Source organism: Papaver somniferum, chromosome 3 (assembly GCF_003573695.1).
Source record: "Papaver somniferum cultivar HN1 chromosome 3, ASM357369v1, whole genome shotgun sequence".
Classification (NCBI taxonomy): domain Eukaryota; kingdom Viridiplantae; phylum Streptophyta; class Magnoliopsida; order Ranunculales; family Papaveraceae; genus Papaver; species Papaver somniferum.
Window position 1 is genome coordinate 73017921 of NC_039360.1, and position 72089 is coordinate 73090009.

The 72089-nt window shown below is 38.9% G+C and overlaps 2 protein-coding genes and 2 pseudogenes across 2 annotated transcripts; 1 reads left to right on the forward strand and 3 right to left on the reverse strand.

The window, feature by feature from the left end:
• Positions 1-6460: 6460 nt before the first annotated feature.
• LOC113359592 lies at positions 6461-7855 on the reverse strand (annotated as a pseudogene).
• A 242-nt stretch (positions 7856-8097) lies between these two features.
• Positions 8098-9257, forward strand: LOC113359593 (annotated as a pseudogene).
• A 421-nt stretch (positions 9258-9678) lies between these two features.
• LOC113356484 (sister chromatid cohesion protein PDS5 homolog A-like) lies at positions 9679-27470 on the reverse strand. The gene is made up of 32 exons (XM_026599637.1): positions 27180-27470; positions 25698-25895; positions 25417-25598; positions 24259-24388; positions 23697-23918; positions 23352-23562; positions 23105-23256; positions 22868-23028; positions 22635-22784; positions 22514-22562; positions 21651-21842; positions 20383-20565; positions 19417-19559; positions 18627-18753; positions 18205-18378; positions 17986-18048; positions 16820-16953; positions 15489-15606; positions 14385-14519; positions 14077-14273; positions 13818-13965; positions 13595-13732; positions 13413-13499; positions 12837-13313; positions 12674-12750; positions 12546-12597; positions 11785-11871; positions 11676-11704; positions 11148-11189; positions 10987-11069; positions 10060-10136; positions 9679-9963 (listed from the first exon to the last, which is right to left on the reverse strand). Exons 1-32 carry the CDS (start codon positions 27312-27314, stop codon positions 9931-9933), a joined length of 4386 nt encoding a protein of 1461 aa, XP_026455422.1. The 5' UTR covers positions 27315-27470; the 3' UTR covers positions 9679-9930.
• A 38572-nt stretch (positions 27471-66042) lies between these two features.
• On the reverse strand, positions 66043-66756 carry LOC113359594. The gene has a single exon (XM_026603200.1). It carries the CDS (start codon positions 66754-66756, stop codon positions 66043-66045), a length of 714 nt encoding a protein of 237 aa, XP_026458985.1.
• Between the last annotated feature and the right edge of the window lie 5333 nt (positions 66757-72089).

Here is a 72089-nt window from a genome sequence, read left to right on the forward strand (position 1 = left end):
ATGGATGGACTAATGCTTTTAATGTCAACAATTGTCCAACCAATAGCCGTTTTGTGCTCTTTGAGAACCCTAAGTAGACATTCTTCTTGTATTGGGGTGAGGTTCTTTGCAATAATCACCGGAAGTTCTTCTTTATCACCCAAGTACGCGTACTCTAAGTGGTCTGGAAGTGGCTTCAGTTATAGTTTCGGTGCCTATACAATAGAAGGTAAAGGAACCTCATTAGTTATGGGTAGAGAAATATTAGAAATATTACTCGTTTTTTCTTCTTGGAGTGTTGTTAAGGCACCACACATCTCCACCAGTTCTTTGGATATCTCAACGTCCATGTTCTGATGTCCATGAACGTCCAAAGCAATGTTATTCCGTAGGACAACTCCAAGTTCATCTTCACTGTTCAAATCAAACATTTGTTGCGATAACGAACCAATAACATCAATGGAGCAAGCTGAGTGAACATCACTAGGATAGCGCATAGTTTCAAAAATATTGAACCGTATGATCTCCTCATCAAATTCCATAGTGAGTGCACTACTATCAACATCAATCTTCGTCTTTGCAGTTTTCATGAACGGTCTCCCAAGAAGTAACGAAGTAGATGAACAATTATCTCCATTGTGCATATCCACAATATAGAAATCAACCGGAAAGATTAACTGATTCACTTGAACTAACACGTCCTCCATGACTCCCTTAGGATATATATTGGATTTGTTAGCCAATTGAATAGTGATCTTTGCCTCTTTTAAAGGTCCGAGATTCAAAGAATCATAAACATCGTCTGACATAACACTTACGGAAGCTCCCAAATCAAGAAAAGCCCGCTCGAATCTTCGGTTACCAATGGTAGCGGGAACTGTGAAGCCACCAGGATCTCACACTTTGTAGGCATCTTCTTTAGTAATCTCATTAGCGATCAACCTATCCTTCCGTGTACACAAATACTTCAAAAACTTGGCATACCTGGGTACGGCTTTGATGGCCTCAATAAATGGAATGTTGATGTGTATCTTGCTGAATATGTCCATGATATCCTTGTCTTGAGCTTGCTTCTTTGACTTGGAAAACGACTAGGGAAAGGAGGTGGTATGGTAAAACTGGGAACCGTATCCTTAGGTTGGCCGTTTGAGGTTGGCTTTTCCTTTGAGATTGTTTCCTCCTCTAATTCCTTTTCGAGGTAGTTACTAACCTCTTTTTGTTGATGTGGCTCTTCAGTTTGTCTCCCACTTCTTAGAGTTACTGCATTAACATGCTCTCTTGGGTTCACAAAAGGTTGTGATGGAAACTTTGTTGAAGCTTGCGCCTTCATGAGATTCATATCAGTAGCCAATTGCCCCACTTGAGTCTGCAAATCTCTGATAGCGTTATTAGTTTTTAACTGATTTTGTTCGGCTTTCTGTTGATTTGTTTGAACTGTTTCCTTGAGACTTTGTATTGTAGATGCAACACCCTGCATGCTTTGCAGTAGCATGTTGAACTTATCATCGATAGAAGTTCCCTGATCTTTAGCTTGTTATGGTTGATGTAAGTCTTGTTGAAAACCACCTTGTCTTGCATATGGATTAGGTGTTGCATCTTGCTTGTTAGCGTAACTGAAATTAGGATGATCTTCCCAACCAGGATTATAAGTATTTGAGTATGGATCATACCTTGGCCTCTGATTAGGGAATAAAGCATTTACCTCTGCTTCATCTTCGTATGATGGAATAATCACTGCTGCCATCCTTTGTACTACCTTCTCTATATTGTTTATCCGTTGCTCTGACTGTGAAGTTTCTTCCATATTGCTAACTCTTCTGACATTTGAGTCATTTCTGGTGTAAAATTGCTGAGCATTGCAGCCATACTCTCAATCAAACTAGTTGCCTGTGAGATTGTCTTTTCAGTAAGTGAACCACCAGCAGCTGCATCAATCAAGTTCCTTTGCTCTGGAAGTAATCCTTCATAAAATTATTGAATGATGAGTGTTGGAGATATGTTGTGGTGGGGGAAGTTTGCCACTAACTTTTTGTACTTATCCCAGTATTCATAGAGAGACTCCCCAGTAATCTGAAGAACACCACTAATCTCCTTAGGAACAGAGGCTGCTTTTGAAGCAGGAAAATATTTCTCTAAAAATAGCTTTTTCATCTCATTCCATGTTGTAATACTCCCTGGAGGAAGGTAATACAACCATTCTTCCGCCGAATCTATTAAAGAGAATTGAAAAGCTTGCAACAATGTTGTATCACTGTCTTCGGTGTTGTGCCTAAGACTTGTCATCTTCTGCTGAAATTGTCGAAGATGACGATTCGGATCTTCACCTGGAAGTCCCTTGAACTTTGGCAGATGATGAAGTAGATTCAACTTCAGCTCCACTGGGTTAGTGATTGTAGTACACAGTGGTTGCGAATCTAAGCATGGAGATGTCAACTCTCGCAGCTTCCTCTCCTGAGGTGGAGGAGGTGGGTTTGTACCATCGTTCACCATTGTTGATGTAGAAGGTTCTTCTTGCAACTGTGGACGTGCTTGTAACACTGTTCCCCTACGAGTTTGGATTCCTCACCGCTGATATTCCCAGTCTTTCGGTGCCAGAGATTAAGTACCTGAAAACAAAAATCTAGAAACGAAATTAAAAACTAAAATAAATTCCAAAACAAGATTAAAACTAATAAAAATAACAACTAAAGCTACCGACTGCTCCCCGGCAGCGGCGCCAAAATTTGTATGGACTATCGTAGGCTCAACAAATTAATAGTCTTATTTCCACACAATTAACTGGTAATACAATGGAAGTAAGGATCGTTCCCACGAAGAACAGTGAGTTTTAGTTGTCAAAGTGTCAAAAATGGGGGTTTTGTTTTAGATTTCGAACAAAGCAAATAAAAGCAATTGAAAATATTAAGTTGTAAGCAATAGAGAGAGATAAGAATCCTTCTTCGTTAATAAACCGTCAATGAGTTATTATAGTTGCCTACTCATTGTTAATCATAGATTATCACCAACCGTGGAATAACAGCTAGATCAGTGCTATCCCCTAAATTCCTTATATCACTGGATACGGAAGTTCTCGCCTACCAGATTCTATTCACCTAAACCACCTAGTAGTAGATCACTCAAGGTGTAATTTAGTCGAATGTTTTATCTTTTGTGAATTTATAGGTTGATCCTACTAGTTGGACTCTTAGATCAAGGTCCACTTTTTAGTGTTGTTTATACACACAGTCGCTCCACATAATCCCTCTGCAAGGTTTCATGTTCTCTACTTGTGTATAAGTTATTCGACGATTACTTATCTCCTAACTCAATACTAGCAATAGATTGAATCAACAAATCAATTCAGTTGGCCACCTAAACAATCTATCAATCAATCATAAATATTCAAATAGTATAAACAACCGATAATCATATGAAGAACTTCAAAGTAGATTAATATAATAACTCAAATCTTGTTTACAACTTAGAATTCATCCTCAATCAATAGGTGTTTAACTACTCATGTATGTAGAAACATCCATGATATACATATGAGAAAAGGTTAGAGATATCGTTACGATTGAGAATCGCTCTGAAACTCTAGCTTTTGATGTTTCTTCTCTCCAAGACTTACAATTTCGTGACCTAATTATGTGATATGATTTTACATAACCTAACACCTTTTTATAGGTTTACATTGCTTGGTCTTCACGTATTTATTTCGGTTCAAGAACCCGACCCAAAATAACGTCCCCAAACGTGCCCTTAGGCCTTCCAAGGAGTTTATACACGTTTTCATACTTGTTAAGTATGCGTACCTAAAATTCCAGCATAAATTTTCAGAACTAAGGTATGCGTACCCGTATGCGTAGCTTACTGTCTTCGGTATTCAATAAAAACTCGTTTTGGCCACAACTTCTTCGTCCGAACTTGGAATGACCTCATTCTTTTTGCATTCTTTTTTTTTTTTTTGAAATTCTCTTCAAGATGGTGATGATAAATCCTTGATTTTAATGAGTTAAGATCGGTCTTTGGCCATTTTCTTGATTTTGAGTGTTTTGCTCCTTTTCATCGCACTTCTTCAACTTCTCTTAGACTTGGGCACTTGGATATTGGGAATACTTCTCTTCATAGATATTTTCATCACTTTGTAGTTCCTTTTTGGATGATTTACCTAATAGAGACACATAAGAGAAAACAAGAGTAATAATACGAAAATATGCAAGAATAATAGCTTAAACAAGTATGGAATGGACACTAAAATCATATGAATTTATGCACTTATCAAGCACTGCCCCAATCGTATTGCCTGAGATTATTTAAATAGTCCACCAATACTAACCATCGCTTATGAACTCTTATTTTAGTTGTTCCTATCAAAAATCTACCAATACACCATAATAAAAATATTCTTGTCAATTTTTTTCAAACACCCACATTGTTTATGGTATCTCTATTGTTGATATATTGTGCAAGAAAACCTAATGGAACACAGTTTGATTGTGATTCCCATGCACCAGCTCTCTCAACAAAACGATCTAGGAAATCTATGTCCACTTGCTTTGTAGTTGTTTCTCTCACATCCCGATTTGTTATCGCACCAGAAAAATTGCTATTGCCTTATCCCCTATAATCATTCTTATTCAATCTAGGTGGTTTCCATGGCATAATACGACCACCATCTATTGGAATAACTATCAATCTAACAAAATCTAAAGATGTTATTCCTAACTCGAACTCAGGAAAGTGAAATGTTCCTGTCTTCTTCTACCACCTCTCCGTAAGTCTTTCGGTTAATTTACAGTCAGAATAAGAGATATCAAATCCAAATACTGTAGAAAAACGACGATTCCTATAATAGTAGCTCACTTGACACCAACTTGTTTTAAATTGTATTGAAATTTTTGAATTATTAGAACATCAATGGTGTTCATCATCCTTCTAGACAATATCTCACTTGCAATCATAGCCATAACACACTACAATTAACACATACAACAATCAGAAAAATGTCGTATGTATAGTTAATTACAATTTTCAAGTTTTCACCTAAATTGGAAATAAAAGTAAATACCCAAATTCTCTATGTTTCATAAATGGAACCCTAACAACAATATTGTATAAAAAACATGAAATTGAACACCAGATAATACCACAACATACAACAATCAACACAAATTTATATGCGTAGTTGATTATAGTGTCGAGGTTTTCACCCAAATTGTAAATAAAGATAAATATCCAAATTCATTATGTTTCATCAATGGAACCCTGGCAAAAATACGGCAAATCACATGAAATTGATCACCAAAATAATACCACATCATACAACAATCAACCATCAACTTATAATTGTAAACAAACCAATCAAAAATCAATCATCAGAATTATTACAATAAAAAAACAAATTTTTGCTTCAAACACATACCTCATTTTTGAGCATTGACTAGTCAAGAGAGGAATCCTCGTTGGGTGATTTTCTGACAGGAGAGGTTGCGATCCTTGCTCGGATACAATCCTCGTTTATTCTCATTTCCCTCCCTCACTGTTGCACTCAAGCAATCCGCTTACCTTATGTGGCACCACTGTACATGTGGTAGGGGAAACCTTCAGTAAGACTTAGCCCAAGAGCCTATTTGGATATACATTGGGAAGTAAATTTTCGACTTTCAGAGCCAAAAAAGTCAGAAAAGTAGGAGCAAAATTTAAAAATGACTTCTCGAAGCTAAAAAGTTAACTTTTTCTGAAGCAAATTTTTTTAACTTTCAACTTATGCTATTGACTTCTACTTACGTTATCCAAACGCTCTCTTATGGAGGATTTCACACCCTTCACATCCGAGAAAAGTATGGTGTATTTCTACTTTAAGAGCATCTCCAATGAAAGGGATAATGGTCTTAAAAGAACATAATACCTAGGATTTAAGACTTTTCCTCCAAATTTTCATCTTCAATGCAAAGGTCAAGGTCATAAAAAAATATGACATCGCTAATGGAGGTAAAGGAGAAAGTCTATATTAAATTCTCTTCATGAACTTGTTGGATCTTAAGTCCACATCATCATTTTGTCTCTAAATTCTTTAAAAAAAAGTTGTTATATAGTAAAAGGATGAGAGATAAACTTTAGGTAAAAGTGTGATTTTTTTTTTTTTGACACTGGCAATGACCCACAAAAAAAGATACCAATAGAATCTCCACCTAGGAGTAAGGGTGCACAGGAACCGAGCCGGACCGAGGTACCGTCCCGGAACCGGCGGAACCGTACCTGATTTTGGACCGAACTGAGGTACAGGTACCGGTCCCAAAAATAGGAACCGAGGTCTGGGAGGTACAGGTACACGGTCCAATACAGGTATCGTACCGTCCGGACCGAAAATACCGAACAGGAACTTCCAATGCTCATCTCGCATACAAGGATTTTAATCAAAGTGATGATGGATTCGACACAAACGAGCTAGAACTTGCAGCTGATATTTGTTACCCTTTTGGCATCATATATGGTCCGTTCACCCATCCCCTATTTCAAGGATTTTTTTTTCATGTGGATTTGAATCTAAGTACAGGTGTTTTTGTATGATATAATCAATCACTTCATCAACAGTCAGATACTTTATCGATAATCCTTTCGAAACACATTCCCTTATTCTTGTAGAGCTAATATGGTTTGGTATCATCTCATCGACAACTCTGATGTTGCTTTTATATGCTTTCAAAATTTCATCCCCAAAATAATCTTCTCCATGTCTGTGCCATCTCTGTGAATGCAGACAACTCCTTAATCGCTACATAAAGCCTCGATCTGCTCAGGGATCCATACTCCGAGAATGGTAAATGATTCAAGTAAATCAGAACCACAAACAAGCATCACCTTGAGTGACTCTCTTCTTATCAATCCACTTTCTCACAAACACCTCTGGATTCTACCCAAAACCGTTAAAGTTCGTTGATAACTAGTTTGTTTCGCCTCCCATGAGTCCACCATCACAAACGGTGAGCTTTTACAAGCAAGATTGCACAATTGTAAGTGATGTTCAGGTAAAACGGGTAACGACAATTTTAGTATGATGTTTTCTAGTAACTGTCGACAATTTGATTGAAATACAAAGCATATAATTGTACACAGCTTAAGATACTCGTAGTCATGTCATTTACAGGTTAAAAAACAATAGCAATGACAAAATAGTTAGACATAGGAAGCAGTGAGACGGTGCTTTGAGGCTAACAAGCACCAAAAATATAACGAAACCTCGAGAGAATGAAAATCCTAAAGGGAACCGACCGGTACCGGAACCGTACCGAAACCGTACGTGTAACGAATGGTACCGGAACCGAGATACACGGTACCGGTCCAAAATCTTGGAACCGACCCTAGGGAGGTACAGGTACTCGGCCTCGGTGAGAACCGAACCGAACCGAACCGTTCCGTGTGCACCCTTACCTAGGAGGACCTAGACATCTTGTATCGGAGATGCTCTAACAAACTTACTCCCTTCAAACTGTGAAACAAGTTGTGCGGCACAGTTGTTGCGCTTAATGGTTCAGGTGTTGCTGAAAATGCTTTTGCACGGAACCATCAAGTGCAGGACAACTTTAGCTCCTTTTAATTCCGCGCAAAAGGTAAAGTGCGGAACCATTAAACGCACACACAACAAGGGCAACAACCCAAAATCTGACAAAGAAGAAAAGTTGCATCTGACAATAAGCCAAAACCACATACGCCCATCAAACTCTAGATTAAGCATTCCATGACGCAAAAAGATGCACGTCTAGCCTGCAAATGCATCCGTCAAGCTCAAGCAGATCTACGAGTAAACTTGTCCTTCTTTACTTGAAAATTAGGAAACAGCTTACTCGTCCAGCTCATAATAACTAGAGGTTTCTATATTTTGATTTACTTCCATATATATCGTGAGATCTCTGATTCAATTAGGAACCGAACTCTGAAACGTGTGCCAACACCTATATATATATACAAAGTAATCCTTGCTCCTCTGTCATATATCACAGAATAGGGAAGAAAAAGATCTTTGTTCTCACATACTTCTTATTCTGCTCGAGTTTTTTTTTTCTTTCTTCGCGAACTTCCATTCATCTCTTTGTTCTTTATCCCCATTTAGAAATCCTAAGCTCCGATTCCCCAGTAATGAAGAGAGCCTGCAAATCTGCTTCAACTTCTAATGCTCCATCTCACTCAAACCAAGGAATAGATCCTAATGGTGTTTCACCGTATAAAAAAGAAGATGAAAACACTAGGTATATGGCACAACGTGTTGCTGACCATTACAGTGCAAGATCCAATCAGACTTTCGAAGAGCGAGAAGCCAGTCCAATTATCCATCTGAAAAAGCTCAATAATTGGATCAAGAGTGTTCTCATTCAGCTCTACGCTCGCCGTGGAGATGTTGTTCTAGATCTTGCTTGCGGCAAGGGTGGGGATTTGATAAAATGGGACAAAGCAGGAGTTGGATATTATGTTGGTATTGATATAGCCGAAGGCTCGATAGAAGACTGCAGAACACGTTACAATGGGGATGCAAACCATCATCAAAGTCGCAGTAGGTTTACATTTCCAGCACGCCTATTATGTGGCGATTGCTTTGAGGTTCCCTTGGATAGAGTTCTGAGGGATGACGGACCATTTGATATTTGCAGTTGCCAGTTTGCCATGCACTACTCTTGGTCTACTGAAGCACGTGCACGACGAGCCTTGGCAAATGTATCCGCCTTGCTTCGTCCAGGCGGGACCTTCATTGGTACAATGCCGGATGCAAATGTTATTATAAAAAAGCTTAGAGAGTCGGAGGGACTGACTTTTGGTAATAGCCTGTACTGGATCCGTTTGATGAAGAATATGATCGTAAGAGGTTTAAATCATCTACTCCCTTTGGTATCAAGTACGAGTTCCATTTAGAGGATGCTGTAGATTGTCCTGAATGGATCGTTCCTTTTCCTGCTTTCAAATGACTGGCAGAGGAGTATGATCTGGAGCTTGTTTTCGTGAAGAATTTCCATGAATTCATAGACGAGTACTTAACGAAACCAGAATTTGCTGAGCTTATGCGGCGCTTTGGTGTCTTGGGTGATGGAAATCAGGACACAAGCACTCTATCATCGGATGAATAGGAAGTAGCCTACCTATATACTGCATTTGTCTTGAAGAGGCGAGGTGAACCAGATCCTAAGCGACAGAGAACCAATAGAAGGCCGACAAATATATCCAAGGACGACATTATGTACACTTAGTGATCCAGTCAGATTGATGTATGCCTGTATCCATATGCAAAAGGATGTTTGGAGGGTTAAGCTGCCAAAGCCAACAATGGGGCATGGGAAGGCACTGATGGAAGAAAGATTTGAAAGACCAATTCTAGACAGGCTCCAGCAGTCCAGCTTTCGTTTATTGTAAAATTAGAGAATGGATTTAAATGACCAAGTATCATACAAGTTATCAAATCCTGCATATTCCTGATTAAAGTTGTGTCCAAATCACCAATCATAAGAGAATGAATCCTAATCAGTTAATTACTTACATCCGTCCCAAAATAAATGAGCTAGTAGTACAATTTAGAAATGGTTTCTCTCTCAAATAATATGAAGTCAACTATTAATGGGACAAAATTTGAAAATGACTAGCTCAACTAATTTGGGTCCGGAGTATACCAACTCGTATACCAAAAAATAAATCCCCAAAACCAAACAGATAAACTGGTAGACTCACTTGCGGTGAAAGAAAATAGACATTTTCGCTACTGAATCTGCCGCTATAATCCCAACAGGAATTACTTTTAACATGTTCAAAATATTAACAACTCGGATACCAACATGAGGCGAAAAGATGCAGTTTACAGGTGTGTGTATATATATACAGTTAAACCAACTAATTCAGCCAGCACTATCCAACAAAAGGTGACATCTTGAAGACTATTTACAAAGATTGATACTATTTGAGCAACACCAGTTGGAACCAAATCAAGGCTTAAGCTTTTCGACTCCGAGTTCTTCGAGCAACCTACGAATAACGAAAACAAATATGAAACACAACAAACACAAGGATGATGCAATAACAAAAGTATAACCATACTACTAGCGAGATGGACAAACTTACAACATCCTCCTCCACATCAATGACTTCAGATGCTCCAGAATCCGGTTTCTGTCCTTGCACCTTCTCTTTGGTTGCTCCTGAAAAGTTTACCAAGACGTCCATGAGATAAAACTGAAGGTGCACTTGTACTTCAATTTGACATGGAAACTAAGAAAAAGAGAATTCCATTTATTGTCGATTAGATATTAAAACAGTGCTAGTTTTCTGAAATAAAACTATACATGAGCCACAAGGGTGTACTTGTCCCAACGACAAAAGATATAGCATGTGTGCATTGTCATCATCTCAACATGACTACCATAAAAAAGACGACCAAGTTAAATTACATAATGTTATAAACTTTGAAATGTTGACAAAAGATACAGATAATCACCGCAAATGTACACCACTTTCTTTCTAATACGCCAACTGAAAGTAACAACATTGAAGGATAAAACCAAAATATGCACCCAAACTAAATGACAGTGTATTAGGAATTATTTTGCAGTGCCACCAGACTAAAAGTCAATAGAAGATGAAAACTTTACTATCACAGGCAAGCATAAGCAAGGAAGTATCACGATCCAGTAACGCTCAACACATCTAATAGAATAAAGTATAAACTGATAAGTTCAGCTTCAATGTAAGTCATCAGGAGCATCCTCAATCTTAAAACAAACCTATCTAATGTGGAAGAACCATTGGTTGATCTCACTTTATGCTTATGGACATGTGACTGACTATGTGAAGCGAAGCGGATTGTAATAAATGGAGGATAAATAATCAACCAAATTTAGATATGTGATAATCCACAATGCATCACAAGGTCAAGGACAACACATAGTTGACTCCCATGGATTTGAATGATAAGGCTAATAGACGAACATCCAGGGTACTTGAAAGTAGAACAACAGAACGCGGATGGTGCCGCAGCAAAGGGAGCCTTACCAGTAATAACAGAACCCTTCCTCTTATTTGATGTATTCTTTTGTCGCTTTACAGGTTTATCTCCAGCATTAACACCAGCATCACTGCATCACTTCCTATATGAGTACAATCCAAAAGAATAAAAACAGATTGAATAAAACAAGAGAAAGGTCATCTCTAACCAATATGAAGACTCTTTCTGTTGACATAGATCTTGACATTTCCTGCAACATTAAAACCAAGTTTAAAATTCAAAAAACTCAAAGCATGGGATCACAAAAAGCACCTAGTCTAGTAAAATGAAAAATAATGTTTATTTACTTTCAGTGACTTGCAAAAATTATAAAGCCATGTTTATTTACTTCTTTGTCTGTTTGAATGCCAATTATTGCAAACAGAAAGGTAAAATATCCTTTGAATATGGACATTCAGAATGAAAAAGGCCATGTAGATTCATAAACATAAATTATGTGTACTTAGGAAGTCACTAGTTCATGGTTCTCACTTTTCAGTTCCAGATATCATAATCCAGCATCTTACATTTGAATATGCAAATATTCATGTTTTCCTATGCAACCATGGGCCAAACTTATAAACATCGGCCTAACGGCCCTAATCATATGCATCAAATTTTCATAAGGGATGGATCATGGATGACATCCACCACTGTAAAATGAAGTTCAAAAAAGACAGAGTCCTTAAGCACTCACCGGAGCTTCAAGTCCACCTTGTTTCCCTCCTGTGCCAACAAAATTAGCTGTAAGCACAGATTGGAAAGATATATATTTGAAAGATCAGATTGCACTGTTAGCATCTTACCTCCTTCGGTGAGGAGGGACTGTCTATGAACTCCCAATTCTCACTTGCCAAGTTTAACACTTCAACATCCCCAGAATCAGAGGTAATCTTCAATAGCAGCAGCGAAAAGATGAATCAGGCACAGAAATAAGGCCATTTACAGATAGGCATAAAATTTCTACAGATAATCAAGATGCTACTTGGGTTTCCTAAACGAAGGAACAAAACACGCAGGACAAAAGAAAATAACCAAATAGACTAGAAGCACTAGAATCACTGAACTAGCAGTAATGTTAGATAAGAAGCTGATATGGTTTTCCAATCAATCTCAGCAAAATGCCGTCGATGATAGCCAAAAAAGTTGGGTGAAGGAACAATCATGTCACCTCGATAAAAGTCGGAAGAGACATGCCTTCCCACAATAAATTGAAGTACAAATGGAAAACTCCCTTAGCACGTTCGGGAAACCACAAAAACTTAAAGCCAGGAGAACAAAAGTCTTACGAGCATTAAAGCTGATACAAGGCTTAGGTAATGATTGGATGATGGAACGGAATCACGCTCTCCAAAGGATGGGGTTAAAAAGCAAGAAAAGGCCAGAGAGGGGGCTGGGTTCACACTACATCTTCCCCTGGAATTATAATGACCAGGTGGTAAACCAATGAACAGACAAGGTCTTTGCTTTAGGAAGAAGGTGTCTTTACTTCACCTATTTTGTGCAATTCTGTGTTAAATAACGAAGATGATAAATGTACTAATATGGTGGATACTTTGGTACTTACCTTGTGAGAACTGTCTTGAGAATTGAATTCATCGACAGTACCTGAACAGAAACTGAGACAGACACAAAGATAACATCAAAAATAAAAACAAGTTTGGCCATATTCTGTATTACTTTATTATTGCTCACCGATTATCAACTGAGGACCACACTTTGACCTGCTTCCCAATCAACATCTCATTTGTATTACCAGCTTTTTGCGCATTCTGTTAATTATAACCAGCCCATCCATTAAAAAAATTTGCATGGTAAGCATTTCATTTCATGTTGAAAGAACACAGTAAGTGCAAACCTTGGATCTGCGATTAACAACACTATCAGTCTTTGTCTTTTGCCTACCAAGGTCTTCTGTAGGAGTGCAATCCGCTAATTGCATATCTGGGTCTGAAACTTGTGACTCAGACATTGGAGGCCTTGTGATGACAGATCCACAAGATGACGAAAGTTCATATAGTCCCAGGTTTTGATCAGCAGATTCAGATACTCTTTTCATGTGGTTATCAGCATCAGAAACTACAAGGTGAGCTCCGAATGATCTAGAAGCCGCGCGAGATGCTACCACTTTATCTTTATCTGTACCACTTACTTGCTGCCTCACATGAGGTTCTACTTGCTCCTCAGATGATTTTTTGGTGTCTTCTTTTTTTGACCTGCTTTTCTGAAATTCCATGTGGTTGCTTGTTGGCAAGTTCGTACTGTGCTTTACACCAACTACCTGAATAGTATCATTTTGAAGTTTTCTGCCACATTTCACTGGAGGGCTAGGTGGCTGACGTCCAAAGATACAGATACTGTTAGGTCATGCCCAATATTCATGGGTAAGCAAAAGAAAAATCATACTAAGTGATTAAAATTAGTAACAAAGCACCTGAACAATTTCGGGTTCAGATGCATGAAGAATTCGTTTAATGAATCTTTTATCCAACGGAAACCCAGTCAAAAGATTTAGATTATCCTGCACACGCAAAGAAACAAAAACGTGTACTCAGGGTAACTGCAAGCCATAATACTTCACCTATAACTAACGGAAAACTCTGAGCAAGAACTTGCCTCATCATGTTTCGGATCAAGTCTACTATAGAAGGACGATGGTAGTTTGATCTGACTAAGAGTATGAGACAAAAGCGTGCAATCAGCACTCAGCTCTTTCAAAATGAGAATACCGATTTCTGCTAGTATGTGCAGCTTCTGCAGTTGAAAATTCAAAATTAGTTAATGTAAACTAATGTGTTCAGAAAGAAGATTCCATTTTGTAAAGGATCCAGTTACATACATGAGTCGTACGAGCATCAACAGCATCTCCAGCCTTCTTAATAGCAAGAAAAATACTTGGCAAATATGACAAATTGTTGTACACAACATTCTTACTACTATCAACAAAAGTGGCATTTACCAATGCTCGCATAGTAACCACCAGTGGACTGCAATAGAAACAAAAACAGAATGCATCAAGTACGAGACCGGTAGTCAACATTTAGTCACGGTGTGGTATTCAGAACCACATTCATTAAAAAACCAACATACTATAATACCTGCAGAACTGAGCATATGTTTCTTCATCTTGACAATTTTCTGAAGAAAAACCTAGATCATGAGCAAGGACAGGGATCAAGAACACCAATATGTATTCTGGGTAACCTGTTAGGCTTCCTCCTAAATCCTCATTTCCTTGGTGGACCCTAGCATCTTTACCGTAATCTTTAATGAATTCTTCCAGATATTTCAAGGCCTAGAATAGAATGAATTAAATCAAATAATAGGAGATGACATACATTATAAAAAAATGAAATTTTAAAAAAAAAAATCACAATGAAGGCGTTGAACAAGGAGATTAATATACATCAGCTTGCACATCTTTGGAGCAATCTGAGGCACCTAAAGCAAAAGCACAAGCATATCTGATTGGGACAGCTCGTTCCTTCAACAGTTTGTGTACTTTATCAAGAAACGATCTGCGGACAGGAGATGAAGGGTCCTGTAGTAACACGAGCAAAATTAAATATGGTGAAAACTACAGTACTACATGAGGTCTGGGAAGCTTATGAAAAGTATTCCGCATATTAAAAGATGGGCCCAAAACAGATGTGAGAATATTTATTTGAAGTGCATCACAAGAGGAATTTTGGTTGCAGTAAATGCCACTTCAGTTAACAATTGATTTGTCACTATGCATGTATGACAATAACCTTCAACTTTTCAAGGTTTGTAGCTGCAGAAAGTGTTACACATAATCCACACAACACAAGGATCCCAAAATGTTTGTTTCCTGAATCAGCCATAACTAAACTATGGTCAAAACAACAGAAAGAACAGCATAGGGTTATTTGGAGAACGGTGCAAGAATGCAATTTCTGGAAAATAGCGAAAAGAAAAACGGCCTAGATGGTACCAAATCAATAGTTGATCATCCCCTTGAATAATCTAGACTTAACAGAAAATTCTAACAAAAGAAACAGGAAACTCTAATATTTAGAACCCATCATACAATAGTTGGATGGCTATCATTTTCATTCCAATCAGCACATGATGAAGATCCAGGTTTTAGAATTTGTGAAAACTTTCCTGGTTTATTATTTAGATCATTCACGAGAAAAATCAGCTTTTGAATTGGTCCAAGACGAAAAATGGGCCACTTAATTAAAGTTGTTTCTTAGAAACACCTATTTTTTTTTTAGAAAAAAAAAGAAGAAGCAAGCACTGGATAAATGAAGAGGCTGAGAAGATACAAAGAACCATGTCAAGAGTATCAGAGCGCATGTTCACATACATTTATACGCTCGAAATACTTCATTCATATCATTTACATACTAAACGATTTCAGCTCTTTAGGTTTAGACAGACATATTTCAGCTGATTTTTTGAAGTCATCCTACACTTATTTTATTTTTCAGTTTATTAATGTTCGATTATATCTACACATAATATATAGCTACAGTTTCCATACCCTAGCCTTGAGAATTGTCATGCTAAAGATTTGCGGTGAAATATGCAAATCCCATCTGCGAGCAAGGCGGAGAACGGCCTTCGCAGCAGCTAATCTGATGTGAGCTTTGTCACTTACACTGCATAAAATTTCACATACTGCATGTCAGAGAACAGCAGAAATAGGTTTTCATGCTCATCTATAAAATAATTATGTACTTGTCTAGTCCGTCTATTTACCCCAAAAGACAATCATCTCAGTCCCAAGTCCTTGAGACTATAATTTCGATCCAATAACCACATAAGCAAAATCAATAATTTTAAAAAGCACATTTTCATGTTTTTGTAAATTAGACCCAAAATACTAAATTCCACAAAAAGAAAAGAAACAATCTATTTGAGACAACAAGAGTTTGACTGATAAGTGAAGCATAAAGCCAGTCAACAGAAGTTTCTTATGGCTGCACTTAGCTGCTTTTCTGTATCTTCTGTTCTTTTCTGGAGTGTAGCATTTTTGATGTAGATTTCATGTTCTCAAACAGTCCTACGGATAAGATGATGATGATAATTTAATTTTTCGTAGTTGTCTATTTGAGTCTATTGGAATTTATGACAAACTGTAAGTTTTTATTTGTCAATGTAAGTTGGTGATGACCTCAGATTTCAAACAGACCTCGGGTAAGATGATGACGATAAAGGCACAGCAGATAATCCATAACTTCTCTACTCATCTTCTTGCCCTCTTTACCTAACTGATTTTTCTCCTAAGCGGCTTCTATCAATATATCCCATGTAAGTTTAGCATGTTGCAGAAGGGTCTCAATCTGGAGTACCCTTTCTTTCACTTCCATCAGGAGGAAAAAAAAATACATCCAAGAAAACAAACTCTACAAGCCAGAAAGAAACACGGTGTTGCGTACTGAACCCACCTAAAACTAATAGATAAGAATAGACATTCAGCTTTTTACTTTACATCCTTCCGCATTTTTTTTTACTTGTTACCGCCGACCATTAAACTAACCTATCTTTCAGGTTATGTTGCCTGACCAAAGTTTGATAGATCTCCAGCTCTCTATTTTATCGTTTTTTTTAGGTTTATGCAACAACAGTTGGTCTCGTGTGCTAAAGCAGAAATTACATAGTTCAGAAAATGTTCATCTTTAAGCTAAAAGCCTTATCAAGTACTATGGATTGCAGAACAAAAAGAAGACCAATAGTACATATTGAAAAAAAAAATACCTAAACTTCACAAACAACTGCAAGTGTAGTTGAAATCATCAAAACTCCAATATTCGTCATGGATAAAATTACTAGTACAAAAAGTAATCAAGCAATTTGGTTATAGATTATTACCTTGAAAAATCAGCCGAAGTTTTACCCTCAGGCAGCATCTTCAGCAAAATATCCAGCAACTTATTCACATGACGTCTGATATGAGTTCCTTGACGGGGTAGAAAGCTCTTCACTAGTGTTTTCAGCCCATAAATCTGCATGACCAACAGCGAGTCAGCACAAAGAAAGCACACCATTATTCACACTCTAAATTGGATCTAAGCGAGTAAGGGTTAAACATGGGACACAATCAATGACTAGCCACATGCTGCCAGCAACAAAAGCGCAAGTAAATGTCTGACTCAAATTATTAAAAAAAGATATGCTCTACAGCATTAAACATCCTAACATTCCATTGCATTCCAACATCCGACAACCTTTGCAGCCCCATCTACTACTACCGCCATCAATCCCAGTCTTCTACCTTCATTGTCAATTAGCCGTGTCACCTCCACCAACACATCATTGCCACCAGTTTTAGCACCACATGACAATTAATACAACACCACCACAACATCACTTAACCACGAGGTCACCTTCACCAAAACATGGAACCCACGGCATCATGGATAATCATCACCCATTGTCACCACCCTTACCATGCTAAAACTAACACGCAATCACAATGTTTAAAGATATAAACAGTTCCCAATTTAAGTAACGCACTTCAGCTAACTTTTAACCATCAGTTTCATTCCATGGAGTTCAACTTTTGTGAGTAATAGCACCTATCTACAACCCATATATGATGACATACACATATATTGATACTGACCCTACATTTTGAACGTGAGAACACTTTTTCCCTAAATGTTAAATTTAAATACTGCTAAGAGGAAAGGAGGACACTTTTTCTTCATCTGCTTGACATTTATAATCTTATTCAACTTCTAGTTCTATATGAAATAACAAACGCAACTTCATTATTCTATATCTTCAAGTTTTTACTCAAAGGGAAAGTCCTGCCGACTGGATTTTATCCAGAAAATGCTGGAAATCCACTAAAAGAGTCACAGTATGGGACTCACGCCATCTTTCTTTTCCATGGGTATTTCCACCATGTGGTGGGGGGTCCCGAAGTTAATCCATCATACAGAAACCGCTATCCCAACAAAACAGACTGCGAACACAAACCCGATTGTATAGAGTAGTCAAAATTTTCAATTAATTATATCGTCAACCCTCACCTTCAGTTTGCAAGAACTGCTGCAGGGAAATTCCTCATCAGATGGAACAATAGGATCTCCTGGCTGCGCCAACAAAAGTACACAAGTTTCCTTTTTTCCTTTAGAACACAACCTTGAACTAGTCAAAATAATATGCATATCATAGTAGACGACTTGTCACAAACTACAAATTAAACCAGAAACACTACGGCAAGTAAAATTCAATTAACAAGAACTCACATCAGCTTTGCCAAATATACTGTGAATGATGGCAGTGATCTCCTCCTCTCGAGATTCAAATGTTGGTACAGAATATTGTGCGATAAAGCCCAGAGATAGTAAAACTGTTGGGAGTCTTGGGCCATTCTCTCTAACTTGAGGGGAATCAACGAGTTTAAGAGAATCAACAAGTTTCTGGGAATATGCAAAAGGATAACATAAGCATAATGTTCATCCAGCCAGGAAATGCATTTCACAGACTAAGTCACTCGAGGATCCAGCAAATCAACAAATATAACCGAAAGTGGCCTATACGCACACTCAGAAAAAAAATATATGAGAGGTTCCCATTACAAAGCAATATTACACAAAGCTTATACGAAAATAATATCCAAATGGTTCAACAACCAACCGTGGTAAAGTAAAAAGCTGGATCAGCATACCTCGTATAAATCTGAGAATACCATCTGAACAGACGCCCCACCCAGTGCAACAATTGACAAAATAGCATATTTTGACTGCACACGAGTTCCTTCCAAGCATAGCCTCTCCAATAAAGTGTGGATGTCGCTAAAAGGAAGAAAACATGGCAAGTTGGATCATTTGTAAACAAGTCATAAAAGCCAAATTCTAAACAGAAAAAGATCAAAAGAATTTCTCATAAAAGCCAGGAAGTTCAGCCGTGAACAAATATTACTGCTAAGTGAGCCTCACATCCATATTAGTTGAATTGTCAGTTTACAAACAATGCCATTTCCTAGAGATAAATATTTTGCCAAATGTTCGTCATGTGTGTAATGACCTTCCGATACCAAGTAGGAAGAAAGATGAATATTTAAAAACGTATATATTGAGAAGTCAAGACGCTACTAATCTGATAGTCCCATACTACACTGTACCGTGTACAACATGCAATACCACTACCATCATAAAAAGCATATAATAAGAATCTGGACATAGGAAGCTCTGGTTCATGAAGACGGATAATTGACTGCTTCCCTTGGCCAACCAGCAAACGCAGATGGACAATTACAGTTTAATGACACAAATTGCAGAAAACCTTTGCACTGTTTTCTAGGTCAGAAAAAGTGTTCAAACCCTAGATAAGTACACATAGGATCTACAGATATTTGCTATAAACATTCAGAGTCAGGTATTTGTTTCCTTATTTATTTCGTACTTCATAGATTTTTCGCGGTTAGTGAACATTCCACAAAATAAGGAAACAAGTACCTGAGTTGCATACAGATGTGAGAACCTGCTTTTGACAAGATCTGAAGCAGTTTATCACAAAAAGGATTATCTTCCTCCAACAAAAGCTTCCTCAACAGCTCTTCAGATCCTTGTAGCAGCGAGGGAAAAACATTTGTAATGGTCTAGTTCAAGTAAATGGAAGTAGAGTAAGTAACGACTTTACTATTTGAATAATGTGTTACTTGGCTACGGCAGAAGTTTGTGACGAACTAAATGAATTTCTTAGAGCATCATAAAAATTCATAGTTTTAAATGATCAGTCTTAACGTATAGGAGAAATAAAAATCACAAACTAAATGGTTTTTACGGTAGCACCTCTGATAACCTCACAAGATTACACCTAATATCTAAGCCAAAGTATGTGTTCATGAATTTTAAGAGGTAACCACACAAGTAATGGCTTGTAGGTGTGAAGAAACTTTTCCAAACTCAAACAACAATTTTGAAATAAGCTACTGGATAAATGTATATGACTTAAGACTTCAGAAATTAACAGTTCAAGAAAGATATGGTGAATAATTTTTTTATATACTCCTTGAATCCTTCACATGTCTATGCTCTAGTGCTTGCTTGCTGAAGTTACACCAAATGGTTTAAACACAAAACAACAGTTCAGGACAGCAATCACCTGATGCAAATTCCAATAATAACTATCGCCAGTCTAGTGGACAAATGAGGTTTAAATACAAGTCATACCAAATGGCCCGGGTTACACTTAGTGCATATAGCCATATACATCATGAAACACTTCTTAGTCAAAGAGATTACTAATACTAGCATGAAGTTCACAATAGTTACTTATATATAGAATGGTCATTCATGCTAGATAATGAAAATCAATTACTGCATTAGCACACTGCAAATGAAAGACATCAACGGGCTACAGGCCCAACTAAGAATTATATAATTATTATCCAGATCATCATTCCAAGCAAGGGTTCTTACCATTAGAAGATTGATGGAAGACGTAACAATTTTTTTCTTCCTATCCACATGTTTCTCGGAAAGATCTGATAGTATGCAGAATATGTGTTCTGAACCAAATAAATTATGCGAGCATTTCGCAGAGAGTATTCGTAAAAACTCATAGAGTGGATGCTTGTTGCCAACTCTTTTAAGGAAAGTGTCCTGAAGAACAAAGTAAGTGTTAAACAGAATAAAATAATTGAATTTCCGGCAAATGTGCAAAACGCAAACTATACTTTATGCCTAGCAGCGTGACTATCATGAAAGAATAGGGATTGGTTCAAAAACAAAGGCCATTTGATAGGCTAGAGAAGCTGTTATTTTCGGGCATTTGCATGAATTTCTGCTGACGCTAAATTCACTTTCAAAGGATTGCAAGTTGGTTACCAGAGCATCAGACATTCCTAATTTAGGCACCAGAACAACTCTTTCTCCAAGCCATTAACCAAAAGTTTCTGTCATGATGGCAGGGGATGCTGCACCTAGTACTGAGTTACAACCAGAATAGGTGAAGTACTCATGTTGGAATATATCTGAATTTTGTACACCCTAAGAATATGAAATTGCACTATGGAAACTTTCATGTAGCCGAATATTTGATAAAGCAAGCATGGGCTCCTAGTATCTCATAAACCAGAACTACTGAGATTGCCAATCCTATAATCGACCATGTCTTGCTGCTGTTCTTTCTTCCTCTTCTTTAGGAGCCAACACTAGTGTGTATTATATTAGCATATAATAGTGACTCAAACATAGAATTTCACTTTAAAATAGTACTCCATCAGTCCCCAAAAGAGTGATACTTTTCCCGTAGTTATTTTTCCGAAATAAATTGATAGTTAACAATAATAAGGCCACATTTCTAAAATTACCCATTTAAATAATTAGTGATGTTAAATTGATCTCTAAGAAATATATATAATTTAATAGTCATGTTCGTCGTTGCATAGATCTTTTAATATGCTTTCTAACAATATAAAGTTTACAAATACCCGTGCCTTAGTTTGAGACATATGTCATTTCTAGATTCTCATATATCGTTATATATATAGGTATAATCAGAAAAAAGTACATACCGTTATATATAAGGATTTAATTTCCTTAAGATTTATGCAAATAATGAGAGTGTGAATCTTTCAGGGACGTAAAGAGTAAAGTTAAAATCTATAATTCATCATTCAGGACAGAAATAAAACTGTTGAATTCTTTAGGTTACTAATGCAGATAATCATAAAAAGATAACTTACTCTAATGTTGCACGATGTTAGAGAATTTGTCTTCCCATCCAACAGCTGAGCCAAATCCTTAAAGATGCTGTTGTCTTTCATTTGGTTCAACTTTTGAAAACACTCTTCAGCTTTCAAAGGATCAGCAAATGATGCTGACATCTTCACGAATGAGCTTTTGGTTCTTTGCTGCAAATTTTCTATACTGGTCTCCTGCAGTAACTCCACATAAATCAACTAAACAAGTTGTAGATAAACATTACTAAAAACAATGACTGTCATAGCCTGCATGCAAACGAAGTATCAATATGGCAATGACAAAAACAGGGGGGGCAATAAACAAATAATAAACATGTGGCGTTGTTCGTAAAGGTACATCAGCTTAAACTAAGCAGATTAGGGACACCAATGTGAGTGTGCTAAAATTCCAAGGCCAACTATCCGTATGGATAGAGGATGTGAGCCCTACAACTAAAAATATGTTGTATGTCGGAAACGAGCTTCAGTGTAATGTTATAAATGGGGTAAAATGTAAAAAAGAAAGAAGGAATGTGTTCAAGCGGATGACTCGGCTGACAAAATCACATATATAGATCAAAGTAGATCCAGTGGTACTAAAATTAAGCACACATGGTTGACGCTTGAGAATGTGGACCATATAGGCTCTAACAGGGTGAAACTAGAACAAAAGTTTAATGAAAGATATAGGTTGAGGTAAATGAACGGCAAATATGTATAAATGACTTGGATTTACAAATTATTGCCAAGGGGTGAATAGTTTCTGATTTCTGGTAGTTAATAAAGAAGCCTAGGAAGGAGTGCATGAACTATATAAATGTATTTGTGCAACCATGCACTTCCAGTTTGTTACTCCAAGATCATACCTTTTCTTTTTTCCGAAAAGCCAAAAATGATTGCATCTCGGTCTGAAGCCTGAAAAAGAAACACAAATTATCATAGCGAAAAAGGGATTCCACAACCACGGAAGCAGTACAGAGCCATTACCTCCATTTCTGAGACAAAATGGTATTTAATGCCTTTGTATGAGCGCCTGTGAAAAGTGAGAACATATGAATCCAATGCTTCATTTTCTCTTCAACAGAAAGAGTGGGTGGGAAAAGATCATCAGCAAGCACAAGTTCCATAATATGGGGCCTGAAAAAATCCATAAATATTATCAAGCACTAATAGAACGGCTTTCAACAGGAGCTACAAAATTAAGGTGTTAATAACTATACCTGAACTCCTTGCAATCTTTATCATAGCAGAGCATCAATATTCTACCTGGAATCTGCTCAAAGTGGTCAGCCAGTTCTTCATTGATACGCTCAGAACACTTAATACAGTAATTCCGATAAAGGTCCAGCAACTTCCGCATGGCATTTTTCCTAACAGACACCTAACAAGAAGACAGAACACAGTAATATCAGCATCATATCATAAGTTAATAAAATTCTCTTTCCACAAAACCTCACCTTCTTGTCTCGAAGACGATCAGTAACCTTCAATATCAGTTCAGATGATTGAGGTATACATTCCAGATTGGACTTGAACAAATCACAAAGCGTGATCACGGCTTGTGTTCTCACTTTATCATCAAAATCCAAGAGTCTTCCTTTAACAATATCTGCAAAAGACACATGTCAACTACAGAGATGAAAGGTTAAACTGACAAGATAGCATTTCACAAATCTATACTAAATGAACTGCTAAATAGCATACCTAGAACATTCACTGACTTGGCCGGGTTGGACAGGTAGCAAGCTGTAGCACATTGCAAGGCAGTAACCCTAACTTCCACAGACTTGTCGGAGAATCTTCTGAAGAACTCCGAGAAGAGTTGTGTGTAATCGCATGCAATATCTCCTTTGGATGCAACAAAAAGCTTTCCGAGTAATTTGACAGCTTTAATCCGGACATCCACTTGTTCAGCCTAGCAATGAAATTAGTCATCAATCACCAACTGGTAACACCAAAACATTTACGGTCTAAGAATATGGCTGATGCAAGAAGCAAGAAAAATCCACGATATCTAGTGTCAAATGAAATGGAATATGACAAGGATACCAGTAATTCTTCTGTCAAGCGTGGAATGACAGCAAGGACCAACTGTTTGTCGCACTTGTAAACTTCAAATATAATTTCATGGTAAAAATCTCTGAGGTCACTCCCTTCTTCATCGCTCCCCGAGAAGCAAGATGACAAAAATCCATTGATGAGGGGCTCGAGCTTTACAGTGCATTGCCTCACAATATCAACAGCAAGCTCATAAGAAGCACGGGAAGCGTCCTGCAAATGGAGAACTAAAATTACACAGAAGCTTAAGGACGAAAGAATTACACTTCTTAAAAAAGAATTAATTCCATATATAATATGAGTTAGGATGCTCATAAACTTGATCAGATTTGACAATCTACATTTCAATTTAAATGGATGCAAATTTTTTTTTAAAAAAGTCTTTTCACAATCCGAAGTATTCGCCATAACAGTGGACATCTACACCAGAAACCATGCGCGACGAAAACGTGTTTCCAGTTTAACATCCCACAAGAGTATAGAAAGCTCATAAATTTTTTGAATCAAAGATGAAAGAGAAAATACAAACTAAGATCCACCAAGATATTGATACCTCCTCGGCCTTCAGAAGATTCTGCAAAATCACGTCTAGCAGAGGTTGAGGAACCCTCTCGTCTAGGTCCTCTATGATAAGACTCATTATAGACAACATAGACTGCTTCAGGCTCTGTTGATGCTGCTTTCTGTAAACAACATGGAAAATACAATTGTTGAAGTAGATGTTAGTTGAAAGTATAAGAGCTTGTTAACTTACTAAATACTAAGAGCTAATATATCAAAATCGGAGCAGATTTAGACACTGGTAAAGGAAGAGCCATTTGCTACCACTTCCTCTAAAGCCAAGTTTCTAGAGTGAATGATAAGAATATATAAATATTAGAGTTCAAACAAAGAATTGACATAAACTTGGCAACATTACCGCTGGAGACTCGACAACAAGACCCCAAACACCTCAACAGTGACACCTCAACATTGACAACCACTTAATCCACAATGCTGGACTGTCAGCAGATGGCTAGACGCATGACAATGTGAATCACAATTGCATAACTCCATGTGTTTCATAAATCTGAAGGTAATATGTGGTAAGAGAATTTTTTTCTAAACTTCAGTGTTTCGAAATTGACAAGAGGATAGTTGAAACAAATTTGAATAGTAAAACCCTCGCTTGGGTCCTGGTAATCAGAATACTGGTGATAATGCTTCGACTAGGGCAAAGGCTCTTTGCTTGGATAATGGGGAAGTCTTTACATGGTTATATATGCAGCACAGGCCAATGAAATTCATTCTAGTAGAATGATAAGCCTATGTCTTCTAGACTGTTTGTTAACATAGAATCCCATGTATACTACAAATGACCCTAGTCATAAATAAAACATGAAAGTGAGAAAATTGTCTTTGAAGCACATATAGTGGAACGAGAAAATCCATATTACCAATGATATCAGAGGAAGATCGAAAACACTATCAGGTAACGAACTTCTGAATGTAATTAACAACTAGTGCCAGGACATAAATATCAGAACTAGTCTTCTAGACTTAATTTATATCCTAGCATAGGTATATTCTGGCTAGATAATGAGAGTAGGATGCTCAACCTTGTAAACAGTGTCAGAGATTCATTCACTGGAAGCCTAATAGACATTAATAACAACAATGAAAAGTTGCAGTATAGATCTTTGATCCTGAAAGCATTAGTGGACGGTGATACCTCACAGCAGCAAAAAAGACAGTGAACATCTCCACGACTAGGTTGCTGCAGCCAATGTCAAGCATGAGAAGACAACATTTAAGCCTTGCTACGGTCTCCAATATTTCGACTCTTTTTGAGAAATAGGGGCTTGTTGTATCAGCTAGCTCCGAGAACATACTGACTATAAGATTAAATATGTCCTGCGACCAGAAGCAGAAAGTTTGAGGGATATGGAGATATGTGAAAAAACAAGACAAAAGTTATAGCCACATGATTCTATAAAGATATAAGCATGTTACCGTTAATACTTCATCGCTGTAAGGTGGAGCTGGTGCCAGGACCCGCATGATTTGACAGAAGCAGCCGGCCACCAAAACCTTAACATCTTTATCTGTATGATGAAGTAGGTTATGACGAACAAGAGAAGCACTTAAGGGTTCTATTGCAGACTGCAGTGATTCAGACTGATTTAATGTGCGAAAAGCTTTCTCGGCTTCCTGCAAAGTAGAACATAAGATATTAGAATAAAACTAGACCTCATGATCCACGCAAACCTAACAAAACAAAAAACATTTCATGACTGAATAATATGAAATGCTAGCAGACAAAAAGATTAATGATACCAATCCCAGTCCCTTAGAACCAAGAATATAAGAACTAGACGCAGCGCGGCACTGTCATGGACATAGGATCCATCCTAAACTGTCTTATCCACACTGATGTACATCACAAAACAAGATCTATATGAAAAGACATGCATATACGTATGTTTATATTTGTTCGTGCCACAGCCATCTGTAACAATAACATATTTACAATTCTACAAAGAAATGCATAATCATTCTATGGAACTATTTCAGTTAACGTATTAAGATCCAGGAAGAACTTATGTGCAAGTGTGGCTAAGTATGGTAGTTATATACATTTTTAGAAGACAATTAAGACGATTGAAGATGGCCGAGATCCCTAACCATTCTCAATAATCACTGGCATACAACATAGGATTGGCCACCAACTAGAAGATGCGTCTACTTTTGTTGAGCCCTACTTAAGGATAATTACAAACCACTGGAGCAACTTATATCAACTTCAGAGAAAAACATTTAGTCAGCAGAATATCTCAATACTTGTCAAAGAAATATTAAACAATAAGCAAATGTTTACACTGATTACCAAACTAAATTCGAACAGAGAAAACCAGAGAAAACCGAAATTTGCAATTATAAGAAGAAATTCAAGCATTAGAACTCATATAAAATTTAAACCAAATCAAAAGTGACATTTTCTGCAAAAATTAAGGATATATAAGTGAATGTAATGAAAAGCCAAAATGTAAACAGAACCCAAACATGTTCAACTATTTTCATGTCCAACCATAGATCCCATGTTGTTCACTGTCCACATTGAGACCTTTAATTGATTCTTCCACTTCTAGATATTAATATCCATGCACTATGGTCTTAAACATTGGCTTGACAGTATTTCCCTATACTGGGAAGTAAAAATGAACATCAAAGTCCACAAAACAAAGCTAAGACTACATTAAGGCACCTCCGGAAAGGGTTTATAACTCATTCTTCCTAAATCAGGGTTTAACGAGAGAGAGTCCAAAATCAGTTCATATCAAGTCTACAAAGCACCAAATACTCAACTCTAAAAACCCTAAAAACCCATGAAAAATACTGAAAAAGTAAACTGCATCAAAGATTATAGAGAAAATCTGAGAAAAAGAATCTTGTATAGCTAAAGATTAACAAAGAATAAGAGTAAATAAGTCTTACTTTGAGTAATTTGACAATAGAATCTTTGTTGAGACGAGATTTTTGTGAGAGTTGTTTACCAACATTAGAAATAATTTCAATCCCTTGTGTTTCTGTAAGTGTTTTTGTTGTTTTTGCTGATGATGATGATGCCATGTACGTTAATTAGGGTTACAAGAAAGAATGATCATAGATGAAAAAATAATAAATAAATACTCCTCTCTCTGGTATTGGGGGTACGGAGAGAAAAAGAGAAATGGTGATGGGAAAAAGAGGGAAGCACTGATGAGTCTAAGGAGGCGGACGACTTAAGTGGTATTGCTCCCGCGCCCTTTTATGTGTCCGCACGTACCTGAAGTTTTTCTAGTACTCGGCTGAACCCGTCTTTATTTTTGGCTCATACTATGTCACTTTTTTATTTTCACAGTATCTCTCATGCATTGGTAGTTGTGAATAAAAACCCAATGGTTACGGATTTGTTTCGGAATATGTTTGTATTACGGAGCTCTACATTCCCATCAAAAACGAGTGTATTCTGATAGTATAACACCATCATCTACTATTTTGAAAATGAGTCGTTAAAAGTCAAACGGATTGTTAACCATTGTTTTAGAGCAGTGTTCGGTTGAATCCACAAGTTTCATTAACTCTGGCTTGTTGTCAATATTAGTTTAATAATTAGTAAAGGGAAATCAAATAGGCTTATATATTAGAGGAAGATTGGTATCAAAAGTCTTCACTTAGGTTGAAGTAACTCTTAGGATGTAAAGGACGTCAGCTAAGGGAATCAATTGCGTAGAGCCTTGCGAGGTTCACGAGACATAAGGAACACGACTGTAACTGAATCGCTTGGAGGGAAGATTCGGTCTCAACTAAATTCCAGTTTGAAGTCTTATAGTAGGCTAGTGTCTACAGCGGTTTAATACAATTTGGTGTTCAAATATGGACGAGGTCCCGGGGCTTTGATAGGTGTTTAAAAACACATCTCTAAGTATCGATTGATTATGCTTTCTTAGCTAGTTTTCTTGCAAAATTGTATTATTATCTTTCTTTTATATTTTATGGGAATTTTGGAGCTTATTCCCGAAAAGAACAAAAAATCGTCCAATTTACATGGGAAACCACTACCAGCAGTCACGTGGGCGTTAGAAGTAACCAAGCCCAGCTAGCTCATTGAGAAAACAACTCAATCCATTAACAAAGGGTATGTTTGAAGTCCTTGCGTTGTTGGCACGTGTGTTAGCAGAGAAAGGGAATTAGGTTGGGTTCTCTTGAGCAACCAAATCTAAGCTAAGAAGAAGAGCTACTGCTGCCGTGCGATTGTGGTCAGTTCAAGAAGCAAGTCTGCCGTCAGTAAAGCCATGAATCTTATGGTTGTTCAGCAAGGGTCAAGGTCCTTAATTCATACAGAGAAGAACAAGGTTACTGGTTGATTGGTGTTGTGTTTCAGTGGCTTCAATTGAGAGATGGTTGAGCTGATAAATAATTAGGTCAAGAAATTGGAGAAATGGGTATCTCGTGAAGCTGCGATTGTGTTTGAAGGGTTTGAAAGGAGTTGGAATGGCCTGAGAAGTCTCCAGAAGCTTCATCACCAGAACTGCACTAGAAGTGTTCGTAAAAAGGCCTGATCGATTGTGTACGAAGGGACTGCTGCCATTAATGGCAGTGATGGTGATGTCGGAAGATTTTTGTGATCGATATTGCTGGTGATGATTGCTAAGAACGATAATGGCCATAATGGTGGAGCTGGTTGATGGACAGGGAGACGGGAACGAGAAGGAAAATGATTATATGATGACGAAGCTAAGATATTGATCGTGTTTTGCTAGTTGTTGTATTATAGCGAATATGTGATGCTGCTGCCATTCATCGGCAGTGGTGATTGATGGAGAAAGAAGTTCGCTGTTTACTGAACGAAACAAAGATGTTGTGGTGTTTCTGTCATGGCAGCAATGGCGAGAGTTAAAGCTCGAGTGCAGGAACGGATTAATGGGACTGTTAGAGACAATGGAGAGGATTCGTTTGCATAGCAGTTGGTGATCGATGAAGACTGGGTTGTAGATGGAGAGAGCTCGACAATATGGCAGGATTTTGAACAAATAGAACTTGATGGAAGTAGTGAAGATGAGTGAGTTTGCTGTCGGATTTTGAAAAAGCGGGGGTCTAACAACACCACCCAATATTTCGCTTAGCAATATGCATGGACTAACTCCGAAATACTTTGCTAGATAATCAACTAGACAGTCAGACTCAATCTAAATTAAAGTATCTCAAGGAGTCAATATCTCTCACTTGTTTTGATTAACTCAAGTTAAAACAATAGCGAGTCATTAATCAAACACAAGGAATAACTTGGACGGTACCAAAGACCAAAATCCAAGGATCAATCAATATCAATCAACAATCAAAGGTTGGATTTCCAATTGATGATCTTAACGCACAACATGTATTATTTCAATTATATAAAATATAACGCGGAAAAGAAATAACACAGACACCGGAAGTTTTGTTAACGAGGAAACCGCAAATGCAGAAAAACCTCGGGACCTAGTTCAGATTGAATACACACTGTATTAATCCGCTACAGACACTAGCTTACTCCAAGCTAACTTCGGACTGGACTATAGTTGAACCCCAATCAGTCTCCCACCGATCCAAGGTACAGTTGTACTCCTACGCATCTGATCCCAGCAGGATACTGCGCACTTGATTCCCTTAGCTGATCTCACCCACAACTAAGAGTTGCTGCAACCCAAAATTGCAGACTTGATAATAAACAAATCTGTATCACACAGAAAAGTCTATCAAAGGATAAATCTGTCTCCCACAAAAAAAACCTAGGTTTTGTGCTGTCTTAAGATATAAAATCAAGGTGAACAGGAACCAATTGATAATTCAGTCTTATATTCCCGAAGAACAGCCTAGATTAATCAATCACCTCTCAACAATCCTTCTTGACTACACAAGCGGTTTGTCGAGGAATCACAAACAGTGAGACGAAAATGTTTGTGACTTCTTTATCTTGCCTATTGGGGAACTCTCGCAATCTCAATCCAATCAAAGATTGTACTCGTACGATAGAAGATGCAAGGTCAGATCACACAACTACGATAAAAGTAGTATCGGTCTGGCTTCACATTCCCAATAAAGTCTTGAAGTTGTTAACCTGGTTTTAGAGAAGAAAACCAAAGGCTAAAGGAGAATATACTCTAGCAAGCGCACTAGTATCACACAGACGTGTGATACGGGACGTATTATGAGAGTCATCCATATATTTCAAGATATGGATATATCTTTGATATTTATCAATTTGGTATTTTATTTATTAAGGATAATTAGTTTCTTTCTCTTATTTATCTTATTTAGGAAGGTTCTAGAGTTAGGGTTTATGTTTTGAGGCTATAAAAAGCCATTTTCATTATCATTGTAATTTAGCTTGGTTTAGCTCACTTTTATCTGATTAATGAAAATTCCTAAGTTGTTTGGTTTATACCATTGTTTATCGTTTTGACTCTTGGATTAGAGATTATCGTAGATCCTGGATTGGAGTGAGTGTTACGTTTTGGGAGTGGATTCTCCTTGTTATGTTACTTTTCTTCTATCGCTTCCGCTTGTGCCATATCGGGTGGCGTCAGAGCAGGTTTTCCTGCGTTGTTCGTCCGTGAGGCCGCCTACAAGAATCAGTCGAGGATTCTTGTGATCTCTAGGTTTCTATCAAAAACAAAAACAAAAAAACCAAAAAAAAATCAGTTGAATATTTGGGTTCTTAGTCATCATCAAAGTTGCATTCCAGTTTGGGTAAGATCTCCTCTAACTCCTGCGTTTCTTATATGTTATATGGGATTTTGGAAACTCAAGGTTTTTATCATTGTGTAAGGTCATGTTTGGTTGAAATAGTACTAGTCACGGATCTTGGATTTTGATTTTAATCACCTTCTAACATTTCAACCTTTTCTATTCATTAGAGCTATCTTATTTAAACCCGTAAAGTGTTACAAAGTTCATCAATCATCAATACTGAACCAACGAAGTTTAGTTAGTACCTAATCAAAGAGAGTTTATTTACGTGCAAGAGTCAAGATGCAGGGACAACACTATACTTTTCGAAGCCGGTATATACGGGAACAAAAACTTTGGAATTTTGTTATCCATGGTGGTTGTGAACAAAACTTGGTTTCCATAAAAATGATGGAAGCTTTGGGTTATGATATGGACTGGTACCCTGTCCCGGATCAGATAAAATGGGACAACAACAATGGCGATGGCGTAATTATTTGTTTGGGTGTTTGCAAAATTCCCATAGCAATCGGTAAGTGTTATTCCGATCCAATCTTTTGTGAAGTACTTGATACTGACGTTTGTGACGTTGTGTTGGGTATCCCGTGGTTATTTGAGGTACGAGCAAGTTGCCGTGACAACATCTGTGAATTCATATGGGGAACAACCAAAGTCAAGCTAATGCCAGGAAAACGACCTTCGAGGGCTAAAAATATGCTACAAACATTAAGCGAAGACGGCTTGCCGGATCAGTTAACTAAACAAGAGGGGCCCACTGTCACGAAAGCTTTGCATGAGGATCATATTGCTATGTTCTGCACACCATCATTTGTTGGTTGCCGGCAAGAGTCGGCGTGAAAGTTATCATGGGAGTTTTTACATTGCAGTCGTGGGTCCAAGAAACTTTTACTATATACTTGGTGCCTGCATATGAAGATTTTGAAGCTCAATTTGTATCTTGAGCACTTGTTGATTCCGATGCACAATTCCAGAGCAGGTTGTGTTTCAAGTGCGAGCACTAAAATTTTATCTTCCACTCGTCATTTCCAATATAAACTCGAGACAAGTTTTGTCGCAGTGGGGGAGCCTGATACGAGACGTATTATGAGACTCAACCATATATTTCAAGATATGGATATATCTTGGATATTTATCAATTTGGTATTTTATTTATTAAGGATAATTAGTTACTTTCTCTTATTTATCTTGTTTAGGAAGGTTCTAGAGTTAGGGTTTATGTTTTGAGGCTATAAAAAGCCATTTCCATTATCATTGTAATTTAGCTCGGTTTAGCTCACTTTTATCTGATTAATGAAAATTCCTAAGTTGTTTGGTTTATACCATTGTTTATCGTTTTAACTCTTGGATTAGAGATTGTCGTACCTCCTGGATTGGAGTGAGTGTTACGTTTTGGGAGTGGATTCTCCTTGTTCTGTTACTTTTCTTTTATCGCTTCCGCTTGTGCCATATAACGTGTGGGGATTAGTTTTGCACAATGTTAGATGTCTCCTTTATATAGCCTTCAAATCAGGGTTTTGCCTTAGTTACAAAGCAATCCATATTCACCGTTAGATGAAAACCTGATTTAGATTCAAGCTAACATTTCTCAACCGTTAGATCGAAAACTTAGCTTGTCACACACACTTGGGTAGACGTTTACTGGGTTTGTGAAAACCGTGCCCAAACGTGTACGTGTATGTTGGTTCAACATAGTAACCCAAAAGGTTAGCCATATGAGCAATTCATATTAACCTAGTTCTTCTTCACCATAACTAGTTCAATTGCCTCAAATGAACTAGTTAGAGAGTTGTTCAATTGCTATGAGATCTTATGTAACTACACAAGACATAATTGAAACAAAGATGATTCGGTTCGATGAATCGGCTCATGAACTTTATAGCCATGGTTTGCATAAAGCATTCCTTGGTAATTTAAGTTTCATGTTCAGAGCACATCTTTAGATCATAACCACTTAAGCTCACAAACAAGTTCTCGGACTTGAGGCAACCGGCAGAGTTTTCCAAACTCAGCAGAAAATCTCGGCAAAGAGACTTCCGCCAGTTCACGGAATAGGTTCACGAACTGAGTTCGCGGACTAAACACGCAAACGAGTTTTTGGAAAATCCCAGCTGAAATTCTCGGCAAGAGAACTTCCGTCAGTTCGCAAACTGAGTTCGCGGACTTGGAAAAGCCAATTCCTCCGGTTTCTCTCAATCAACAAAGTTCGAAAACTTCGGATTAAAGAATACATAGTTATGTAATCTAAACTCTCATTCCAATTATTGAGACATTCTCAGAGGACGTTATATAGCCGTTATTCACAGACCGTTTCACGTCATAGCAATTCTCAAATTAATTGAAACTTTTCATGACTTTCGTCATTAGGTGAAGATAAACTCGATCAAAGTGAAACGCTTTACCAACACACGGTTTCGAGAAAAAGATAAGTAGTGAATAGTCAGCTCGAAATGTCAAATGTGTATGATCCAGTCCATATAGGATACGACTTTTCGTCTCATAAGAAGTAGGAGATATAATAGATAGACTTTTGAGTGATAGATAAGTTCAAGTCTACACATTCCTTTTTGTTGATGAAGTTCCACGGTTCCTTGTGTAGATCTTCGTCGTTATATGATGAATCGCCATGAAATCCTTGATCTCAACTACACTTTTCTATCCTAGTCCGAGACTTAGTTATAATAGACTAGAAATCAAGACTCGTAGTTTTGATCACTAACATTGACAAACATGCTTGATATAACAACGCATGCGAGGTCGACCGAGCTTTGCTCTAACAATCTCCCCCTTTGTCAATTTTAGTGACAAAACTATTAATACATATGGAATACAAAAAAGATAAACTTTAGTGGCTCCTATTCCGTAGTCTAATCTTCAACGTTTCTTGAAATCTTCGTCCTTCCAAGTACTCCAATGATCCCAAAGGTTGTAAGTTTAGCACCACCGTTGTTGAAGATCCGTATCTATAACAATGAGAGAAATCGAGATTCTCGATCATTATTATACAGTGTCATAGTATCATTATGTAACATCAAAGTCCAATTGCATCACGACTTTAACAACAATACTATGGTGGTATGTATCACTCCCCCTTAGTCAATACTCCATCTCGATCATGGAAACCACTCCCCCTTACACAATGATCCGAAAACCATATGTATTTGTAGTGTGAACTACATTATTTCTCCCCCTTTTTGTCAATAAAATTGGCAAAGGTAAAAGAACGGGATCATAATGAAATTTCCACAAGAGACATTTCATAAACTAAAATAAAAATACATACCAACTTAATTTAGATGCAATCATAAAGCCGAAGCTAAATGCATTCATCAAGGAGTTTTAAAATACAAGATAACCCCTATAAAATTCCACAGCAGCACAACCCCGCAAGATATTACCATTAAGCACAAGTTCAAAAGAACTCTCCCTCATTTGATGTCATTCCCAAAAGAACAACAAGAGCGACCTTAATTTTGAAAGAAAAGAAGGATTTTTTAGTTGGACACTAAAAACCATGGAAATGATTTTCTATATCCAAAACTCAACCAAATTAATCACAAGTAAACCCATGATTAATTTAATCGGAATACAGATCGCTGTCGTATGCGTAAAAACTAAATTACTTTCTCACTACTCAAAATATATAATATAGCAAGGGTAAGAAAAGATCGTTCCCACAGAGAGGACTAGTTTGTCAATATGCTTCGGTTTCTTATAAGTAACACGGGGGGTTTTCTGATTTTTATAATCTAAAAGTAAAATAAAACCAAACAAAACAATATAGCACGCGAATCAAGGATGATAAAATATTGGATAAAGGTTTCATCTTCATTAGCAAACAAGTTTTGAATGTATGATTAGAATTCGTATTTAATCTCATTGTCATCAAAAGCCAAAGAATACCTTATTGCAAGAATACTCCGTAAATTTCCTAAGTCATCAACACACACATTAGAGTTGCGTATGTGAATTCTACCTAAAGAATAACCTAACGCCTTGCGCTAATTAAGTTCAATTCCTAGGAGCATTAAGTTTAAGAAATAGGCTAGTCAATGCAATTGTCATACATTGTGCATGAAAATTCGGACAAAGGTCAATTTGTACATATGATTACAAGAGTGTATCACTACAAACCGTAATCATATCATGCTACTCATATTCAAGGTTATCGCTCGATGATGAACCCTAAATTAGCTATAGATATGGATGTGAGTTCAATCAATTCTAGGCTCAGCCAAACAAACATTGAATCATATTGCAATACATCACTCATGCAGTTATTATACGCAGTAGAAATCAAACGATAATATTGAGAGAAACTAATTCATAAAAAATCATAACTTGGTTGCAAAATCCAATTACATCTTCAACCAATAAAAATAAATCAACTACTTGGTTTTTTGGAAATTATCACAAAGAGTTTAGAAGAATCTATCATGTGAAACCCTAGAAAGCAAGTAGAAATCTCCCTCTGGAGATATCTAGGTTTAGAGAAAGATTTTTCTATTTATATGTTTCTTCAATTCCCAAAAGGATACTCTTTCCAAAAGTAGGTCAAGTCTTCTCAAAACCCATCTCCACGTGGTCCACCGAGCCCATGAGTTAAAACATCTCCTATGGAAATTATGGTTGCAAAATCGGGTCGTCGGATTGCTGACGTCATCGCTGGTTTCCGATCACCGTTCCAGGAATCCGGCACCGGGAAATGTCTCTGGCCACCTGAATGATCATAAACTATCACCAGGTAATTCTACACTTCCAGTAGCTCAATTCTGCTTCTTTGCAGTCCACACATTCACAAAAGAACCACTTAAGGCGATTCCTTGTTCTTGCGAAAACGTTCCCAAAAGCGTGACTCGTAGCTCATATGTCCCGCTGCCGATTCTTGCATCCGACTCATACCCCCTTCACGATTCACTGAAACATTATGGTTCATACTTTAACTTCCGAAATCTGACAACCCGGGCTAGTACCACCAGCTCATCATTCTTGCTGTGTTTTCGTACAGCTTCTGCAGCTTCGAAATCCATTCTCTGCACAATATCGAACTCCAACACAAGCATACACATTCAATCACCTGCGACAACCCTACTAGAACTAATGGCAGTACACACCATTCGCTTCATTCATATACTCATTTAAGGCTCCAGTTCAACTGCATTCTAACCATTCCTGCACAGTGCCATACTTCTCTGCGATTCCCACTAGCTTGTTTCAGTGGCAGCAACAACAGCTATGCACCACCACCTACTTGACCAATTTCATCCAACCTCAGCCACAGAACCATCACTGCAACTGCAATCAACATCGCTGCCTGCTTCAACCCGTAGCAACATTAACTGCACTGACTCAATTTCTTCCTACAATTTCATCATTGCCTCGTTTGGCCAATTCTATTCCAGCCAACACACTTCACTATAATCTCCTGAGTCTTGCAGCACACAACCAAGACCAACAACAATAAAGAAATCATGCTTCTTCTTAGCTTTAATTTCTTCTCTGCTCCAGCTGCAATTTCTCATCCATGGCAACACACAACACCCTGCAGATGTGCACTCTGCTGCAGCTTCTCATCTCCCGGTTCTTCTCAACTGCAGCACCACTGCCTCATACAAAATCTCCATCAGTGCTTCCCTTGAGTTTCGACCAACCATTGCATACAATCCTTGGCAGCTATCCATGCCTGCAATTCTGACACCCGCAAACCATCTCAGTTTATCACCAGCAGCAACACTTCTTTACAGACTGACATAAATCAGCTTCATTCTCTGAGTTCCATAGCAGCAACACATATAACCTTGTTCTCTTGTTGTTGCTTTCAGTGCATACTCCACCTCAAGCACACGAGCTCTAGACTGCATCAACAGAACCGACATCCACTCCATTCCCTTCCACCAGCTGCGCCATCTATTCAAGGCCATTAACTCAGACCCATTCCTGCCATGTCCGGAATCAACTCCTTCTGTAGCTTTTCTGAACTGCAACTCCCTGACTGAAATCCTTGCAAGAATAGCTCAATCTCGATCCATCATCTCATCAGCAGCCATGAAACCGTCCATCTCTTCCACCAGAAGCAACTCAGATCCCCTTTCTTCTCTCGATTCTAATTCATTTTCAAACCCTAACACATACACAAATACTCTCCGTTAATCACATGTAATTGCTGCAACATCCAATTTAAGCTAAACCCATCCTTTCTTCGCGTTCTCGAATTTGAAATCATCTTCACGGCCAACTGAACTCAGAAAAAATCAGATTCACCACTGCATCAAACCATTTCTCTGATTTCTCATAAGACCCCCAAATAAATTACCATCAATCCTCTTCCCTGTAAGTTATAAATCCAGTTGGATCCATTATTCACCATTGCTTCCACCGTCTCGGATCAAATCTTCATGTACCTCTGAATTACTCTCTCAATCGTTGGCAAGAGTTGAGTTTGTCTGAGAACCTAGCTTGTCTGAAATCTGAATACGAGCACCAATACTTGATTGAGTTAGAGGAGTAGAAAGTGCTGAAAGCACCCACTCTCCCGATATGGGTTGCCTGAAGGTGGCAGTCATCCCAGCTTTATTATTTCCTTCCACGATCTTGTTGTTTTCGCTCGGCTAGGATGATTTTTTTCCCCTTTTCGCTCCAAATGACTCCAAAACGCCTAAAAGCTCAAAAAAAACTTAAAATACATAATTCACACGAAAAATAGCAAAGAAAGCATAATCAATAGATATAAATTTAGGTATTTATCACACCTATGAAATTCCCCCATAATTAGACTTTGCTAGTCCTCGAGCAAATCAAACAAAAGTAATTCTAACTCATACATACAACTCTGTCTCGTCGAGGATACAGTTACTCTTAGCATGAATAACAGGCCATTAAACCTCTAGGTGTCCCTAGTGGACGAGTTTTAGTCTCGTGAAGGTTTACAAGAGGTATACCTACAAAACCTATATTTCTAACTCCAGCCACCTGTGAAAATTTAAGAATAACACTAAATATTTTTATTAATTGGCATACTATCAATGATTACAAGAGGAAGTACCCACTTTCAAATCCAATTCATAAATTAGTAAAATAGCTTCATTCGGAAAGTTGAACACAACCACAATACTCGGAATCTAATCAACCACAATCACATGAAAAGATTAAGAAGATGGATATAGAAAATAGATGGTGGCGGACTGTTGACTAAGGTGAACGATGTTTCCCATATCCGTCTGAAGGTCACTGCCAAAACAAACCTAAAAATCCTATTGGATTGAGCCACTGGTCTGAATTCTAATATCAACACAGCTGGCATATACAAGGGAACCAGTGGTCGACAAACTTAATTCTAGATCAATTCACTGGCATATACAAGGGAACCAGTGATCGATTTTATTCAACACAATAATAATATTTTTTTTTCTTTTTTTTTCAATTTTTTTTTTGACATCATGATTGGATCTTGTGGATCAAAGCGCATGTTTCTTGTCAGCAGATTACATGATAGTTCCCTTGGATCCTGCACTCCACGCTTGCTAAAGCGACAGAGACATGGAGAACACACACATATTGCTTTATCCAAGTGTCATATTTATTCCTTTTGGTCAATTGGTCGTTTTTTTTTTGTTTTTTTTTGTAGTAACTCAATCACTCTATTTCATCCTAGCAGTGATAACAATTCGATGTTCGTGCCCCACCAATTCACTTAGAGAAACAATAGATAAATATGGAAAAATAAAAATAGAACGTGATATGGTGACGACTCCGAGATATGGTGACAACTAACATGTTGTTTATTTTTATATTTTGTTCATTTTCACATGAATAGACTCTATTAATGGGTTCCTCCACTCCTACAACCATGATGTTTCCATTAGTGTAAGGCACAAAATGCTAGACTTAGGAGTTTATTATCTTTTTTTTCCTACTTTTTTTTTATAAACACAAGGCAAAACTAACATGGCTAAAAACTCTATATGAGAACATTCCTCCACACTTAAACTTTACATTGTCCTCAATGTAAATTGAATCGTCCAAAGAAAGTCAAGGTGGGAAATCTTATAACATGATATATATACACAAAATAAAATGCATAATAAAAACTGATAATCCAACTCATACTTATTTCTGAACAATAGAGGATAAACACTAAACAAGCTATTTAGTTGGCATCTAATCCTAACTCAACCAATATATATACCTCATCGTCAAGAAAAAATTCCATCTACTTAGAAAGGCTAGTGTTTATTCTAAATTGTTCAAACATCTCTAAAAATTGGAGTTTTGATATGCAAATATCCAAAATAAGAAAATAAGGATAAAAGACTTGAGAAATAAAAAGATAGAGATAGATACACAAAACCAGTGGGTTGCCTCCCATTTAGCGCTTGGTTTAAAGTCGTCAGCCCGACTTGCAAGACGAATTCCCCATACACCAACAATCGGAAAAGTTGGGGATCCACCCATAGAACCTGTTTTGCAAACACTAGCTTCGCACAAATATTAGCACAATAAACTAGAAACGGAGCTATTAACCGATAAAAGTTTCCCCCACACTTATTCATGTCCACACTTGGAAGTGTATAAAGAATGTAGAAGTCGGGGACTACCACGGTTTCTTGTTCCAAAAACTGCATAGTATGAGAATCAAGTATCTCTAATGGAGGAAATCGAGAAACAAAGTCATTCAACAATGTTCTCGAAGCACAAACATTCAAACCAATAAGAGGTAAAGGAGAAGAATCAATATGCAAAGGTTAGACAAACCTCGCACAATCTCTTGTATTACGGAATCCTCTTCATCCTTGAAAAACTCAAGTGAACTATTCACCTCTTGTATATCATGGTCCTCTATCAAACCTTGCAACCATTCTTCATCCGTTTCTGCCTTAACCAAAGTCTCGACATCAACATCTTCATTATAATTCTTTGCAAGCTCGATTGGGTCTTCCATAATATTGGTCATAACGGTCTCATTCTCAACACACTCCTCTTTGTTGCAAGATACATACTCCACTGCGGATTCAAGTCTCACCATAAGGAAATTTTTTAGAACACTCATTGCATCATCCTCAAGCTCTTCCTTTTGAATAGGTTCTTGATCGTTATAAAGATCAATGCTCGAGTAAGCTACACTAATGTCATCATATTCCATTTCATCTTCACCTTGATCGCAAAAAGACTCCATTGTACACTCATCGGGAATGTCACCATAAATTAGTTCAAGCGATGTACTTTCATAGTCATCGTCACTATCATAGGTAACATAAGATTGGCTACCACTTCCCAAAGATTGTTCTTTCGCAGAATTGTGCATGTCCTCTTTGTATTCTTCAATGCCTTGTCTTAAAATGGAAACACCTTTTTGAAGCTCTTGGAGTGATCCATCCAAATTTTGAAAATAGTGTTCCATTTGTTGGAAAAGCTCGTTCGACAAGGAAATAGTAGAATCACTTGCTTCAGTATTGTTAGGCCAATTACTTCCCTCTGAATGGGTGAACGATCATAACTACGATCAGAGATTGGGCCAAACGTACTATGAGCATATTCGGTCGATGAAATTGGTTCCACGCTTGGTTGTCTACAAACTGACTTCATGCTGACCATAAATTGTTGCATCTCATCTACCAAACTCGAAGAAATATGAATAGGAGTACAACTAGTCCCCCCTCCTTGTAGAGACAATCGAGAGGATTCGTTTGCATAGTAGTTGGTGATCGATGAAGACTGGTTGTAGATGGAGAGAGCTCGACAATATGGCAGGATTTTGAATAGAGAGAACTTGATGGAAGTAGTGAAGATGAGTGAGTTTGCTGTCGGATTTGGTTGATAATTGGCTGGCAGTATTTGGCAAGAAGAGGCTGCTGATTGCGTCGATGATTGGCAGACATGAAGCTTATGATGGCAGGGATTGGTGGTTAGTCATTGATGCTGGTGGTCTCAAATGCTCAGGTTGAGGTTTGTATAAAATTGAGCTGCTGGTGATGGACCGGTGATGAATACAGGAAAGGAAGGTTATGGTGGCTTACTGCCGTATCAAAAGAAGAGGGAAATAGGTTGTCGGTTCGATAATACTGGCAGGCCAATTATGAATGGGCTGGGCTTCTACAGCTGCTGCACGAGCTCAATAGCAGTACGTAGGCGACTTATTTGCATGGCCAGACTTGACCGTGACTTTGGAAATTTGGCCAGATTTTGGCAAGCTACTTTGCAAGAGACGTGATGCATGGGACACAATTAAGGAGGTGCACTTTCCTATTTTTGCTAGGTTTTATAGTTTCTTCAAGAAGAGGTTACAAAACTCTATATATAGAGAAGCCTAGATACAATTTGAGATATCTTCTTTTCACCGTTTTTCTCCCCCTTAGAGGGGAGAACTATCTCTTTTATATATTCTTTTTATTGTAAGGATTAATTCAAAGTTCTAATTGTGAAGATCAATTATTTACAAGTTTATTTCAAGTTTTAAAGTTAATCATCGTGGATTGCTTTTACTATATCGAAGGATTTTGATTGGTTCTTAGATTGATTTGGGTGGCCAACTAGATTAGTTTATTAATCATTCTAATGCTAGTAGAGAGTTGAGTCGACCCGTAATTGTCGCTTACCTCCCACACAAGTAGAAATCGCAAGACCTTGTGGAGGGATTCTGTGGAGCAATTACGAGTAAAGACAACACCAGTAAGTGGACCGAGCGTACCGAGTTTAACTGTTGGGATCAAACCAAAATTCATAAATCTTAATGCGTTCGGGGAATTACATTTTGTAAGCGAACCTCAAGGTGGTTCTTTTGAATATAATCCGGTAGTCGAGCGCTTCCGTATCCGGTGATACAAGGAGTTTTAGGGATAGCTAAGCGTACCTGCTATTCTAGGGTTGGTGACAATTGATTCTAACAAGAGATAAACGGGTACAATGTTGAGTTAACGGTTAGTAACGACGAAGGATTTCTTCATCCTCTTTATCTTATTCTCCTTTTTTATCCTTTTTTTATATTTTCGCTGATTTAGGTAACATATCAATTGCATTACTCCTCGTGAGAACGATCCTTACTACCACTATACTATTATTTAATTAGTGGGAAATATCTTATTATTTTGTTGAGTAAACGACGCTCACCAAATTGGCGCCGCTGACGGGGAGTAATTGCTAATTGATTTGTTATTTGTTTTGGCTTAAAGGTTTTGTGGGTATATCTCTCGTAATCCCTCACGTGACTATAACTCGTCCACTAGGGACACCTAGGGATTTAAAGGCCTGTTATTCATGCTGAGAGTAACCGTATCCTCGACGACATGGAGTTGTTGTATTTTGTTTCGTTTTGTTTGCTCGAGGACTAGCAAAGTCTAAGTGTGGGGGAATTTGATAGGTGTTTAAAAACACCTCTCTAAGTATCGATTGATTATGATTTCTTAGCTAGTTTTCTTGCAAAATTGTATTATTATCTTTCTTTTATATTTTATGGGAATTTTGGAGCTTATTCCCAAAAAGAACAAAAAATCGTCCAATTTACCAAAAGAGATGCGGAATTATCATTGCATGGGAAACCACTACCAGCAGTCGCGTGGGCGTTAGAAGTAACCAAGCCCAACTAGCTCATTGAGAAAACAACTCAATCCATTAACAAAGGGTCTGTTTGAAGTCCTTGTGTTGTTGGCACGTGTTTTAACAGAGAAAGGAAATTAGGTTGGGTTCTCTTGAGCAACCAAATCTAAGCTAAGAAGAAGAGATACTGCTCCCTGTGATTGTGGCCAGTTCAAGAAGCAAGTCTGCAGTCAGTAAAGCCATGAATCTTATGGCTGTTCAGTAAGGGTCAAGGTCCTTATTTCATACAGAGAAGAAGATGGTTACTGGTTGATTGGTGTTGTGTTTTGGTGGCTTCAATTGAGAGATGGTTGAGATGATAAATAATTAGGTCAAGAAATTGGAGAAATGGGTATCTCATGAAGCTGTGATTGTGTTTGAAGGGTTTGAAAGGAGTTGGAATGGCCTGAGAAGTCACCAAAAGCTTTATCACCAAAACTTCACTAGAAGTGTTCGTAAAAAGGCCTGATCGATTGTGTACGAAGGGACTGCTGCCATTAATGACAGTGATGGTGATATCGAAAGATTTTTATGATCGATATTGCTGGGGATGATTGCTAAGAAGGATAATGGACATAATGGTGGAGCTGGTTGATGGACAGGGAGACGAGAACGGGAAGGAAAATGAGTGTATGACGATGAAACTAAGATATTGATCGTGTTTTTCTAGCTGCTGTATTATAGCGAATCAGTGATGCTGCTGCCATTCATCGGCAGCGGTGATTGATGGAGAACGAAGATCGCCGTTTACTGAACGAAACAAAGATGTTGTGGTGTTTCTGTCGTGAAAGCAATGGCGAGAGTTAAAGCTCGAGTGCAGGAATGGATTAATGGGACTGTTACAGACAATGGAGAGGATTCCTTTGCTGGAAGTTGGTGATCGATGAAGACTGGGTTGTAGATGGAGAGAGATCGACAGTATGGCAGGATTTTGAATAGAGAGAACTTGATGGAAGTAGTGAAGATGAATGAGTTTGCTGTCGAATTTGGTTGATAATTGGCTGACAGTATTTGGCAAGAAGAGGCTGCTGATTGTATCGATGATTGGCAGACATGAAGCTTGTGATGGCAGGGATTGATGGTTTGTCATTGATGCCGGTGGTCTCAAATGCTCAGGTTGAGGTTTGCATAAAATTGAGCTGCTGGTGATGGACCGGTGATGAATACAGCGAATGAAGGTTATGGTGGCTTACTGTCGTATCAAAAGAAGAGGGAAATAGGTTTTCAGTTCCATAAGACTGGCAGGCCAATTATGAATGGGTTGGGCTTCTACAACTGCTGCACGAGCTCAATAGCATTACGTAGGCGACTTTTTTGCATGGCCAGACTTGACCATGACTTTGGAAATTTGGCCAGAGTTTGGCAAGCTACTTTGCAAGAGACGTGATGCACGGGACACAATTAAGGAGGTGCACTTTCCTATTTTTGTTAGGTTTTCTAGTTTGTTCAAGAAGAGGTTACAAAACTCTATATATAGAGAAGCCTAGATACAATTTGAGATATCTTCTTTTCACCGTTTTTCTCCCCCTTAGAGGGGAGAATTATCGCTTTTCTATATTCTTTTTACTGTAAGGATGAATTCAAAGTTCTAATTGTGAAGCTCAATTATTTACAAGTTTATTTCAAGTTTTAAAGTTAATCATTGTGGATTGTTTTTACTATATCGAAGGATTATGATTGGTTCTTAGATTGATTTGGGTGGCCAACTAGATTAGTCTATTAATCATTCTAAGTAGAGAGTTGAGTCGATCCGTAATTGTCGCTTACCTCCTACACAAGTAGAAATTGCAAGACCTTGCGGAGGGATTCTGTGGAGCAATTGCGAGTAAAGACAACATCAGTAAGTGGACCGAGCGTACCGAGTTTAACTGCTGGGATCAAACCTAAGATCATAAATCTTAATGCGTTCGGGGAATTACATCTTGTAAGCGAACTTCAAGGTGGTTCTTTTGAATAGAATCCGGTAGTCGAGCGCTTCCGTATCCGGTGATACAAGGAGTTTTGGGGATAGCTAAGCATACCTGCTATTCTACGGTTGGTGACAATTGATTCTAACAAGAGATAAACGGGTATAATGTTGAGTTAACAGTTAGTAACGGCGAAGGATTTCTTCATCCTCTTCATCTTATTATCCTTTTTATCCTTCTTTTATATTTTCGCTGATTTAGATAACATATCAATTTCATTACTCCTCGTGGGAACGATCCTTACTACCACTATATTATTATTTAATTAGTGAGAAATATCTTATTATTTTGTTGAGTAAACGACGCTCACCAAATTGGCGTCGCTGCCGGGGAGTAATTGCTAATTAATTTGTTATTTGTTTTGGCTTAAAGGTTTTGTGGGTATATCTCTCGTGAGCCCTCACGAAACTATAACTCGTCCACTAGGGACACCTAGGGGTTTAAAGGCCTGTTCTTCATGCTAAGAGTAACCATATCCTCGACGACATGGAATTGTTGTATTTTGTTTCGTTTTGTTTTCTCGAGGACTAGCAAAGTCTAAGTGTGGGGGAATTTGATAGGTGTTTTAAAAACACCTCTTTAAGTATCGATTGATTATGTTTTCTTAGCTAGTTTTCTTGCAAAATTGTATTATTATCTTTCTTTTATATTTTATGGGAATTTTGGAGCTTATTCCCGAAAAGAACAAAAAATCGTCCAATTTACCAAAAGAGATGCGGAATTATCAATTCATGGGAAACCACTACCAGCAGTCACGTGGGCGTTAGAAGTAACCAAGCCCAGCTAGCTCATTGAGAAAACAACTCAATTCATTAACAAAGGGTATGTTTGAAGTCCTTGTGTTGTTGGCACGTGTGTTAGCAGAGAAAGGGAATTAGGTTGGGTTCTCTTGAGCAACCAAATCTAAGCTAAGAAGAAGAGCTACTGCTGCCCTGCGATTGTGGCCAGTTCAAGAAGTAAGTCCGCTATCAGTAAAGCCATGAATCTTATGGTTGTTCAGCAAGGGTCAAGGTCCTTATTTCGTACAGAGAAGAAGAAGGTTACTGGTTGATTGGTGCTGTGTTTCAATGGCTTCAATTGAGAGATGGTTGAGCTGATAAATAATTAGGTCATGAAATTGGAGAAATGGGTATCTCGTGAAGCTGCGATTGTGTTTGAAGGGTTTGAAAGGAGTTGGAATGGCCCGAGAAGTCACCAGAAGCTTCATCACCAGAACTGCACTAGAAGTGTTCGTAAAAAGGCCTGATCGATTGTGTACGAACGGACTGCTGCCATTAATGGCAGTGATGGTGACATCGGAAGATTTTTATGATCGATATTGCTGGGGATGATTGCTAAGAACGATAATGGACATAATGGTGGAGCTGGTTGATAGACAGGGAGAGGAGAACGGGAAGTAAAATGAGTGTATGATGACGAAGCTAAGATATTGATCGTGTTTTGCTAGCTGTTGTATTATAGCGAATCGGTGATGCTGCTGCCATTCATCGGCAATGGTGATTGATGGAGAACGAAGTTCTCTGTTTACTGAACGAAACAGAGATGTTGTGGTGTTTCTGTCATGGCAGCAATGGCGAGAGTTAAAGCTCGAGTGCAGGAATGGATTAATGGGACTGTTAGAGACAATGGAGAGGATTCGTTTGCATGGCAGTTGGTGATCGATGAAGACTGGGTTGTAGATAGAGAGAGCTCGACAATATGGCAGGATTTTGAACAGAGAGAACTTGATGGCAGTAGTGAAGATGAGTGAGTTTGCTGTCGGATTTGGTTGATAATTGGCTGACAGTATTTGGAAAGAAGAGGCTGCTGATTGTATCGATGATTGGCAGACATGAAGCTTGTGATGGCAGGGATTGATGGTTGGTCATTGATGCTGGTGGTCTCAAATGCTCAGGTTGAGGTTTGTATAAAATTGAGCTGCTGGTGATGGACCGGTGATGAATACAGGGAAGGAAGGTTATGGTGGCTTACTGTCGTATCAAAAGAAGAGGGAAATAGGTTATCGGTTCCATAAGACTGGCAGGCCAATTATGAAATGGGTTGGGCTTCTACAGCTGCTGCACGAGCTCAATAACAGTACGTAGGCGACTTATTTGCATGGCCAGACTTGACTGTGACTTTGGAAATTTGGCCAGAGTTTGGCAAGCTACTTTGCAAGAGACTTGATGCACGAGACACAATTAAGGAGGTGCACTTTCCTATTTTTGCTAGGTTTTCTAGTTTCTTCAAGAAGAGGTTACAAAACTATATGTATAGAGAAGCCTAGATACAATTTGAGATATTTTCTTTTCACCGTTTTTCTCCCCTTTAGGGGGGAGAACTATCTCTTTTCTATATTCTTTTTATTGTAAGGATGATTTCAAAGTTCTAATTGTGAAGCTCAATTATTTACAAGTTTATTTCAAGTTTTGAAGTTAATCATTGTGGATTGTTTTTACTATATCGAAGGATTATGATTGGTTCTTAGATTGATTTGGGTGGCCAACTAGATTAGTCTATTAATCATTCTAATGATAGTAGAGATTTGAGTCGATCCGTAATTGTCGCTTACCTCCTACACAGGTAGAAGTCGTAAGACCTTGCGGAGGGATTATGTGGAGCAATTGCGAGTAAAGACAACACCAGTAAGTGGACTGAGGGTACCGAGTTTAACTGCTGGGATCAAACCTAAATTCATATATCTTAATGCATTCGAGGAATTACATCTTGTAAGCGAACCTCAAGGTGGTTCTTTTGAATAAAATCCGGTAGTCGAGCGCTTCCGTATCCGGTGATACAAGGAGTTTTGGGGATATCTAAGCGTACCTTCTATTATACGGTTGGTAACAATTGATTCTAACAAGAGATAAACGTGTATAATGTTGAGTTAATGGTTAGTAACGGCGAAGGATTTCTTCATCCTCTTCATCTTATTATCCTGTTTATCCTTCTTTTATATTTTTGTTGATTTAGATAACATATCAATTGCATTACTCCTCGTGGGAACGATCCTTACTACCACTATATTATTATTTAATTAGTGAGAAATATCTTATTATTTTGTTGAGTAAACGTCGCTCACCAGGCTTTTCTGCTATTGCGGTTTCCTCGTTAACAAAACTCCACGTGTCTTGTGTTTTTCCCTTCTCGCATTATATTGTTTATCTTTATAATTACATTTTGACAAGTAGTACGTATTTAATCTTAGTGGATACGTCCGTATGATTGTAACCAATTAAGAGAATTGTTTCTTGTAGAATTTGTATCTTGAAAGATAGATAACAAGTTTATGACTTAGCAGACTTCTGATTGAATAATTTGGATACAACTAGATTGATCTAGGATATTGACTTTTGAGATCGTCCAAATCCTCTTCTTAACAATCAGGGTCATGAAATCTATTGTCTATACTTTCCGATTGTATTAGGTTTTGTCCATACAGGTTGTTGAATGAAAAAGTTGGCGGTGTACTCGGTACCCTCTCCTTTTCACATTGAAATTGAGACCTATATATTACCGTTTGGTCTCTCTAATATTTACCTAGCCGTGATTTTTCCTATAATTTTTTAAGTTACCTTTGCGACTAGGTTTGAGTTTTAAGCGAAAGAGTCGTAATTGTTTTACGGTTTGGTCTTTTTTTCAACGCATTCGTAATTGACCATGTAACTCATGTCCTTTCATTATGTATGTTCAATTTGAAATCCTGATAGGGTAAAATATAAGAGAGGGAAAAATTTAACACTTTTTGATCACACACACACCCCTCGCCATGATATTCATTGTGGGGACTGATAATAGAGGTTTGAATAAGAACAAGAAGACACATGCTTTGGTGAAAAATATTGAAGAACAAGGTGTTGGTTCATCTGTCAGAGAAGAGATTAAAAAGGAAACTCATGAGGTAGTATAACAAGTCAATGAAGTGATTGAAGAGGAAACTGATAATGAATAAGAGGTTGAAAAGGAAAATGATGGTGAAAAATAGAGTGAAGAGGAAGAAAAATTATTGTTGCATACAAAGATATTTCTCCACATAAAGTAAAGGAAAAAAATCGTGGAATGAAGATTTTCCCATACGCAAGGCAGCATTGTTCCCCAAGAAGAAGAATAACAGACCTCGGAGTAAGGCCCCGGATGAATCTGTAATTTTATTCGACTATAGGAATTCTTAGGCTGCTAAAGTCTCAGAGATAGATGTAATAATATAATTTTTTTAATCTAAATCTTATTGTTGTTTATTTATTTCGTATGAGGTTTTGCTTATATTTTTTGTACGATCATAAACTTGCGGTAAAAAAAAACTGAAACATCATAGGGCTTGTTATTGGTCACTGGGTAAAGAATTTGTTGTGATGCTTCTCTAGTAATGGATACAGGGATATGGCATGAAATATTGAACGTCTAGTTGGAGTACGATAGTATTGTTATCAGTGTCTTAGGGATTCGACCACAATATGGTTTGAACTGATCTTTATATCCTTGTTAAAGACACGCTTGAGTGGCGGAAAGACGAAACCGAATATAATCAGATGGCTGCTAGAGATAAACCATGATAGTATGAAGGAAAGCAAGTATACTTATCACTAAAAAGATATTGTTCCTAATTTTAGACCAAGTTAGGAGGCACTACCGAGAAGGAAAGGAAGGTAGTGGTGATAAATGAAACTATATATAAGCGTACAACCACAACGTACTTGTTGTATTCCCTTGGCACCTTAATCTTCCATGATCTCTCGGGATACAAGGTTAATGTTAATTATCTACAATTGTTGAAGGATCTCAGAAGACCAAAGAATACTCATGGGGCAATGTCAATCCCTCTTATGTACTTAAGAGTTTAGAAAAGCCTCGACGTTTAGAGCAACTCGAAGTGTCAGGAATGTTGGCCTTTCTCAGGTGATGTATGTGGTTAATATTCAATGTTTATTGTATTTGTTATGTTAATTTTGGTGTGTTCTCTTATATGTAACTTGTATCTTCACGGTCATGGGTGTATGAGCACTTTTCCACTATGAGGACTACTTTGTCACCAAATTGGGATGAGGAAGATACTGGTCCTACAGGAAAAAGTTTTCATTCACTGGTACTCAATAAAAGCACAAATAAGATAAGATATGTGATCCAAGGGCAATTTAATGGATGTGATTTTTGACCCTTATTTGAAGCTCGACAAAGATGAGGATATGGTCGTGAGTTTTTAGATTTATTAGGCTAAAATGATATATGATTCATCTGACAGGGTTCAGAATGATCATTTTTTATCGAACTTTTCGTCATATTGGTCATGTCCAAGTCGAAGTTACCAAGGATACCTTCAAATTATGTGTTAATGGCTTCATGGTCCGCATCAAAAATATTATAATGACTTACATCCTAGTGTCAAAGATCAATGTTTGGAACAACCTTCATCAATACAAATACTAACTTCAAATGAATGAGGCGATGCTCATCTAGGCACAAAGTTGGCTGGAAAAGACTACTTGGAATGGTATTATCATTTTGGTCATCCTCATGTTATCAATAACAATCTGGAAGCGATGAAATTTTTCAAAAAACTCTGCCAGAGAATAAGGGTCTATTTTGGATATAGATTGGAAAATTTAATATTTGATGGCGGTAAATATACTAGTTATTCAGACATGCTTTTAAAATTTATTTAGGTTACAAAAGTGTACCAATGATTATTATGATGTTGGCAAATTGTATGTCTTGTTACATCAATGGTGGTTATATGCTAAAAGTTGAATAACAACGGACCTTACAAAATCAAATCAGGTACGTGCATAATCCAACTAAAGGTGAACTCTATTAGGAAATAGAAAGGGCCTTTGGTGAGTGCCAAATATTGTATATATTTGCACCTTTTTATTGGCATTTAACTCATCATTTGTGCACTAAAGCTCCATTTTATCCCATATTCTGTGTTTTCGTTGTTTTCAAGAATAAATACTTTTCTCAATTAATTTTGCATTTTTAGGTACTAGATAAAGCCTGGTTAACTCACGGAGAGAAAAGAGCAAAGACACGGGAGAAAGCCGACGAAAACTCTAGCGGAAAAGAAGTGGAGATTGATGTTTGCAAGAGCCGGATCAATTAAAAGTGGGCTTGAAGAGGAAGAATTGTTCTTAAAGAAGATATGGGCTTGGCATACCCAAGGCCCAAAACCCTTACTCAAACCCATTTCCATATCCTAAAATCCAAGCCCAAACCCGCTTCTCTCTTTAGCCGTCAGATTGGATCCATTCCATCATCCAAACGGTCGCTTCATCAGAGTACATCGAGCTTTGATGTTCCTGTCTAACACTATAGCACCTAACTCCATATTGGACCGTAAGTTTTGATATATTCCTTATCCAACGATTGCTCCACATCCATTCCATCGCGCCGTTGGATCACTCCATCACCTTTTCATCCTACGCTTTTCATAACCGATCATCAAATTTTGATACACCCGCTCAACACCCTAGCACCAAATATCTTCTCCCAAAACCATCGACTTCTTCTCTCCTTCTTCTCCTCTTCTTCCCAAATTCCTATCTTCCATCACCTGCAACTTCCGCCACCACCATCTCCTGCCATCACTGCCACCACCAGACCTCGAACCACACCACCACCACAACCACCCGACAACTCCACCATCTCTCTACCTAGCCTAGGTGTTTCATAAAATTCACATCCCACTGACCTAGGGTGTGGAGTTGATGAGACGACTCGAGCTAGGGTTCACAGTTCACAAAGAAGAGCAGCAAAAGCAACAGAACAAGTGGGAAGAACAAAAGAAGGTATGGGTCGAGGTAAAATCGCAAGTGGGTACGTCAAATTGAAAATCCCCAAATCAAATTTAGGTTTTCAAAAATTAGGGTTTAGAAATTTGGGGATTCTGCACTATAAATAGAACATGGTGTGTGTAATGTTGGGGGTATGCCCGAGCTAGCCGAAGCACCAAGCTCTTAGTGTTCTGTAATTTTACTATTTCATCTGTTTCATCCAGTAGTATAATTTGATCATGTTTTAGTTCACTAAGCTAAGGTTGAGATGAAACCATAGCTTTGTACTATGTTATTTATGTTGTTTGTGTGATTCTTGAATGCTTAAAATGTTGTATGATAGATTTAATCTTAGTGCGTCAATACTCTGCTCTCACAATGTATGTCAAGCATCCATTGTAGTTAGGATAACATTGTGTTGATTGAACTGCAACTCATGCCTTAGAGACTGTTATGAATCCTGTGACTAGTTGTGCTTTAGTTAGACAGTTAGTGCTTAGCATTGATATTTTAGTTGCGATTGAACTATCCATTGGTGAAACACCTTAGGTAAGTGATGGACTTGACACTTCTTCCTTATCTGTTACAAGGACAAGAGTATCATACTCAGTTGAATGCTTAGTATAGGGCTAGAGGTGGATTCAAATCCTAGCAGTCCCTCCCATATCCCAAATTCCTTAGTCATTGTCACTGTCATTTAGAAATCTCTAGGAAAACTTTAGAAAATTGATTAGGAAAAAAACACCATGCACCCACCTTGTCCCTGAGGACAAACCCTTTCTTACTCCACCTATCTACAACAACCTTGTATACTTGCAGGTGTAGTTGTAGGTTCTTTTAAAACCTCACCAGCCTTACAGAGGATCATTCGTTCTTCGAGAGGTATGGGCACTATCCAAAGTCATACGTCATATGGTAATGAAGAGACGGATTCAGAATATGCAGAGGATGTGCAAGGTCGTGGTCGTGGTGGTCTTCGTACTCATGATCATGGTGGCACCAAAAAAAGACGGCGTGGTCGTGGTGGTGTTCGTGCTTGTGTTCAAGAATCTCCTTCTCCTTAACTCTATCAATATCACAATTGTAAAACTGTTTTTCTTGTGTTATTTCTTTGTTGTCTAGGGATCTTAACTTACAAATATTAGGACGAATGAATGCTTGTGTTTTAGTAATGTTTTAATGAATGAACAAATATAGAAAAATTTTAATTATAATGAATGAATAAGTTTTAAACCTGGAAAAATACAAAATATATTTCAAGTTAAGTAGAGCCTTACGGCAAAGTAAATAATATACTTAGGTAAAACCAAGCCGTAATTACTTTCAGAACATATAAGTTTATATACGGTTTGAAGAGTCATAATAAATGGCGAACCGTAATTCTTTCGGTAACCAATATTCTAGTTTTACGGCTGGGAACGTATTTTCAGGAACCGCCCATAATTATTTATGTATGTTAAAGTTTGGATTTAGGTTGGTAACTTAAATCCCAAACTTAGACGTAAACCTGATATCTTAGAGAATCTCAATCACTGTCAAACCTATCTAATCGTAACAACCAATAATATTTGATGGTTAGAGTTACGGCTGGGTACATTAAAGATAAAACATGACCATAATCCAAGAATTTGTGTCATAGCTTCAGCAACTTCAGGTTTAGTTTTTGAAAAAGCGGGGGTCTAACAACCACCACCAATCTTTCGCTTAGCCATCTATATCGACAAACTCCAATATACTTGTATGATAATCAACTAGACAGTTAGACTCAATCAATGAAAAATATATCAAAGAGTTTATATCTCAATCTCTATATTTGATCTTTACTCAAGCAAATAGAAATCTGCGAGTCTTTATCAAAGAGAGATAACTTGGATGGTACCAAAGACCAATATCCAAGTGTCAATCAATTTAAATCAACAACCAAAGAGTCGGATATTCTAATTGATTGAACAACGCACAACCTGTGATATTTCAATTATATAAACAAATATAATGCGGAAAAGAAATAACACAGACACCAGAATTTTGTTAACGAAGAAACCGCAAATGCAAAAAAACCCCGGGACCTAGTCCAGATTGAACATACACTGTATTAAGCCGCTATAGACACTATCCTACTCCAAATTAACTTCGGTCTGGACTGTAGTTGAACCCCAATCAATCTCACACTGATCCAAGGTACAGTTATGCTCCTACGCCTCTGATCCCAGCAGGATACTGCGCACTTGATTCCCTTAGCTGATCTCACCCACAACTAAGAGTTGCTACGACCCAAAGTCGAAGACTTTAATAAACAAATCTGTATCACACAGAAAACTCTACGATAATAGATAAATCCGTTTCCCACGAATATACCTACGAGTTTTGTTCCGTCTTTTGATAAATCAAGGTGAACAAGAACCAATCAATAATACCAGACTTATATTCCCGAAGAACATCTTAGTATTATCAATCACCTCAAAATAATCTTAATCGACGCAACGAAAAAAGATATCGTGGAATCACAAACGATGAGACGAAGTTTGTTTGTGATTACTTTTCTATCTTTCCTATAGGAGATATAAAATCTCAAGCCAATTATTTCAATTGTACTCGGACGATAGAAGATGCAAAATCAGATCACACAATTACAAGAAAAGTAGTATCGGTCTGGCTTCACAATCCCAATGAAGTCTTTAAGTCGTTGTTGATGGTGGTTTTTGAACAAAGGGTAAAACCGTAAAACCTCACGTATAGCATGACGTCACCAGTGACACTAGCACATTTATTAGAACATTTAACACGCTTATGTAAAAATGACCAGGTTACTCTTTTTCAAATACTAAATTAGGGTTTCGATGCGCGAAGCCCTAAATTCACACATACCGCGCAACCATTACGCAAAAAGCATGGCAAACATGCCAAATGCACGCACCGTGGAATCATCGCGCAGAACATAGCAATAGCACGTACCATGCAATCATTGCGCAAAAGCATGGCAATCATCCCACTCACACATGTCACGTAACATGCCAAATGCACGTACCGTGCAAACATCGCGCAAAACATAGCAATTGCACGTACCGTGCAATCATTGCGCAAAAGCATGGCAAACATGCCAAATGCACGCACCGTGCACTCATCACACAAAACATAGCAATTGCATGTACCATGCAATCATTGTGCAAAATATGGCAACCATGCCAAAACTACAAATAACGCACAACCGTTGCGCTAAATATGGCAACCACGCCAAACCGCAAAACAACGCTCAATCATCATGTTATCCATGCCAAAAATCCCAAATGCACCGCCATTGGCACATGTCGTGCAACCCTTGTAACCTGGCATGCCAAGCCGTGCAACCTAGGGCCAAAGCCGCTACACGCGCCATTGGCACATGCCGTGCAACCTAGGGCCAAAACCGCCACACGCGCCATTGGCACATGCCATGCAACCCTTGCAACCTGGCATGCCAAGCCATGCAACCTAAGGCCAAATCCCCCACACACGCCATTGGCACATGCCTTGCAACCCTTGCAACCTGACATGCCGAGCCTTGCAACCTAGGGCCAAAGCCACCACATGCGCCATTGGCACATGTCGTGCAACCCTTGCAACCTGGCATGCCAAGCCGTGTAAACTAGGGCCAAAGCCACCACGCGCACCATTGGCACATGTCGTGCAACCCTTGCAACCTGGCATGCCAAGCCGTGCATCCTAGGGCCAAAGCCATCACACGCGCCATTGGCACATGCCATGCAACCCTTGCAACTTGGCATGCCTAGGTCCAAAGCCGCCACACACGCCATTGGCACATGCCATGCAACCCTTGCAACTTGGCATGCCAAGCCGTGCAACCTAGGGCCAAGGCATACCACACATGCTGAGCAACACTTGCACTTTGACACTTCCACTTGCACCCGACGTGCTACCCAGGAACAAGGCATGCCACACATGCCATTGGCACATGCCGTGCAACTCTTGCACTTTGGCATGTCGCGCCTACATCAAAGGCCACGATTCCTCTTATACAAAATCTCAACCGTCGAAGGTCGCCACCGAGTCGGCAAGTCTCTCAAGCTCAACTTATCAAACACCAGCGACATGCTACATGTTTTCCACGAAAACACTCGAGACATCAAAACGTATGTCACAAACTGGGGGATGCTCATTAGGGTTTTGGTTTGGCGGTCTACAACGTGCGGCATACATGCCCGTTTCAAGAAAGTGTAATAAGAATAAAACGGTTAGTAAATGCAGGAAGTAATGGTGAAACGCTCTTTCATTATGGAACATCAATTCCATGAAATTCCATCAATACCAGGCGTTACCACCTCTTCCCATTTAACTCATCTGTTTCTTTTCTTACGGGGCCAGAGTACGCTTCACTTGGACTTGTATAAATAGGTTTTACCTATTTCCACCAAGACACAAGTTTTTGGTCAGGGAGAAATACAACACTCAGAAAAGCAACTCTTGCTAGCTTTCTCAAAGCTTTCATCTTCTGATTTTTCCTATAATTTTTTAAGTTACCTTTGCGACTAGGTTTGAGTTTTAAGCGAAAGAGTCGTAATTGTTTTACGGTTCGGTCTTTTTTTCAACGCATTCGTATTTGACCATGTAACAAATGTCCTTTCATTATATATTTTCAATTTGAAATCCTGATAGGGTAAAATATAAGAGAGGGAAAAATTTAACACTTTTTGATCACACACACACCCCTCGCCATGATATTCATTGTGGGGACTGATAATAGAGGTTTGAATAAGAACAAGAAGACACATGCTTTGGTGAAAAATATTGAATAAAAAGGTGTTGGTTCATCTGTCAGAGAAGAGATTAAAAAGGAAACTCATGAGGTAGTATAACAAGTCAATGAAGTGATTGAACATGAAACTGATAATGAATAAGAGGTTGAAAAGGAAAATGATGGTGAAAAATAGAGTGAAGAGGAAGAAAAATTATTGTTGCATACAAAGATATTTCTCCACATAAAGTAAAAGAAAAAAAATCGTGGAATGAAGATTTTCCCATACGCAAGGCAGCATTGTTCCCCAAGAAGAAGAATAACAGACCTCGGAGTAAGGCCCCGGATGAATCTGTAATTTTATTCGACTATAGGAATTCTTAGGCTGCTAAAGTCTCAGAGATGGATGTAATAATATAATTTTTTTAATCTAAATCTTATTTTTGTTTATTTATTTCGTATGAGGTTTTGCTTATATTTTTTGTACGATCATAAACTTGCGGTAAAAAAAAACTGAAACATCATAGGGCTTGTTATTGGTCACTGGGTAAAGAATTTGTTGTGATGCTTCTCTAGTAATGGATACAGGGATATGGCATGAAATATTGAACGTCTAGTTGGAGTACGATAGTATTGTTATCAGTGTCTTAGGGATTCGACCACAATATGGTTTGAACTGATCTTTATATCCTTGTTAAAGACACGCTTGAGTGGCGGAAAGACAAAACCGAATATAATCAGATGGCTGCAAGAGATAAACCATGATAGTATGAAGGAAATCAAGTATACTTATCACTAAAAAGATATTGTGCCTAATTTTAGACCAAGTTAGGAGGCACTACCGAGAAGGAAAGGAAGGTAGTGGTGATAAATGAAACTATATATAAGCGTACAACCACAACGTACTTGTTGTATTCCCTTGGCACCTTAATCTTCCATGATCTCTCGGGATACAAGGTTAATGTTAATTATCTACAATTGTTGAAGGATCTCATAAGACCAAAGAATACTCATGGGGCAATGTCAATCCCTCTTATGTACTTAAGAGTTTAGAAAAGCCTCGACGTTTAGAGCAACTCGAAGTGTCAGGAATGTTGGCCTTTCTCAGGTGATGTATGTGGTTAATATTCAATGTTTATTGTATTTGTTATGTTAATTTTGGTGTGTTCTCTTATATGTAACTTGTATCTTCACGGTCATGGGTATATGAGCACTTTTCCACTATGAGGACTACTTTGTCACCAAATTGGGATGAGGAAGATACTGGTCCTACAGGAAAAAGTTCTCATTCACTGGTACTCAATAAAAGCACAAATAAGATAAGATATGTGATCCAAGGGCAACTTAATGGATGTGATTTTTGACCCTTATTTGAAGCTCGACAAAGATGAGGATACGGTCGTGAGTTTTTAGATTTATTAGGCTAAAATGATATATGATTCATCTGACAGGGTTCGGAATGATCATTTTTTATCGAACTTTTCGTCATATTGGTCATGTCCAAGTCGAAGTTACCAAGGAAACCTTCAAATTATGTGTTAATGGCTTCATGGTACGCATCAAAAATATTATAATGACTTGCATCCTAGTATCAAAGATCAATGTTTGGAACAACCTTCATCAATACAAATACTAACTTCAAATGAATGAGGCGATGCTCATCTAGGCACAAAGTTGGCTGGAGAAGACTACTTGGAATGGTATTATCATTTTGGTCATCCTCATGTTATCAACAACAATCTGGAAGCGATGAAATTTTTCAAAAAACTCTGCCAGAGAATAAGGGTCTATTTTGGATATAGATTGGAAAATTTAATATTTCATGGCGGTAAATATACTAGTTATTCAGACATGCTTTTAAAATTTATTTAGGTTACAAAAGTGTACTAATGATTATTATGATGTTGGCAAATTGTATGTCTTGTTACATCAATGGTGGTTATATGCTAAAAGTTGAATAACAACGGACCTTACAAAATCAAATCAGGTACGTGCATAATCCAACTAAAGGTGAACTCTATTAGGAAATATAAAGGGCCTTTGATGAGTGCCAAATATTGTATATATCTGCACCTTTTTATTGGCATTTAACTCATCATTTGTGCACTAAAGCTCCATTTTATCCCATATTCTGTGTTTTCGTTGTTTTCAAGAATAAATACTTTTCTCAATTAATTTTGCATTTTTAAGTACTAGATAAAGCCTGGTTAACTCACGGAGCGAAAAGAGCAAAGACACGGGAGAAAGCCGGCGAAAACTCTAGCGGAAAAGAAGTGGAGATTGATGTTTGCAAGAGCCGGATCATTTAAAAGTGGGCTTGAAGAGGAAGAATTATTCTTAAAGAAGATATGGGCTTGGGATACCCAAGGCCCAAAACCCTTACTCAAACCCATTTCCATATCCTAAAATCCAAGCCCAAACCCGCTTCTCTCTTTAGCCGTCAGATTGGATCCATTCCATCATCCAAACGGTCGCTTCATCAGAGTACATCGAGCTTTGATGTTCTTGTCTAACACTATAGCACCTAACTCCATCTTGGACCGTCAGTTTTGATGTATTCCATATCCAACGGTCGCTCCACATCCATTCCATCGCGCCGTTGGATCACTCCATCACCTTTTCATCCTACGCTTTTCATCACCGATCATCAAATTTTGATACACCCGCTCAACACCCTAGCACCAAATATCTTCTCCCAAAACCATCGACTTCTTCTCTCCTTCTTCTCCTCCTCTTCCCAAATTCCTCTCTTCCATCACCTGCAACTTCCGCCACCACCATCTCCTGCCATCACTTCCACCACCAGACCTCGAACCACACCACCACCACAACCACCCGACAACTCCACTATATCTCTACCTAGCCTAGGTGTTTCATCAAATTCACATCCCACTGACCTAGGGTGTGGAGTTGATGAGACGACTCGAGCTAGGGTTCACAGTTCACAAAGAAGAGCAGCAAAAGCAGCAGAACAAGTGGGAAGAACAGAAGAAGGTATGGGTCGAGGTAAAATCGCAAGTGGGTACGTCAAATTGAAAATCCCCAAATCAAATTTTAGGTTTTCAAAAATTAGGGTTTAGAAATTTGGGGATGCTGCACTATAAATAGAACATGGTGTGTGTAATGTTGGGGGTATTCCCGGGCTAGCCGAAGCACCAAGCTCTTAGTGTTCTGTAATTTTACTATTTCATCTGTTTCATCCAGTAGTATAATTTGATCATGTTTTAGTTCACTAAGCTAAGGTTGAGATGAAACCATAGCTTTGTACTATGTTATTTATGCTGTTTGTGTGATTCTTGAATGCTTAAAATGTTGTATGATAGATTTAATCTCAGTGTATCAATACTCTGCTCTCACAATGTATGTCAAGCATCCATTGTAGTTAGGATAACATTGTGTTGATTGAACTGCAACTCATGCCTTAGAGACTGTTATGAATCCTGTGACTAGTTGTGCTTTAGTTAGACAGTTAGTGCTTAGCATTGATACTTTAGTTGCGATTGAACTATCCATTGGTGAAACACCTTAGGTAAGTGATGGACTTGACACTTCTTCCTTATCTGTTACAAGGACAAGAGTATCATACTCAGTTGAATGCTTAGTATAGGGCTAGAGGTGGATTCAAATCCTAGCAGTCCCTCCCATATCCCAAATTCCTTAGTCATTGTCACTGTCATTTAGAAATCTCTAGGAAAACTTTAGAAAATTGATTAGGAAAACAACACCATGCACCCACCTTGTCCCTGAGGACAAACCCTTTCTTACTCCACCTATCCACAACAACCTTGTATACTTGCAGGTGTAGTTGTAGGTTCTTTTAAAACCTCACCAGCCTTACAGAGGATCATTCGTTCTTCGAGAGGTATGGGCACTATCCAAAGTCATACGTCATATGGTAATGAAGAGACGGATTCAGAATATGCAGAGGATGTGCAAGGTCGTGGTCGTGGTGGTCTTCGTACTCATGATCATGGTGGCACCAAAAAAAGACGGCGTGGTCGTGGTGGTGTTCGTGCTTGTGTTCAAGAATCTCCTTCTCCTTAACTCTATCAATATCACAATTGTAAAACTGTTTTTCTTGTGTTATTTCTTTGTTGTCTAGGGATCTTAACTTACAAATATTAGGACGAATGAATGCTTGTGTTTTAGTAATGTTTTAATGAATGAACAAATATAGCAAAATTTTAATTATAATGAATGAATAAGTTTTAAATTCTGAAAAATACAAAATATATTTCAAGTTAAGTAGAGCCTTATGGCTAAGTAAATAATATACTTAGGTAAAACCAAGCCGTAATTACTTTCAGAACATATAAGTTTATATACGGTTTGAAGAGTCATAATAAATGGCGAACCGTAATTCTTTCGGTAACCAATATTCTAGTTTTACGGCTGGGAACGTATTTTCAGGAACCGCCCATAATTATTTATGTATGTTAAAGTTTGGATTTAGGTTGGTAACTTAAATCCCAAACTTAGACGTAAACCTGATATCTTATAGAATTTCAATCACTGTCAAACCTATCTAACCGTAACAACCAATAATATTTGAGGGTTAAAGTTACGGCTGGGTACATTAAAGATAAAACATGACCATAATCCAAGAATTTGTGTCATAGCTTCAGCAACTTCAGGTTTAGTTTTTGAAAAAGCGGGGGTCTAACAACCACCACCAATCTTTCGCTTAGCCATCTGTATCGACAAACTCCAATATACTTTTATGATAATCAACTAGACAGTTAGATTCAATCAATGAAAAATATATCAAAGAGTTTATATCTCAATCTCTATATTTGATCTTTACTCAAGCAAATAGAAATCTGCGAGTCTTTATCAAAGAGAGATAACTTGGATGGTACCAAAGACCAATATCCAAGTGTCAATAAATTTAAATCAACAACCAAAGAGTCGGATATTCTAATTGATTGAACAACGCACAACCTGTGATATTTCAATTATATAAACAAATATAATGCGGAAAATAAATAACACAGACACCAGAATTTTGTTAACGAAGAAACCGCAAATGCAAAAAAACCCCGGGACCTAGTCCAGATTGAACATACACTGTATTAAGCCGCTACAGACACTAGCCTACTCCAAATTAACTTCGGTCTGGACTGTAGTTGAACCCCAATCAATCTCACACTGATCCAAGGTACAGTTATGCTCCTACGCCTCTGATCCCAGCAGGATACTGCGCACTTGATTCCCTTAGATGATCTCACCCACAACTAAGAGTTGCTACGACCCAAAGTCGAAGACTTTAATAAACAAATCTGTATCACACAGAAAACTCTACGATAATAGATAAATCCGTTTCCCTAGAATATACCTACGAGTTTTGTTCCGTCTTTTGATAAATCAAGGTGAACAAGAACCAATCAATAATACCAGACTTATATTCCCGAAGAACATCTTAGTATTATCAATCACCTCAAAATAATCTTAATCGACGCAACGAAAAAATATATTGTGGAATCACAAACGATGAGACGAAGTTTGTTTGTGATTACTTTTCTATCTTTCCTATAGGAGATATAAAATCTCAAGCCAATTATTCCAATTGTACTCGTATGATAGAAGATGCAAATTCAGATCACACAATTACAAGAAAAGTAGTATCGGTCTGGCTTCACAATCCCAATGAAGTCTTTAAGTCGTTGTTGATGGTGGTTTTTGAACAAAGGGTAAAACCGTAAAACCTCACGTATAGCATGACGTCACCAGTGACACTAGCACATTTATTAGAACATTTAACGCGCTTATGTAAAAATGACCAGGTTACTTTTTTTCAAATACTAAATTAGGGTTTCGATGCGCGAAGCCCTAAATTCACACATACCGCGCAACCATTACGCAAAAAGCATGGCAAACATGCCAAATGCACGCACCATGGAATCATCGCGCAGAACATAGCAATTGCACGTACCGTGAAATCATTGCGGAAAAGCATGGCAATCATGCCACTCACACATGTCACGTAACATGCCAAATGCACGTACCGTGCAAACATCGCGCAAAACATAGCAATTGCACGTACCGTGCAATCATTGCGCAAAAGCATGGCAAACATGCCAAATGCACGCACCGTGCACTCATCACACAAAACATAGAAATTGCATTTACCATGCAATCATTGTGCAAAATATGGCAACCATGCCAAAACTACAAATAACGCACAACCGTTGCGCTAAATATGGCAACCACGCCAAACCGCAAAACAACGCTCAATCATCATGTTAGCCATGCCAAAAATCCCAAACGCACCGCCATTGGCACATGTCGTGCAACCCTTGCAACCTGGCATGCCAAGCCGTGCAACCTAGGGCCAAAGCCGCCACACGCGCCATTGGCACATGCCGTGCAACCTGGCATGCCAAGCCGTGCAACCTAGGGCCAAAGCCGCCACACGCGCCATTGGCACATGCCATGCAACCCTTGGAACCTGGCATGCCAAGCCGTGCAACCTAAGGCCAAAGCCCCCACACGCGCCATTGGCACATGCCGTGCAACCCTTGCAACCTGACATGCCGAGCCTTGCAACCTAGGGCCAAAGCCACCACATGCGCCATTGGCACATGTCGTGCAACCCTTGCAACCTGGCATGCCAAGCCGTGCAAACTAGGGCCAAAGCCACCACGCGTACCATTGGCACATGCCGTGCAACCCTTGCAACCTGGCATGCCAAGCCGTGCAACCTAGGGCCAAAGCCACCACACGCGCCATTGGCACATGCCATGCAAACCTTGCAAATTGGCATGCCTAGGGCCAAAGCCGCCACACACGCCATTGGCACATGCCATGCAACCCTTGAAACTTGGCATGCAAAGCCGTGCAACCTAGGGCCAAGGCATACCACACATGCCGAGCAACACTTGCACTTTGACACTTCCACTTGCACCCGACGTGCTACCCAGGACCAAGGCATGCCACACATGCCATTGGCACATGCCGTGCAACTCTTGCACTTTGGCATGTCGCCCCTACATCAAAGGCCACGATTCCTCTTATACAAAATCTCGACCGTCGAAGGTCGCCACCGAGCCGGCAAGTCTCTCAATCTCAACTTATCAAACACCAGCGACATGCTACATGTTTTCCACGAAAACATTCGAGACATCAAAACGTATGTCACAAACTGGGGGATGCTCATTAGGGTTTTGGTTTGGCGGTCTACAACGTGCGGCATACATGCCCGTTTCAAGAAAGTGTAATAAGAATAAAACGGTTAGTAAATGCAGGAAGTAATGGTGAAACACTCTTTTATTATGGAACATCAATTCCATGAAATTCCATCAATACCAGGCGTTACCACCTCTTCCCATTTAACTCATCTGTTTCTTTTCTTATGGGGCCAGAGTACGCTTCACTTGGACTTGTATAAATAGGTTTTACCTATTTCCACCAAGACACAAGTTTTTGGTCAGGGAGAAATACAACACTCAGAAAAGCAACTCTTGCTAGCTTTCTCAAAGCTTTCATCTTCTGATACAAGTCAAATACTACTCTTCCAGAACTGCTCTGGTCTCAACACTCTCTTCACTTCCCTCCCTAAACCAGCCCTTCTCCTCCTCTTTGTAACTGAAGCAAATCCAGAACGGCCATTTCTTAGTTTAGGCCAGATTTGTATAGATTGATCTCTCTAATCTAACATACTCCCGTGCAGTACATTTTTTTAGGGTTTAGATTTGTTTCTCACCCACTCACCGAAATTCCCAAAATCAGCAGAAACGATTTTCACCCATAAACAATTGGCGACCACAGTGGGAGATTGATCTTTCAGTAACAATGTCAGCTTTCAAAACTCGATCTCATACTTGGATTCAGACATCAGGACGACGGAAGCAAGCAATCTATTTGAGGATCTACAACTCGACTACCAGACAACCTGATTACCATTCGTAAGCCGCAAGAGATGGCTGGGGACTTCACAAGAACTGAAAGCAAACGATTCGGTCACCAGGAAACTCCAAAAACGACTGGGAATTTCCGCAGTCACGACAACACTGCATGCAAAATCGGTTTTACATGGGAAGGATCTTGTTTTCATCAGAAGACCCAGAAAAACTGAGTAAGTCTAGACTAGGCGGAATATATACGATTTGTTCTTTTAGGTTCTCGATAAAACCATCATGCTATTTCATCTCATGCCAACTACCGACACACACTTTCATGAAAGCAATATCCTATTCGCAAGTCACAACCTAATACTATTAAAACCATTCGTTTCAAAATAACCCAATATCCTCATAAAATACCAACCATCTATCAAAATCAATCAAAGGTTAAAATAGGCACTTTGTTTGCCTTTCAAAAAAAAGGAGAGAACCTAAGCGAAAGTTTGGAAAAGACAGAGAAACATTCAAGGAAAGTTATCCAATAGGGGTCTACTCTTCTTGGAGAAAGCCTCCCTTGCATCCTCGAGAACCGCTCTCTTCAGAGTCAACGTCTTGGACAATTCTTTGACTTTTGCCTCCTGTTGTGCGATTTCATCTGCAGAGAGACTTTCGACTACTACGGTTTTCAATTTCTGGATCTCAGCAAAGCCCTTAACGAACCACGAAGCGTTGAACTCATTTTCTACGCACATATCACGATGATACTTCCAACTAACGATGACATCCTCAGAAACGGTATGGCCGGTCACTTCGCACATATCCGCGATGGAAGACAGAGCTTACTCCACACGTTTGACCAGCACAAATCGACTGGTGATCTTCCTGGTTGTGGCGGTATGTCCATACCTTTCCCAGATTTTGGTGTACAACACCTCGTACTTAGCCAGCACGTTGAAGCCGCCGACCAACACATGACCTAGATAAGGAACCAAGTACCTGGGATCGAAAGTGGCGCCTGCAACCAGACCCACAACCGACAAGGGACTCTTTTCCACGCTTTCGTTGACAGTCGTCAGAGCATTCTCCGTTATTCGAGCCGCATCCATGCCTTTCATTTGATCAACCTCCATCTCTAAAGTACCAATAGCAGTCGCCGCAGCTAAAGGAAAATCTTCACAAACCTCTATCTTAGAATCGTCTCCAGAATCAGATCCTTCCTGCAATCTTGAGTTAGACGTTTTCGAAAAATAAGAAAGAAGGGAAAAGAAAAACATGTGCAAGACTCACCGATCCGCTTCCCGAAGAAGATCTAGTGCTGCTGCCAGAAGAGCTACCTTCGTCTTCTGAACTCTTCTCTTTCTCTGACTCTTCTCTGTCACGAGAGGGCTCAACACTGTCGACCTTTATTGGAAGAGGTGTTGTTTCACGACGACGATCAAGCGCAGTAAAGGCGTTCACACCACCAAAACCCTGGTGGAAACAAGATGCAAATGTTCATAATTGAAATACAAAGTTTACACATTTTAGTCGAACCAGCAAAGAGACGACACTTACCTGAATGTTATAAGAATTGAAAGACACGAGGCTCGCCGGGTCTATCGAAACCGACCGAAATCCACCGGCGCGGTTCTTCGACCTTTGTTCCCTCACCTGGGGACTGTCCACTTTCCCTGGCGACTTTCGCTTAGCTGCAGAAGGATTCCTCAACATTGGATGCTTTGCCAAAGCCTCTGGAGAGGGTCTACAACGGGCGTTCGCCACCATGTGATTTACAAAACCATGGATAGTAAGGAACTCATCTTGCCAAAACTCATTGTACTTGAAGGTCGTCGAAAGAATTCTTTCCGAAGGCAGGAAGGGTAGACGTGTACCCGGTTCAAGAACGCTGGCATTGAGGACGACCGACAATGGATTCTTTGGAGCAACCGGCTGACGAGCAAGAGGGATCCCTTGGTCAAAACCCATGTGACGAGCAGCACGATCGATATTATAAGAATCTACTTGGAAATATCCCCCAAAGAAAGACGGCATACGACCAGGCATGCAACTCCACATAAACAAGTTTTCACCAACACTCAGGTTACCTTCAGAAAGCAAAGCCATATTCGGAGCAGAAGCAAAGGTGTTAACCTGAACTACAGACGCATGCACCGGGGCCCACGGGCGAAAATCGACTTCATGCAACTTATCAAGGAACCTAACCAAGCTCAAACCGGCTCTTGGACGCATGTTCACCCATCAGAGTATTCTGGAGCCACCCCAGCTCGCGGGAAGTGAAGGCAACGGCTTCATAGCATACTTCTCAAAATGCTCCCACAACCACGCTTGAAGGAAAGCAACGTGGACATACGAGTCTACTTTCATATAACCGTTCGAAACACGCATGTCCGCAACCAGGTGATCCAGATACGAATAAAGAGAACCAAGGAACAAGCTACCAATGGGGAGAACTACGTCTTTCGCTAACCTTATGGCAATCATCATGAGCTCTTGTCTTATCTCTTTCTTGCCGGAACCATCATGGAAAATGTCCGTGGACAACCAGAGAGCCAAGAATGCCGCAACATGAAGTGTACTACTCTTTTGACTCGGTTCCAGCTCATTCGGGAACCATTGAGACACCCACCATCCATAGAAACACTTTTCGTTCTCTTTCCGAACGAAATTTTTCGACTTCGCAAGAAAAATGGCTCGCATCTTTTCTTCATCTTCTGACAGTTGGATATTAAGGTTTCCTGTCACGGGAAGGTTCAACAGAAGGGCCACGCTTTCTAAGGAGAAGGTCATTTCACCCCACCTGCACACGACTGTATGAGTGTCCGGGCACCATCTAGAGATAAAAGCAACTAAACCAGGGATGTCCTTCCTAATTTGAAGATTTGCAGAATACCTAACAGCATCAATGATCTGCGCTCGGGTCAAATTAGCACTTACGTGTTCCTGGCTCACCATAAATTCGATCCATTTATCAAAGGAGCGCAACGGGCTTTGACACATTCTAAAGTCAATATGGGAAGCAGAGTACTCTCCTCTGTGAAGACAGAACCGTATTACACTCTCTGGTCGGACTGAACGGGTCCTCTTTTCATCTTCCGAACCGGTCAAGAGGATCGACACGGAATTGGGATGATTTTTTAGGGCTGCGGCAAGGGGCTTTGTGAAGAAGTCATCATCCGTGTTTGGCTTAAATCTACTAACGTCTTTTGGTGAAGCAAAACTTTACTCAGACGAAATCTTATCAGAGTTTCTTGTGTTGTTTTGCTAACAAGGTATCTACACCGAAAAGGCAAAACGATAAGAAATTATTACCCACACACGGCTACACCAAAATAATGGAAAACCCTAAGAAACTAGGTTTTCACAAACACACTGCCGTAGTATTCATGACGAAAGTCTACAGGTTCACGAGAATCACATTTATGACTAAGTTCTACGAAGATATGGAAGAACAGTATTTTCTACGGATTCATGCGAAGCATATATACAGCTAGAGTTTTGCATTACAAAAAAAATAAGGAAGAATTAATTTGAGAAAGAACGCCGGAAGACATACCTGGAATGTTAACTCGGCCTACCACTTTGTTGCTAACGCAAAGATATGGAGAAACAAAGGTACAAAATAAAAGGTGGATAACCTCTTTTATAGGCGTGATAGTTGGGGACTTCGAATAAGGGAAGGATTCCCTTTTCAAAGACGTGCATGAAGAAAGGCAGTCGGGCCCGAAATAGCAAGCTTGGCCACTTCCCAAAAACGCGCGCATCTTCCTTGCTAGCACCGACCCTACCAAGTGCTCAATGCCGGCCTTGGCAAAATCTGCGTCGGCCAGCCAATCCGCGCCAGCCTTGCCAATCCGCGCTTTCCCTTTGCCAACGCCATGCTCTGTCAAGTGGCCCACACCCATTCCAAGCTTATTGGTGCTGACAAGTCCCTTCCATGTCAAGTCTATGCTAGCAGCTCCGCCTCGCGTTCCAAATCCTGGCCCCAAAAACACCTAGTCATACTGGGATCTGTGCAAAGCTGCCAGATACGAGGATTGTGGATTCTTACTTACATCTCGAAAAAGGTCAGACAAATCTCCTCGGCCCTCTTTCACGACTTACTGTCTCAGTTCTATCCTCGTCTGTCACCATCTTATGCTTACCTCGCAACAAGGCCCCTGTTCCAAGCTAAGCAGTGGACTTAATGTTGATGGTGGTTTTTGAACAAAGGGTAAAACCGTAAAACCTCACGTATAGCATGTCGTCACCACTGACACTAGCACATTTATTAGAACATTTAACGCGCTTCTGTAAAAATCACCAGGTTACCCTTTTTCAAATACTAAATTAGGGTTTCGATGCGCGAAACCCTAAATTCACACATACCACGCAATCATTACGCAAAAAGCATGGCAAACATGCCAAATGCACGCACCGTGCAATCATCGCGCGAAACATAGCAATTGCACGTACCGTGCAATCACTGCGCAAAATCATGGCAATCATGCCACTCACACATGTCACACAACATGCCAAATGCAAACCTCACGCAAACCTCACGCAAAACATAGCAATTGCACGTACCGTGCAGTCATTACGCAAAAGCATGGCAAACATGCCAAATGCACGCACCGTGCACTCATCACACAAAACATAGCAATTGCATGTACCATGCAATCATTGTGCAAAATATGGCAACCATGCAAAAACTACAAATAACGCGCAACCGTTGCGCTAAATATGGCAACCACGCCAAACCGCAAAACAACGCGCAATCATCACGTTAACCATGCCAAAATCCAAAAAGCACCGCCATTGGCACATGCCGTGCAACCCTTGAAACCTGGAATGCCAAGCCGTGCAACCTAGGGCCAAAGCCGCCACACGCGCCATTGGCACATGCCGTGCAACCCTTGCAACCTGGCATGCCAAGCCGTGCAACCTAGGGCCAAAGCCGCCACACGCACCATTGGCACATGCCGTGCAACCCTTGCAACCTTGCATGCCAAACCGTGCAACCTAGGGCCAAAGCCGCCACACGCGCCATTGGCACATGCCGTGCAACCCTTGCAACCTGGCATGCCAAGCCGTGCAACCTAGGGCCAAAGCGGCCACACGCGCCATTGGCACATGTCGTGCAACCCTTGCAACCTGGCATGCCAAACCGTGCTACCTAGGGCCAAAGCCGCCACATGCTCCATTGGCACATGCCATGCAACCCTTGCAACTTGGCATGCCTAGGGCCAAAGACGCCACACATGCCATGCAACCCTTGCAATTTGGCATGCTAAGCCATGCAACCTAGGGCCAAGGCATACCACACATGCCATTGGCACATGCCGAGCAACACTTGCACTTTGGCACTTCCACTTGCACCCGACGTGCTACCCAGGACCAAGGCATGCCACACATGCCATTGGCACATGCCGTGCAACTCTTGCACTTTGGCATGCCACGCCTACATCAAAGGCCACGATTCCTCTTATACAAAATCTCAACCGTCGAAGGTCGCCACTGAGCCGGCAAGTCTCTCAAGCTCAACTTATCAAACACCAGCGACATGCTACATGTTTTCCACGAAAACACTCGAGACATCAAAACGTATGTCACAAACTGGGGGATGCTCATTAGGGTTTTGGTTTGGCGGTCTACAACGTGCGGCATACATGCCCGTTTCAAGAAAGTGTAATAAGAATAAAACGGTTAGTAAATGCAAGAAGTAATGGTGAAACGCTCTTTCATTATGGAACATTAATTCCATCAAATTCCATCAATACCAGGCGTAACCACCTCTTCCCATTTAACTCATCTGTTTCTTTTCTTACGGGGCCAGAGTACGTTTCACTTGGACTTGTATAAATAGGTTTTACCTATTTCCACCAAGACACAAGTTTTTGGTCAGGGAGAAATACAACACTCAGAAAATAAACTCTTGCTAGCTTTCTCAAAGCTTTCATCTTCTGATACAAGTCAAGTACTACTCTTCCAGAACTGCTCTGGTCTCAACACTCTCTTCGCTTCCCTCCCTATACCAGCCCAACTCCTCCTCTTTGTAACCGAAGCAAATCCAGAACGACCATTTCTTGGTTTAGGCCAGATTTGTATAGATTGATATCTCGAATCTAAAGTACTCCCGTGAAGTACATTTGTTTAGGGTTTAGATTTGTTTCTCACCCACTCACCGAAATTACCAAAATCAGCAGAAACGATTTTCACCCATAAACAGTCGTTAACCTGGTTTAGAAGAAGAAACCAAAGGTTAAAGGAGAATCCACTCTAGCTTAGCACAACTAGTATCACACAGAATGTGTGGGGATTAGGTTTCCCAGTTGCTAGAGTTCTCCCTTATATACACTTTCAAATCAGGGTTTGCAATCAATGTTAGCTTAGTAACAAAGCATTCAATATTCACCGTTAGATGAAAACCTAATTAGATTCAAGCTAATATTTATCAACTGTTAGACCGAAAACTTAGCTTGTCACACACAAATGAAATGTCCAATTTTGGGTTTATGAACCGTACCCAAACATTAACATTTTGGTTCAACAAGTCAACCAAATGGTTAGCCATATGATTATTCTCATATCAACCTTATTCTTCTTCACCATAACTAGTTCAAATGACTCAAATGAATTAGTTAGAGAGTTGTTCAATTGCAAGGAAATTGTAACTACACAAGACACAACTGAAGCAAAATCGGTTTGATTCACTCGAATCGGTTCATGAACTTTATAGCCACGGTTTGCAAAAGCATTCCTTAGTTAATTTAAACATTAGTTCAAGAAAAACCGACTTTAGATATAACCTGCTCAAGTTCGCGGACTGGGTTCGCGGACTTAAGCTCATGGAAGGATTACACGAACTCCAGCAGAAAATCTCGGGCCGAGAAGTTCCGCAAGTTCGCGGACTTGGCTCATGCCACTTCCATTTCTCTTGATCAACAAAGTTCGCAAACTTTGGTTCAAGGAATAAGGACTTATACATATATGTGTTTCCACAACAATGTTTATATCCTACCAATGGTTATGTAATTTAAACTCTCATTTCAATCATTGAAACATTCTCAGAGAACGTTATATAGCCGTTATTCACAGACCATTTTTTCGTCAGAGCAATTTTCAAAGTGATTCAAACATAACATGACTTTCGTCACTTGGTAAAGATGAATTCGGCTAAAGCGAAAGCTTACCAACACATATTTCGATAAATAGATAGGCGAGATAAACTCGGCTCGAAATAGCAAATGTGTATAATGAAAGTCTATATATCAAAATGACTTTTCTCTCAAGAGTAGGAGATAGAGTAAATAGACTTTTGAGTGACAGATAAGTTCAAGTCTCCACATACCTTTTAGTCGACGAAGATGCACCAGTTCCTTGAGTAGTACTTCGTCTTATATGACGATTGCCATGGAGTCTTGAGCTCAACTACACTTTCGATCCTAATCCGAGAACTCTAGCTATGTAGGCTAGAAATCAAGACTTATAGTTTTGATCACTAATATTACAACACATGCTTGAGATAGCAACGCATGCGAGTTCGACCGAGCAATGCTCTAACAATCTCCCCCTTTGTCAATTTTAGTGGCAAAACTATTAATACATATGGAATACAAAAAATGAATAAATTAACTTTTGTAGCTCATATTCCACATGCCTAATCTTCAACATTACTCGAATTCTTCGTCACTTCCGAGTACTCCAATGATCCCAAAGGTTGTAAGTTTAACATCATCTTTGTTGAAAATTCGTAGCTATAACAACAAGAAAACAATAGTTCTCAATCATTGTTTTACAGTGTCATAGTATCATTATACAACGTCAAAGTTCAATTGTATCACAACTTCAACAACAATATTATGGTGATATGTATCACTCCCCCTTAGTCAATACTCCATCTCACATGGAAACCACTCCCCCTTACATAATGATCCGAAAACCATATGTATTTGTAATGTGAACTACATATTAATTCTCCCCCTTTTTGTCAATAAAATTGGCAAAGATACAAGAACGTGATCCTAATGAAATTTTCGAAAGAGACATTTCATGACCAAAAGAAAGAAAAAATATCAACTTGTTCTTTAGATGCAATCATAAATCCGAAGCTAAATGCATTCATCAAGGAGTTTGTAAAGATACAAGATAACCCCTATTATATTCCACAACCGCACTCCCCACAAAGATTTGGCATTTAAGCGCAAGTTCAAAAAGAACTCTCCCCCATAATATGTCATTCCCAAGGGAACAACAAGAGCGACCTTAATTTCGAAAGAGAAAAGAAGGATTTCTTTGGACATAACAAA

What these genes read in the sequence shown, in the direction of transcription:
- LOC113356484 (XM_026599637.1), bottom strand. Translation starts at nt 27,314, where the DNA reads ATGGCATCATCATCATCAGCAAAAACAACAAAAACACTTACAGAAACA. An exon ending in CCAAAGATGTGCAAGCTGAT is followed by an intron (nt 14,274 to 14,384) that starts GTATATTAATCT and finishes ATTCTATTCTAG; the next exon opens with GCCTTGAAATATCTGGAAGA. An exon ending in CTGAACCCGAAATTGTTCAG is followed by an intron (nt 13,314 to 13,412) that starts GTGCTTTGTTAC and finishes TTTGGACGTCAG; the next exon opens with CCACCTAGCCCTCCAGTGAA.
- LOC113359594 (XM_026603200.1), bottom strand. Translation starts at nt 66,756, where the DNA reads ATGGTGAGCCAGGAACACGTAAGTGCTAATTTGACCCGAGCGCAGATC.